This window comes from Pararge aegeria, chromosome 27 (assembly GCF_905163445.1).
Source record: "Pararge aegeria chromosome 27, ilParAegt1.1, whole genome shotgun sequence".
Taxonomy (NCBI): Eukaryota; Metazoa; Arthropoda; class Insecta; order Lepidoptera; family Nymphalidae; genus Pararge; species Pararge aegeria.
In genome coordinates this window covers 2,325,114-2,391,825 of record NC_053206.1, presented here as the reverse complement: position 1 = coordinate 2,391,825, position 66,712 = coordinate 2,325,114, and the positions used below count along the sequence as shown (strand labels likewise).

General features: G+C 34.9%; 1 protein-coding gene across 1 annotated transcript; it reads right to left on the bottom strand.

Moving 5' to 3' along the window:
* Window positions 1-24,209: 24,209 nt before the first annotated feature.
* Window positions 24,210-62,742, bottom strand: LOC120635538 (multiple epidermal growth factor-like domains protein 6). Its single transcript, XM_039906556.1, has 14 exons — window positions 62,727-62,742; window positions 62,010-62,171; window positions 61,306-61,401; window positions 60,744-60,944; window positions 60,087-60,173; window positions 59,442-59,639; window positions 58,146-58,265; window positions 57,713-57,880; window positions 39,079-39,225; window positions 37,471-37,596; window positions 28,467-28,595; window positions 27,488-27,697; window positions 25,249-25,377; window positions 24,210-24,289 (listed from the first exon to the last, which is right to left on the bottom strand). Exons 1-14 carry the CDS (start codon window positions 62,740-62,742, stop codon window positions 24,210-24,212), a joined length of 1,869 nt encoding a protein of 622 aa, XP_039762490.1.
* Window positions 62,743-66,712: the final 3,970 nt, after the last annotated feature.

Genomic DNA, 66,712 nt, shown 5'->3' with positions numbered 1-66,712 from the left:
TATCGTCTATAAACAATGATAATAAAAAATACTCCATCCATTAGAATGTAAAAAAGTCTTAAAACTTATAATATACAAAAGCGACGATTTTTGAAGTTATGCTTCTTTCTTTTGGCGCGTTAGGAAAAAATGGTGAGTGTAAATTTTTACGATGCGCGCGCACACAATCACAAAAAACCGACACCATGATGTTAGCTATAGTCAACATTTTAGTTTTTCTAAAAAAAGTTTGACAGTCGGCTTTAACTAATTCAAACAACACCTTTTTCTATTGTAAGTGTCGCTTTTTCTACAAACGTAGAATAAGGCGAAAGATATATTTTTTTAAATATTTTTTATCTTGTTACGTCAAATAAGTAGATATAACTTCTAACGCGTGTTCATAAGTACACACACGTTCTTTTCTTAAAGAAGATAGAAGTAAAAGTTGACAGATAATTTATATATATTTTTTTTAATCAAGATAACTGACTGACAAAGCCGGTGGCAAGTGGATAACCATCGCCTATAAAAACGGAGCTTTTTTTAATCGTTTATCAATATAGAGATATCAAGTAAGTTAAGTTAACTTTTATTTTAACCCGAAATGATAAATATATGAAGTATTTCATAGCGGCAAAATAAGACTAAGTGTAACTTTTAAATAAATTAATAAACCTTTCTATAATAATATAATAACTCTGTACTAGCTATACCCGGCCACTCTTCACACAGTCAATGGCGTGCATAGAGGGTATGCACAAGGTATGCAGATGATTTAAAGTGAAGAAAATCTCCAGTGCGAGTTATAATAATTTTAAGGATAGGCATTGTAAGAGTTATAGAAAGCCTACCCCTGAGTATTTATATCTCGTACTCAGTGGCGTGCCTAGAGGGTATGCACAGGGTATGCAGATAATATAAAATGAAGAAAATTTCCAGTAATAGATATAAAAAACTTAAGGAGAGGCATTGTAAGAGTTAAATAAAAGCCTACCCATAAGTATTTATAGCTCGTACTGGAGATTTTCTTTATTTTATATCATCTGCATACCCTGTGCATACCCTCTATGCACGCCACTGCTCGTACTGGCGATTTTCTTCATTTCATATAGTCTGCATACCCTGTGCATGCCCTCTATGCACGCCACTGCACACAGTCTGATATTAACTCCCATTCCCGTTGTAACTTGGGGACGTAAAGTATTTATAAGCATTTCGATATAGAAGAATTATACGTTCTGTATAAATTGCTTATCGTTTTCAGAACCTGATTGCCCCAAACCTCATGCTGAATTTGTAAAGTTCTGGAATCCAAGATTGCCAACAGTACCCCATCGTTTTCAGAACCTGAATGCCCGAAACCAGTTGCTGAATTTTTAGTTCTGGACTCGAAGATTGCCAACAGTAGCCCATCGTTTTCCCGAATGCCGGAAACCCGATCAAAGGGGCAATAGCGACAGCATTTTCGGTACCATGCCCATAAGTGAACAGTTAGACGGCTTATATTTATTGTAAATATTAATTTTAGTTTGTAATTATTATTATTTATATCTTAAAGTCTGATCTGTAATTATATATTTTGACTATTCCAATAAAAATTTGGAAGCCATTTTGAAAAAAAAAGTATGTTACAGTAATTAAAATAAAGTCGTCATTGTGGTCACAAAATTATTCTTAGACAACTTTAAAAAAAGATACTTACGACCAGGGGCAGAGAAACTCACACACACATACACACACAATAAAATACTTAATTCAAATTAAATAGCCTTTGTTTCATCATTATATCATTTCATAGATAAATAAAATAAATAAATACCAAAAAAAAGCGTGCTACAGCGTGTTGTAAATTTAAATTGGTTTTTAATTAGTTTTATGCATTAACCAGAGACAGAAGATTTTTTTTTAATTTTTAATTTTTAGTATATTATTTAGTTTTAGTCACAGTGGGGTATAGACTAGTTAGTTACTGTGGTTCTGCTCGTGTTGTGTCTTCGGTGTTTGACGCGGCACTGAACGCCTTGGAGGGTTCGTGCAAGGCTGCACGAACATTCTTCATATACAGGGCGTTTCATATTATAAGTAAGTAGGTTTTTTGGGAGTATATTATTCTATAAAAAAAATAAAGTTTAAATATTGTTCCACTGGTTGTACCCAGTGGCTTCTTGTGTTGGTTAAGTTTTCGATTAGAATCGGGACTAAAGTGTTTGAAACAAGGCGTAGACAAATCTGTTATAAACTAACACCGGATTAGAACTGTTAATTTACTGACTGAAAAACTATGAAAACAAGATTGAATAGGCAAGCGCGTCCTGTCTTAGGCCACATCTACACTTTCCATCACGTGAGATTGTTAGATAGTCTTTCAAGGTTAAAAAAATGTATTACTTTGAATGCAAAAAATAAATTTCTGTTTTTAGTTGACTCATTTTTATATAATGCAGTATAAAAATTAGTCAACTGAAACGACGCTCTTTGGACATTAGTTGTTTTGTCTCTTTCTGGTCAAGTGAGTTTAGAATCGATTTCGATTTCCGGTATTTTTTTTTTGCGTGCAATATAACTATTTTTTTTATAAATTTAACAATTATTATTTTAACGGAAAGAACTAAAAAACACATGTACATTTAGTTACTACTTTCTCAAAATAATCGCATGAACTACTGGAAGCTGCGGGTATATGATATTAGACAAGTAACTGGTACAAGCGTTAAAATTATACTTGCACGAGCTTTATATGATTCTTCAAACCATCGCAAACTAGGCATAGCGATTAATCGCAGCGACCGATTGCTCGTGTGTGCACTGCAACTTTTAGGAAATGGACCGCAGTGATTTTCGTACAATTTTCGTACAACTACTAGTTTTGCTTGCTTTGGTCTATAAAATCATAATCATAATCACAATCATTTATTTGCAAAAAACATGTGAAATTATAGATGTTAAAAAAATTATACGAAACAATGTTTTAGCCCATTTAGAGGCATGCAAATCTTAACTTAAAAATAATTAAAAACATTCATAATTAGATTACGTTAATTCTAATATAAATTAATTAATTACAATGTCAATTTTATGTCAGATGCTATATAATGACAATTAATTTAATTCAGGCCTTAAGTATCAGCAAAGTACTCATCTACGGAATAATAACATTTTTCAGTAAGATATACTTCAATTTTGCGAGTTCTACAGAAAAAAGGGCAGTGTTTTAAAAAAAATTATGGAATACTATTTTTAATTATACGTGGTATGGTATTTAATACACTGAGAATTTAGTGATTACAATTCATTATCTCCATACTATTAACGTCCCACTGCTCGGCACTGGCCTCTTCTCCCATGAGAGAGGGGTTTTTGTAGTTTACTCCTTAAGAATCGATTTTGGAGTGAGGAGTAAAATCTACTGATGAATGACCTCGTAACGTTTTCGCTTTGCGACGTTGCATGCGTTTAATTAACTTATTTTTCCTATTTAAGTTACCAAGGAAACCGAATATTATCTAGGTAAATAAAAAAACACATAAATATATGGGTCAGAGTGAGATAGAAAACATTATACATTTTTTTTCCTATTCTTGTTACCATGGAAACTAAATAATAAACATTACATTTATCCTAATAGTTCTGATACTCTACATCCACCTCAATCTCCCGTAGGCTACTTTTAAGAAGTTACACTTCCGCCGTGCGTGAATTAATTGCACAGGATTTTTAATTTACCCTTTCATATGGTGTTAATCTTTATTCAGCTAAATATATTATTTTTGTGTGTTTCGACAATCGTTCTTAAGGAGTAAACTCCAGTCGTGCGTCGGAGCTGACACACACTTTTTTGGGAAACAACGATTTACCGGCAGGGGAAATTTGGAAATTAAGTTGCCCTACCGACAAAGACGTACCGCTAAGCGATTCAGTGTTCCGGTGCGATGTCGCGGAGAAACCGATTAGGGGTATGACTACCATACTCCCTAACAGGTTAACCCGCTACCAACTTAGACTGCATCATCACTTACCACCAGGAGAGATTGCAGTTAAGGGTTAACTTATAGTGGAATAATAAAAAAAAGATTTCTACCGACAACGCTGCTTCAGTGTTCGTTGTTGGGCTTTGACGATTACTACCACATGCTATAAAAAAAACTTAAACGAATGGTGTCCATAAACACCGCCAATGACCTAACTCCGGACTTCGATTAAGAATAAAAAAAAAAAACAAAAACACACATTATTGGATTTGAAGCACCCTGTATAATGCTATCAAATTAATGCCATATATAATACAAGTACGCAAAAGCAAAAGTAGTCCTGCGGTATAAAAAAAAAGAAAGAAAGAAAAGAGCGCTTTGTGAGAATGTATACAATCGTTTATTTCACGTTTTGGAATAGTTTACATTACACACTAGGGAATTAAGTGATTAAATATTGATTATTTTATTTTTGCAGCTTTCTTGGACCATTGTATTAAGTATCGTGGCGTGCACTTCATATATGCTCAAAAGCTCTGCCTACCCTAAAAATTGCGTATAACTCAGCGAAGGAATTTTCAATTTCATGGCATCTACCTTCATTATGCATACCCTGGTCAAAAACTGTGTGCACGCCACTGATTAAGTATGTACAGAATCTTCATTCAGCGATTATTGTGTTCAGTGCATTGTGTCCAAAAACAGTGGAAAGGTCACAATTTTTGAAGTAAAACTTCTTTAGGGGCGTCTAGGGAATAACTCAGATTTCTTTCTGACTGTAGATTTTAGGGGGGAATGTTGCCGGGACACCAGTAAACCTGTGTCTTAAACATGGGAAATAGGATGGAATACTCGTAGTCCTTACAAAGGACCGATCACATATATATAATACTAGCTGTTGCCAGCGACTTCGTCTGCGTTTGATTTTGTTTCTGATGTGGCATTCATTCAGTATCGCTAAGCCGTATATCGCTAAGGAGTTATTTCCTCTGTCTCCAACCACATTCATCAGATACTGTTAGGGCAAAATTAAACACATATTATAACCTCTATAGTACAAAAATAATTATTTAAATCGGTTATAATTTGTCGGAGTTATGGTGTAAAATCGTCAAACACTTTCATCCACTCTCCCAAAGAAAATCCTATATTACTTCTAACACTTCCAAGAATATGTGTACAAAGTTTCATGAGGATCGGTTCAGTAGTTTTTGCGTGAAAGCGTAACAAACAAACTTACATTAACATTTATAATATTAGTAGGGATATATAAATATATGTCATATACTCCACGCTTCTTGACTTATATACCAAATAGTGGCAAATATCATAATCAATTAGGATTTATTTTTGATACAAAGTAAACACATATACAGAAGAAACTTAGAATAGAAAATACAGCGTGCAAAAGCGGGCTTATCACTAAAGCGATCTCTTCCAAACAACATTTGACGTTAGGAAAAACGAAGGAACGGGTTGGTGAAGAAGTTTAAGTTTAAAATATATATGTATATATACACAAAATAAGTATAATAAACTACTTATTTTTAAATTCTAATACTACACACATGTTATACATAATATATATAAGTATATACATATTTATGCAGTATACTGCATACTATAATATTTAATAGATAAGAAATGGTTTCCAAACGCTTTTTGAATACATTTAGGGATTGAGCCTGACGTATGTCAGCAGGCAGGGAATTCCAGAGTCTGACACAATTAACCGTAAAAGAGAAACTATAGTATTTCGTGCGACTGAATGGTACCTGGAGTTTGCCGTCGGTGCAAGATCGAAACTGGTATCGAAGGTTGTTGATGCTTCAATATTAGTCGTGTACACGGTTTCTGTGTATTCTTAATTCTGTGGTTTGGATGAACTCCCTGCCGCAACGGTGGGCGTTGTGGTTACAATTGGGAGGTTCTGTAAGGGCAAATTGGGGATTTACTATTTTCGAATTTTCTCTGGTATGGTGTGTTTCGGAAGTGGCTAGTTAACCACCGGCAACGACGTACCGCTACGTACGTAACTTGGCGTTCCAGTACGATGACGTGTAGAGACCATTATCGAACATATCGACCCATTACCGGCCCACTACAGGGCACGGGTCTCCTCCCACATTGAGAAGGGGTTAAGGCCACCACGCTGGACCAGTGCGGGTTGGTGGACTCCACACGCCTTTGAGAACATTACGTAGAACTCTCAGGCATGCAGGTTTCCTCACGATGTTTCCCTTCACCGTTGAAGCAAGTGATATTTTAATTACTTAAAATGCGCATAACTTAGAAAAGTTTGAGGTGAGTGCTGGGATTTGAACTCGGTCCCACGAAAGTGAATTCGAGCTCCTGCCCACTGGGCTATCACCGCTTATCACCGGTTTCCAGAACGCATCTCTCAAGTAACGCAGTAATATGCGTTTTAAGTAATTAAAATATCACTTGCTTCAACGGTGAAGGAAAACATCGTGAAAAACCTGCATGCCTGTGAGTTCTACGTAATGTTCTCAAAGGTATGTGGAGTCCACCATACCGCACTGGGCCAGCGTGGTGATCTACGGCCTTAACCCCTTCTCATTGCGGGAGGAGACCACTGGCGTGCATAGAGTGTATGCACAGGGTATGCAGATGATATAAAATTGAATAAAAACTCCAGTATGAGTTATAAATACTTGAGGGTAGGATTTTTATTTACACTTACAATCATTATTATTATCATGTCAACCGATCGACGTCCACTGCTGGACATAGGTCTTTTGTAGGGAGTTCCACAATACGCGGTCCCGGGCCGCTTGCCTCCAGCGGCTCCACGTCGTTGGGGGCCGACCTACGCTGCGCTTACCAGTGCGGGGTCGCCATTCCAGCACCTTAAGACCCCAACGTCCATCGGTTCTCCGAGCTATGTGCCACACTACAATGCCTATCCTTAAGTTTTTTATAGCTTGTACTGGAGATTTTCTTCATTTTATATCATCTGCATACCCTGACATTGTTTGGCCAATCCGATTCGAAGGCGAATGGCCAAAAGCGCAATGTCACAGCTACATAGGACTTGGAAAGACAGGAATATCCCAATCAAGACAAAAGTGCGTCTGGTCCGCGCACTTATTTTTCCTATATTTACGTATGCAGCTGAGACATGGACCATTAAAGCAGCTGATACACAACGTATTGACGCTTTTGAGATGTGGTGCTGGAGGAGAATGCTGCAAATTCCGTGGACGGCACACAGGACCAACGCATCGATTTTGAGACAGCTTAAAATTACGAGAAGGCTATCAACCACCTGTCTTAAGAGGATTCTCGAGTACTTCGGCCACATTGCCAGAAGAGATGGAGACAATCTTGAAAAGATAGTGGTCATTGGCAAAGTGGAAGGAAAGAGACCTCGAGGACGTAGCCCGATTCGTTGGTCGGATCAAATCCGCACTACTCTCGACACCAAAGTGCATACTGCTTTAAATGGCACAAAATCGTCCAAAAAGTTGTAAGTGGAAGGCATCCAAGGAGACCCATGCCATGTAGTCAGCTGGTAACGAGTTGATATAATGACTATAATAAGAACTAAATAACATACCTACCAAAATTATTACAGCCTAATAAGTGGTATTCGTTGTAGTATAGAATCTTGTAGGTGAACAATTAAAGTATCGCGTGCTCAAAAATGTAAGTAGGTACGTAGAAGCTTGCTGTAAATTATGCTAAGCACGCCATGCTACGTGCTCACTTAAAATCTCTAGGCGAAATACTTTTTATACATCAAACTAGCTTTTGACGACCCATGGCGCAGTCGTGAGACCCTTTTGGTCTTTTGAGTGGAGGTCTCGCAGTTGTTTTAAGACATTTTTAATTTTTGCAATTTGGGAATAATAATTACTTTATTTTCTCTAGTCAGGTATAGTGGTATGATAATTTAGACAGCCGATTGGCGCAGTTTGCAGCAACCCTGCTTTCTGAGCCCAGCGCCGTGGGTTCGATTCCCACAACTGGAAAATGTTTGTGTGATGAGCATGAATGTTTGTCAGTGTCTGGGTGCTTATATGTATATTCTAATATTTATGTTTATTATTCATAAAAATATTCATCAGTCGTCTTAGTACCCATAACACAAGCTACGCTCACTTTGGGGCTAGATGGTGGTGTGTGTACTGTCATAGTATATTTATTTAATATTTATTTTAGTTCTGATCGATCGTGGTGCTCTCGCTAATACCATACGGTCTTACAGATAGAGACATCTAGCAAACACGTTCAGAAGACAAAAATTGTATCCCCTGACAAGTGATAAAATTAATCTGTTCCCGTGCTCTGGCAGGTGCCAGAGCACGGGAACAGGGAATGGGAATGAGAATAGAATCATCATATCGACCCACTACAGAGCACGGGTCTCGTCCCACAATGAGAAGGGGTTAAGGCCGTAGTCCACCACGCTGGCCCAGTGCGGATTGGTGGACTCCACACATCTTTGAGCAACTGCAACACAGGAAAGTGAAACACAGGGTTTCTTCAATGACGGCTGGCGGTACCCGTGTAGCGGTTGGCGAATTTTTAAAAGAATGCGGCTGCGGTCAGTTGCCGTCAACGTCTCAATTTTTTTTTATTTCAGCGGTTGTCAGAATGACGGTCACAATAATAAACTAGATGGCTGTTGGCTTCTCTGGCGTCGATAACAGTACCAACATTGCAACTTTGCCATCTAGCCCCATAATAAGAAAATAAATATACTATGACAATACACACATGTGAATTGTCGTAGTATATTTATTTCTTTACTTAAAGACGTGCTGTCAAGCGATTTAGCGTTCCGATATTCTTTCCAGTTAGTGAGTTATGTTATAAAACCTCTCTTCTTTATGTTATAAAAGTTTAAAAAAAATACTGAGTCTTAAATCTTGAACTGTGGTAGAGAACCCCGTGTGCGATTCAGACAAACACTTTACCGGTTTTTTGAAAATAATATTTTATTATCATAGCCATTTGCACTTCATGTCAAGTGAAGTGACGTCACAAGCTGAAATAAAGTAAACAAAATTAGCAATGAGTGTGAATTGAGGGTTGCCAGAAACGGTAGTATAATTTTCTGGAGATTTCTGGGGTAATCATATAAGCAGCTGGTGTTCAGAGCGGTAAATAGATCTAGTCAAGTGCGAGTTAGACTTGACGCACAGGTTCTGTACCATTGTACAAAATATTCTCCGTGCAGTTAAAAAAAAGTGTTTTTTTCCCCTGTACTATCCCTGCGGAAAAAGCGGTGATTTTAATTGCTTAGAATGACATAACTTAGAAAAGTTAGAGATGTCCAGAAAGTGCATTCGAAGTCCTACACTCTGGTCTATCATCCTAAGCCAAACATAGTAAACATATAAGACAAAAACAATGTCATTATGAATCCCGTTTTAAATTTGATTTTCCTACAGTTTCATAAAGATCAGTGTAGCGGTGGAATCGAACTTAGTTTACAAGCAAACAAAAAAAAAACACTTTCACATCGGACTTTGTAACATAGACCTTTGTAACTTAACATATCGCAAAAGGATCCCTGAATCGCAAAATTTTTTTCACATACAATAACAAAAAAAACATAACCAGAGAAAAATTCGTCCCCGCATTACGCACGGGAACCTAACTATTTAGCCAACGTAAGTTGTATTCTAAATTTTTATTAAGACGCTATACTACCATTTTGACCACCAAAGTTTCAGGAGTCTTTCAGATTTCCCTGCCGCCTGGCAACCCTATGTCCGCAGCAGAATGTTTTTAATCGGGCAAAAAGCGCGGGAATAATGACAGCTGACAGTTGACAGGCCGGCATCTTGTTTACTCGGGCAACATGGCCGCTTCAAGGTTGCTTTTATTCGAGAGTTGTACTTTGTAGTTTACGTTATTAAAGTAATTTGTTTTGATAGGCTGATGTAAACAATTTTGAAAATAGATAAAGTGTTTTTTTTTTATTAAACTGTAATGATACAATCTAAAAATGGAAGCGGGCTTACCTTTTAGGGGTGCGGCATTAAATCAATTAAATCCATATGATCGGTTTCTACGCGACATCGTATAGGTAATAATTAATCCCTTGACGTCACATTTTTCTAAATTATATCTATATACAACGTGTCACAGAATCTATATATATATATATATATATATAAAAGAGAAAGTGTGTGGGTATGTTCCGTATAGGCTCCGAAACGGTTGAACCGATTTCAATGAAACTTTCAGGGGATCTCCTGATTGACCTGGCGAGTAATCCTGTAAAGTTTGGTGACGATCGGAGCACTCCTATTTTTGAACTGTCAAATACAGCTTTTATTTACTATGATGAAATTCTATTGTTGGGTGTACATGGGTGTATATAATGATCTTCACCCGCTCGCGAAGAGGATAGAAGAGAATGAATACGGAGAGAAATAAATTATTTAATATATTATGAGACTTAAATTAAAAATTTAATGATGTAAGTTTATTGTTTGAATAAAATAAGGCAAAATCTAACCCGGCGAAGCGGGCTGGGTACGCTAGTCACGAAATAATTTTGAAGGATGTATAAATATATTTCATTAGGAACGCCCTGTAAAAATATTAAATCAAAAGAAGCCTATTTATTTTTCCATATAAATTAATTCAAAACATTCTGAGTGTTTACTTATGACAACCCTATTGAAGATAAAAGAACGACACGCGCATAGTTCCTACGCTACGCGACGCGTGCCTAATAAAGTGACAGCTGTCACAAGATTTTAATTATGCAGTTTAGGACTGTATCTGATTTCGTTCTGTAAAAATTATGGCACCAGTTTACCTAAAAGCTATTAGGTTTTCGGTTTCACAGATTAATAGAAAAGTCCTATTATAGTATAAAGGATTACGTAAACGATAAAAAAGCTTGGGTGTAAACAATTGCTCTAACCAGGTTGCTTCTTAAATATTTTCTAATGACAATTGGAGATGGTGATAACAAAAAGAACACCCGGCTAAGTTTGTTGTGGGCTTCTTCTTAGACCAGGGCGCGATTGGAACCCTCGTGGCTTTAGTTTTAAGTTTACGATTGTAGTTATCGCCATCACTACTCACTGATATGTACACATTTTGTATATAATAACGCATCAAAAGTGCCATCTATGTGCCTATTTGAATAAAGAAATATTTGATTTGACTTAATCTCAGGGACAGTACATAATGTACATCTAAAGCATATGAAGTATTAAATTGGTTTTCAATTACACGTTGTATACGGCCGAAGCCTCCCACAGAAAATTCAGAAATTATAAATCGCTCTCAGCGGTCGTCAAAACCTCGACGTGAATAGCACCTCACCTGACCCCCAAGACACGGGATATCCTAGTTGGGGTCCAGGGAAAAAAAATCCTGTGCAATTTATTTACACACGGCGGAAGTGTAACTTCTGAAAAGTAGCCTACGAGAGATTGAGGTGGATGTAGAGTATCAGAACTATTAGGATAAATGTAAGGTTTATTATTTAGTTTCCATGGTAACTAGAATAGTTAAACAAATGTATAATGGTTTCTATCTCACTCTGTCCTATACATTTATGTGTTTGTTTCTTTATCTAGATACTAGCTGTTGCCCGCGACTTCGTCTGCGTTTGTTTTTCGAAAGACGTGTGGCATTCAATTTAGGTGTAATTCTACTGAAATTTTTAAGTTGTGTATTCTTATATAAAAATGTAAGTAAGTAATTATTTAATCGGTTATCATTTGACTGCGTTATGGTGTAAAATCGTCGAACACTTTCGTCCCCTCTCCCAAAAGAACTGAGCTTGATTTCGGGATAAAAAGTATCCTATATTACTTCTAATACCTTGAGAAATATGTGTACAAAGTTTCATGATGTTCGGTTTAATAGTTTTTGCGTGAAAGCGTAACAAACAAACTTACATTCACATTTATAATATTAGTAGGGATAGGGATAGGGATGGGGATGGTAGGGATTGTTCGGTTTCCTTGGTAACTTAAATAGGAAAAAAACAGATTAAATAGTATGTATATTTCTGTCTCATTCTTTGCCGGCTTCATCCTACACATTTTTGTATTTGTGTCTCTTACTTGTCGTTTTTTCCGTTTGAAATCACAACGATTCTGAAGTAGTTTCACTTCAAAAAATTGTACTTAAAATAAAAACTAATACTATTATTATTATATCTGGTGTCAAAAACTCATTTGATCAAATTCATGATGAATTTATCAATGTCAAATAAGTAATTTCCAATACCTATGTTTTTTTTATATTTATATACTACGACAACCAACACACACCGCCATCTAGCCCCAAAGTAAGCGTAGCTTGTGTTATGGGTACTAAGACGAATGATGAATATTTTTATGAATCCCTATCCCTACTAATATTATAAATGTTAATGTAAGTTTGTTTGTTACGCTTCCACGCTAAAACTACTTAACCGATCCTCATGAAACTTTGTACACATATTCTTGGAAGTATTAGAAGTAATATAGGATATTTTTTATTCCGACGTTAAGAGATAGAGGACAGAACTCCTCAGCGGTCAGCAGCAAACCCCTCATTTAAGGCTTAGCGATACTGAATGCATAATTGCTGCCTTATTAATGAAGACTTTGTGCTAGGACTAATTAAAAAAATTTAAAAATGTTCTTCGTTAACCTTTAGCATATGAATCAACTAACAATGCGATTTCGATTCTTCCTTTAACGATTACTAGTCTTTGTAAGTGATAGGAGGATCTAAGACTGATCAGACAGTTCTTTTAAGATATATTTACTATGTGTATTGAAAAATTACTTTTTAAATACTACACCAGTTTTTTTATAACAATTGATATTCTTAATATTTTTAGAACTGCAACTCACTAAAATAAATTCAAACGCAGACGAAATCGCGGGCAACAGCTAGTAATATAAAAAAAATACTTAGAATATACGTAAATATAAACACCCAGACACTGACAAACATTCATGCTCATCACACAAACATTTTCCAGTTGTGGGAATCGAGCCCACGGCCCTGGGCTCAGGAAGCAGGGTCGCTGCAAACTGCGCCAATCGGCCGTCAGAAATAGAACATGGGGAAAACGGAAAAACATGGCGTATACTACAAAAGAGTTTGAATACGTCTGCACCCAGTTTATATAAAAGCAGGGGCTATGAACTACTTTGCTCTTTGATATGGATTAATGTCTTATGCCGCCGTATATTTATAACTCGCGGTTGCCTATATCTTCGTACGCCATGTACCTACTACTATTTTTAATACGTTAAAATGTTACAAATTTTTACCACATTGGGATTTGTTTTAGATCGCTTTTACTGAAAACTAACATCATCATTTTTTTTGACGTGACAACGTCTTGTAATTGGATGGAACCGGCTGCACGCACGAAAAAACATGACGTATGCGGCGTTACCTCGCTCGGAGGCGTTCCATTCAAGGCTTAAAGTGCAAGCGAGAGCGCGGAACGAGCAACAAAGAGGCACAGTCGGCCTCCGCGCTCGACATCTGTCTCTCTCATACTTGAGTGAGCGATGCGTCCGCGCGGACAGCTTCTATACAATAATACAATTTACAGGATTTCGGCAAGGATGAAGTGCAGTGAAAAGTGAATGTGGAGTCAATGTGAAGTCAATTGTAACAAACAAATAAAATTAAAATTTTCTTTTGAAAAATGCAACCATTCCATCAGTATTTTCTTACGACGTTGTCACGTTCAACTATAGTCAGTAAGCCGACTTTACAGACAACCAATTTTTTTTTTTATCATCATCATCGTCATCATCATATCGGCGCATTACTGGCCCACTGCAGGGCACGGGCCTCCTCCCACAATGAGAAGCGGTTAAGGCCGTAGTCCACCACGCTGGCCCAGTGCGGATTAGTGGACTCCACACACCTTTGAGAACATTATGAAGACCTCTCAGGCATTCAGGTTTACTTGCGATGTTTTCCTTTACCGTCTATGCAAGTGATATTTTTAATTAAAACGCACATAACTTTCGAGGTGCTGGGATTCGAACTCAGCCCCCCAAAAGTGAAGTCGAGGCCCTATCCACTGCGCTATCACCGTTTCCCTAAAAGTATAGGTTAGGTTTCATAAAAATTATGTCTATATATATCCGAAATATATAGACATATTTTTTTTGAAACCTAAACTTAAAAAAAAACACTTTATACAACCACCAAAACCCGTGTTTAAACTTAAGCAAGGGATTCTAACCCCCTAAAATTAACCTACTTCTAATGGAATATTAAATCCATTAATCAGTATCTAAGCATCGTACCGGAACGCTGAATCGCTTAGCGGTACAATTTTGTCGGTGGGTTAGTTTACTCGGTGAAGCCTACCTCTTGAAAATTCGTAAATTATAAATTCCTCAACACCTCTGCAGCTTTAGTTTTTAAGTTAACGAATTTAGTTATCGCCATCAACTCACTTCTATGTCATATTTTACATGTAATGTAGGCATCAAAAGTGCCATCTATGTGCCTTTTTGAATAAAGAAATATTTGACTTTGACTATGACTTTGACTTTGCCGTGGATCGAAAAAGAACTGTAAGTTGTGAAGCTACAATACGGGTGTCCGAGAAGCTAAAATTTTAATTATTAAAACTCTATATTTTTGTACTTCTGGGGTCGCTCGTATGTATTATTACGCGCATCAAATTGGTTTAAAATTAAAGCGGTCATTTTTATAGGGACAACGAGACATGTGTTAATAACACACTGACCTAGTTTCCCGTCGAAAGTACCAGAATAACATAATTGAAGAAGAGTTATACTTTTCTCGGGTACAAATTAAAAAGTTCGTGACCGTCCAGGTGGTAATAATATTGGAACAAAAAGCCCAGCTGCTTCTTAAGAGTGGCTTCTTCATAAACATAAAGCCGCATTTAGGCAGCCACTTTACACCTAAATAACGAATTACCTACTATTAAAATACCAGTATCGATTTACTACCAACATATAAATCCTCTTTTTAAGGGCAACTAACGTGACCTATGGCATAACACGAAAGGCTTTTGCCTATAATATGATTAAAAAATAACTTACGCACGCGCTTGCAAGCAATACTCAACTTTAATAGCAAGTAATAAACTACAATTTGCCTTGGTCCATCGACAAAGATGTTACTGTTTGTTAGGTTGGTAGAACTTATTTTTTTAATCGGTCATTTTAAATGGTGGACTGTGCGTGTGCCCTTTTGATGTTAATTTAAAAAACAAACGAATTTCTGTCAAGTTTCGGTAAGTTAGTGCGTGCGCTTACTGATGAGTGATTACTAAATTATCTTATAATAGATATATCAAAAAATTAAGCTTGATTTGCTATACTCCGCGAAAAGCATCTCCTGAGGATGCTCCGATTTAGGAGCGAAACGTGCGTACGGGGCTCATTACTAAAGGTCTGTTTGGTGTGGAGTATAAGGATTGAAGAAATTATAAATTACACCATACAGATTCTCTTGCTTTTCGCGGAGTATAGCAAATTAAGCATAACTTTCATAATATATCACGGAATTCCGCAAAGTAACGCCTGCTTCTTTCCAATCTTTCATAGACATCATTATTATTATCAGCCCAGTCCGGAACTACTACAGGGCACAGGTCTACTCCCAGGGGTCCCAGGGTTCAGGGCATGCGTTGCGGATCTTGCCTTGGCGGAGACATCACTGATGTGGGCCTTCATGGTGAGACCAAGGTCTATTGTGAGAACGAGTTATTTGATGGTGGGGAACCAGGCGATCTTCGTCCCGTCGAGCTCAAGTTGCGGCGGCATGGATTGAGGGCAACCCAGGTAAAAAGCTTGGGTTTTTCCGACGCTAACTGAGAGGCGCCGCTCGTTTAGCCACTCCGGTAAGGCGTCCAACGTTTTCTGCAGTCTGTGTCGTCAGCATACACTGCTTGAAGGGATATCGTCCGTGTATAGCGCGTAGAGAGCTGGTGAGCGGCAGCTTCCGTGCGGAACCCCTGCCTTCATTGGACGTTCCTAGGAAAGCGTTCGGTCAGCCTTACCTAGAAGGTCCTGTTTGCTTGGAAGGATTTTACAACGCGGTCGATCCCCTTTGGTGTCGTCGTCAGTGCACATTTGTAGAGGAGGATCGAAGGCACACACGATAGAAGGCCTTCTTCATGTCGAGGAATGCCGCCACGACTTCCTCCCTGTTTATCGTGGCGTTGGTCATGATGTTCAGCACCCTGGTCAGCTACTGGGTGGTGTTGTGTTCGGACCGGAAGCCAAACTGTTCGTGCCGTGGAGTCAAGTGGGGAAGCATCCTCCGCAGCAATAGAACCTCAAAGATCTTGAACAGTGTTGGGAGAAGGCTAATGGGTTTATAACTCTCCGGTCTAAGAATATTCTTCCCCTGCTTGGGTAGCATCACCACCACGCTGCATTACCAAACCGAGGGGAAGTGCCCCGTGCGCATAATGTCGTTGAACAGGCGGGCCAGTACGGCTACTGTGGGCCGTGGTACTTAGCGCACTGTTCGGGTTTGAGTCGCCGTTTACCATTCCTGGGGAGAAGACGATGGGCTCCTCGTCTGGTACAGGGTAGAAGTAATCCCGGGTGTAGGATGAGTTCGTTGTGGGTTTGGTCTTTAATTGGGAAGGGCTGGAACAGCGACTCGAGGTGAGTCGCGAGGATCTCGACTCTGTCCTCGGTCCTATAACATAGTGTTCCATCCTCGTGCAATAGAGGCCTCACTGGGGCCGGACACTTGGTAAATTGTCTTACAGTCACAGTCGGTAAAGGGAGGTGGTGTTGTTGTCCGCGTCCTCGATTCTGTTGTCCTTGCTACGAGTGAGCTATGAGTCCAGAGCCCAATTCTCTGGACGAGACGGTTCAGTTGGGACTTTAGGGATGGCCAGCGCGTGTCTTGCCATTGGCTCTCAGCTTCCTCTTCATCTCGATGAGCAGCCTATGGTGGTAAGGGAGAGGAAACTTTTGGCCTAAGATTGGGTCGGTCGAGGTGGCATGGTCTAGAGCTGCGGCTTCTTCTTCTTCTGTTCCTAGGCCTTTTCCGCACTTGGTTGGTATAGAACCGTCCGTTGTACGTATGGCCTGCGGCTATGATGGACGTCAGATCTCCGGCGTGAGACTCGATATCTTCTGGAGTCGTCCACCAGCACAAGACCCATTGTGCTGGTGGATTCGCGGAATTTCTGCTCAGTGGCGAGTGGCGTGGGTGCCGGCGTCATAGGTGGCTAGTACCAGGAGGTAATCAGAGCCTAGTTCGTCGACCAGGACCTCCAAAGCCAGTAGGTTCACAAGGCCCTTGGAGACTACCAAGTTGATCACGTCCGTCGGATATGACTTTAAGTAGGGGTAGTGCATGGGCGACTGCGGGCCCGTCACATCGTAGTTGCGTGTCAAGTTTTGCTGGCGTGCATGCGGGATGTTTGGTGTTCCAGTACCCGGCCAAAATGGTCGGGCACTGGGAGTCAAGCAGAGAGTGGACCCCTCGGTCGAGAGTGCTTGAGGGAGGACGGTACATGGCAAACACGCGGTGTTCCGGCGATTAGAAGTTCGACGCCCAGCGCCTGCAGCGACTGCAACTGGAGAGCAGGTATGGGTTGGTGGACGATCCTCCACCGTACGAGGACCACAAGACTCTCTTGGGGACGAGGCATGGTGACTGATGGTCCAGGCGGTATTTAAAATACCCCGGGAATTTCATCTTGGTGGACGGCGTCAGGTGGGTTTCGTTGAGCAGCGCGACGTCGATGTCCTGTTCACTTAATAGTAACCGAACGGGGCTGGCCTTTTTTGTGAGGCCGTGGGCATCTATATATCTTGTAATGAGGCCCGCTTCAGCGTATGCACTTCGACCCTCCAGGATCTTTTGTGCTCGCCCCGTCCTTGTATCCCCCCTCACCCTAAATAGCTTCAAAAATCCACTCTAAGAGTTTGATTGAAGCTTTTAGGTTGGAGGCACAGTAAGCCTCTGGTTATGGATAGGCCACTCCCAAGAGGTCCAACCGCTTTCTAGCCAGTCCGTCGCATTCACAAAGCAAATTTTCCATGGACTCAACGTCCTCGTTGCAGGCCCTACATGTAGGGTCATGGAGGCCGTAGGCATTCCAGTACATGGTCCTCAGAGAGTTAGCCATTAAGCTGGAGTAGTTGGCTCATCCCTCTGAGAACCACGTCAGTGGGTCTTCACCGGCGCACAGTGCGTGTAGTACCTCCGTGAAAATCGGGATCACCGTCTCGATTACTTGGAGGCGATCGCCGTCGGGTCTGGAAAGGGGCACAAAATTAAATGAATTTTGAATTTTGAATTTGACTTGCACTTAGCTGGTTTTAATATTCTCCACTCATTAGTTAAACGGAAGATATTCAACGGGTAGTAACAACAAGAATACACCAAATTCTCTAGTGCACGTCTAGCTTTATAATTTGTAAAGCATTAATTTCATAGGTTGTAACTAATGTTATTTTGGACAGTTTAATTTTTTTTTGTAGGTATAACATTTGATTTATAAAGTTCTAGTGTTACCCGCGACTTCGTCTGCGTTTGATTTTGTTTTCTGATGTGTAGTAAATTTAGTTGTAGTTCTAAAAAAAATTAAAGTATTCAGTATCGCTAAGCCTTAAATGAGGGGTTTGCTGCTGTCCGCTGAGGAGTTCTGTCCTCTATCTCCAACCACAGTTTGGGCAAAATTAAACACATATTATAACCTCTACAGTACAAAAATAATAATTTAAATCGGTTATAATTTGTCGGAGTTATGGTGTAAAATCGTCAACCACTCATCCCCTCTCCCAAAGGAACTGAGCTTAATGTCGGTATATAAAGTATCCTATATTACTTTCAACACTTACAAGAATATGTGTACAAAGTTTCATGAGGATCGGTTAAGTAGTTTTTGCGTGAAAGCGCAACAAACAAACTTTCATTGAGTAACAAAAAATATGACATTCAAAAAAAACAAAATGATCCGCGGTACGAAGTTCGCTGGGACAGCTAGTTTAAAATAAAAATATTTTGATAGTAGTAAGGCTTTTTGTGACACATCTAGTCCGGGAAAGTACTACCGCAATGTTTATTTTTCCCGCCAAGCAGCATTGTTGAGAAACGGAGAAATATTAACCAATAGGATTGCACCAAATCTCTGCTGCTCTTAAGTGAACCAGCCACAGTACGCAACTGCGCTCCGCATTAGTTCGTTTCTCGGCTCCGCTGCCTCGCTCCGCTCCGGTGGACTGGCAGCCTAAAGGTGGGGTCCCACGGCCCGTGTTATCACAGGCCAGGCCGGACCGTGCGACGCCTGTGGATACCTGTGCGGCTGATTACGTTTCACGCCGTGCCGTTCCCAAGGCGTGTGTAAGCCTGTACCGGCCTGTCGTTACTGTCCGTCTTTTTTCCTTTTTAACTCCGTGATACCTATAGTTCCTTTTTTTAAATTAGTTTTTATCCGCAACGATGCATCATGGACATCGTTCTTGTTTTTACGTTGTGGAGACGAGCTATTCCAAAGCGCTGGTTCGTTTTCGTAGAGAGTTAAAAACTCGAATATTAAATCGTTTGTCCAGTCCATGATGTGCGTGTACGCGCATGCGCCGCTGCAGGTAAAATGAATGAGTTAGTTAACCGACGCAGACGCGCCCGCACAGGCCACGGCAGGCACCTTTGAACTTACCGACTCCCGACGGATCGGACGGGCGACTACAGGCTTCATCGGGCGCGACGGTTCCTATGGCCTGTCGGTCTGGCCTGGTGCAATCTGGCCTGTCATAACACGGGCCGTGGGACCCTACCTTTAGGTTGACGACACATGGCGACACGTTGCAGGACGTGCTCCTTGCATGCCCTGCAAAGTATTGCTTTATAGTCGATGGTTTTCCGCTAACCATGATGTATGCCATCTGCTTGGCGCGGGGTTAAAAGCCTCTAATGCCGCAAAACATATAAATCCTTTTCCCAGGGTTAACAAACCTTTTTTGTGACAACTGCCACAGATTATAATCAGGCCTAATAAAACTAAATCATCAAGATCATACGTAAATAATTAAGCATGTAATCATTTATTATATTTAAATGTAAACTAACAACGTAGTTTGCGTGCTGTTTATAATAATAATATGTTGAAAAAGTTAGTTTGGGCAGACCTGGGGTCAATCACCCTGTTTTCTCTTAATCACTGACAGACCAAGCGGTGATATCGGAGTGGGTATCGACTTCACTTTTGTGGGGCCGAGTTAGAATCCCAGCACGCACTTCTCTGTTCGTAGTTATGTGCGTTTTATATTATTAAAATATCACTGGCTGGCCGGTGAAGGAAAACATCGTGAGGAAACCTGCATGCCTGAGAGTTCTACATAATGTTCTCAAAGGTGTGTGGAGTCCACTAATCCGCACTGGGCCAGCGTAGTGGACTACGGCCTTAACCCCTTCTCATTGTGGGAGGAGACCCGTGCCCTGTAGTGGGCCGGCAATGGGTTGATATGGTGATGAATTGACAGACCAAGCTGATGACTCATCTGTTTTTTTACATATCCCATGGGAAACGTTTAGTTTGTTGGGTCATTTGGATTCGTTGCTTGGTTACGGCGTGAAGGAAAAACAAACAAAAAAAAAACATGTGTGTACATGCGTTAGAAGTTATACTTCTTTGGCGTAACAAGATAAAAATCCTTTCAAATAAATAATAGTTTAAAAGAAACTAAAAAACACGCTTTTTATAGAAAACCGAACCAAAAAAATAGAAAATAAATTATAATAAATTTAAATTAAGAATAGTGTTAAAAATTTCAATAAATATAAATTAATAAAAGCGTGAATAAAAAAAATAAATATTATTAATTTATATTTATTGAAATTTGGAACACTATTCTTAATTTAAATTCATTTTCTATTTTTTTAATTCGGTTTTCTATACAAAGCGTGTTTTTTTAGTAACGCGCCAAAAGAATTATAACTTAACAAGACAAAATCTCCCACGGCTGGCCATAGCCCACAAACCTCAATTCTCATAGGAGAGACGGTTTAAGAGCATAGTCCCACCACGCTGCTCCGATGCGGGTTGGTGGGCATTAAAAAACACGTTGCTTAATTCTCTCTGCAGTAATGATTCACCGGAAAATTTTAAATTGAAACTACCCAATCTAACGAAAATCAGTCATTTAGGGCGAGTGCGGTTCCATAATTTAAACAACTATGTATATAATAAAATATTTTATTTGTGTTGTCTGTTACACGTAGGTAATTTCTTATGCAATCAACTCCGAAATGGACTTATGGATGCAGGCGTTATTTTCTATGAAAATTTAGCTTCATTTGCTGTAATCCGCAAAAAGCAGGAGAATCTGTATGTAGTTTATAATTTCTTCAATCTTTAGTATCATCACTTACCATCAGGTGAGATTGCAGGCAAGGGCTAACTTGTAGTAGAATAAAAAAAATCGGGGTCGCCATTTCAGAACTTTGGAACCCCAACGTCCATTGGTTCTACGTCAATTATTAATTACTATAAAACAAATAAAAGCATCAAAAGTCGTGTGCATTAACTAAGTAAGTAATGTTACATCAAAGAAAACCAATATAAACTAACTATACATGTAATTTACAGATTATGATTTTTTTGCCGCGTCATTAGAATTCAATTAAGGCATAACCGATAATGACTGTATAACGTTCCGTCGAAATGTAAATTTATATTAGTGAAACGGTGATAGCCCAGTGGGCAGGACTTCGACTTCACTTCCGGCGAGGCCGAGTTCGAATCCCAGCACGCAACTCTAACTCTTACAAGCTATGTGTGTTTTAAGCAATTAAAATATCACTTGCTTCAGCGGTGAAGGAAAACACCTTGTGGAAACCTGCATGCCTGAAAGTTCTCCATAATGTTCTCAAAGGTGTGTGGAGACCACCAATCCGCATTGGTCCAGCGTTGTGGACTACGGCCTTAACCCCTTCTCATTGTGAGGAGACCCGTAGTGGGCCTGTGGTGGGTTGACATGATGAGTACTAATTTTGTATATTAGGAAGGATATCGGTGATAAAATAGTGGTTAAGGCTAAGGGGACCGATTTCAATACAATGGGAATGCTTCAACCCCCGACGCAAACTGCGCGTGCGTACGTGTGTGTGCGTGTGTGTGTGTGTGTGTGTTGTGGCATCGTAGCTCTCGAATGGATGAACTTGTTTGATTTAAGCTCCCGTTGCCAAGAATCAAGTCGAGCTTTGCTAAACGTTTCAGTCCATTTATAGACTCCTTTATTTATAATAAAGTTACCAGTATTTGTGACATTAAACATTGTTCCGTAAAACAGGCAGAAGCAAAAATTGTTACCTGGCTTGCTACCTTAACCTATGATTCAACAGAAAAACTTTTCTTGTGTCTAGCGTAATATCATACAAAATGCAACTTTATCAATAATTAGAGTGTATTGTACGAATTGTTTAATCGACTGTAATTCGAGTAACAACATAAATTGAAGCTGTTAAATTGTAAATAGCCACGAAACAGGAATGCCTAGTGTGGGTACCATCGGTAACATGGAATCTGTAAATGTTGTTTTTGATAATAAATATTTTTTCATTTTTCATTTTTCATTTTGGTTTCTTGTTTGGAATGCAAATAATGCGTCTGGAGTGTTCTTAGATGAAAGTCTGTCCAAGATGGCTGCCGGTACAAAATGGCGGATTTTTTTACAACTCCGGTATTAGGTATAATATGACAGTTTTTGAAAAGTACTTAGTATACTATGCATCACAATGAATTTTAAATCCAAGATGGCCGCCGGTACAAAATGGCGGATTATATATTTTTCACAACTCCTTCAATATGGGTATCAAATGACAGTTCTTGAATAGTAGTAGTTTTACTATGCACTACAATCAATTTTAAATGCAAGATGGCCGCCGGTACAAAACGCAGATTTACATCTTGACTCCTTGACACCCAGCTGTAAGGTGCAAATTCCCTTTTATTCAGAAAACTTTTAAAGATTTTAAACTACGATTTTCGTGGTTAAACAAAATTTCTTAAATATAGTTCAACGGGTACGGAGCATATTCTACAAGGGGGCACCCAGTACTGGATAGAGCTACATGACCCTAAAGTTCTCTCCACCGACCGTCACTATATTCCGAGACTAGTTCGTGAAGCGATTGAAATTCGGAAGCACAAAAACTAAATCGCGAGGACGGTTTTAAATTAGCAAGTGTGTCGAATCCAGTGGTAGAATTATGCAAACCAAGAAAGCATTGTACAGCTTCTCAATTTAAAAGTGCCGTGGTCAGTATAGTATGTCGAACAGTTCGTTATATACCGAAAAAAAGAACACGAAAGCGGGTAGTCAAATCCTGCCCGTGACATCCAACTTGACATCTCGTACCAACGCAGTCCCGTCGTGACCAGGATCCATGCAACTGGGTCGAAATATCTACAAATCCCAAAATATTATCGTGGTATGTACCCGTTGAACTATATTTAAGAAATGCTGGTTTGAATGAATAAATGAATGAATGAATGAACGTATGAATGAATGAATGAATATACTTTTATTGTTGTGTTGACGTGTAGCGAATACAGGAGCACGTTTAGCACTAGATCAGGTTATAAGAGTCATCTAAGACCTCACGGCGTTCTAAGCCGGAATCCGAAACAGTCGCAGTGACCGATTACGTATAGGATTTATTGATTCAGAAAAAAACGCATGTAAAAATATAAATTTAATGATTTGCCTAATTAATACAAACATATTAGTATAAAATAAGTTATAAATAAACGTTACATTTTCATACAATACATTACTTAATATTTATGAGACATGTTAAAACAATAATTATAGCATAACTTTTGTTCCCTAACTGTGTTTGAGGTCATAACTCATATAAATATTTCTCTAAAAGTATTGAGCCCAGAAATTAAATAAAAACTGTTCAAAGTTTCGTACGCGGTGCGCCGGTGACAGCCGAAACATAAATTTGCTTGGTTTACATTTAACCTCAAAGGGGGTCACGGATTATTCGTCCGCGTATCAGTTAACCTTAAAAGATAGACATATGCTGTCGCGGACTTTTTTTTAGAACTTTTAATGGGGATCAACTTTGTCATACATGATTTTATCGAAACTTTAACCGTTTACGCAGCGCACGTAGCGGAAGCTCTTAGGAAAAATATACCCCATTTTAAACATTCTTTATTGGTCTTAGCGTGATGAATACATTGTAGTAAATACACTTTAATAATTTTTTAAATTCTTGAGTTATGAATTGTGTAACTAACACAACTTTCTTTTATATATATATATAAATATTTTAACTGTTTATTTGTGCTAATGTTGCTATGAAAATCAGGAAGAGGCTCGTCTTTATAGAGGCTGCTGATGATGTAGGCACTGTAATAGAAAAAGAAAATATTATTAACTAACTCTGTCATAGTATTCTCCATTTAGACATAAAGAGGTAATTTTATAATAGATTGAACGAATAAATGAATGAGTGAATAAAATAATGTTTGCACACAATAATATACAGTTAAATTGAAAATATCGTGAGGAAACCGGCATGCCTATAATAATATATAGCGATAAGGCCGCCTTTTGTATACTTCTTCTGTCTGTGTTTTCTTTTATTCTTCTTCTGTATTTTTATTTGTGTGCAAATAAAGAGTATAAATAAATAAAATGCCTGCGAGTTCATAATGTTCTCATAGGTGTCCAACAATCCGCACTAGGCCAGCGTGGTGGACTAAGGTTTTAGCCCCTCCTCAATGTGGGAGGAGACCCATGCCCTGTAGTTGGCCGGTAATATGTGGATATGATATGGATATGCATAGAGGGTATGCACAGGGTATGCAGATGATATAAAATGAAGAAAGTCTCCAGTACGAGTTATAAATACCGAAGGGTAGGCTTTTTATAACTCTTACAATGCCTATCCTTAAATTTTTAAGAACTCGTACTGGAGATTTTCTTCATTTTATATGATCTGCATACCCTGTGCATTCCCTGTGCATACCCTCTATGCACGCCACTGTTATCTGTACTCGTATATTATGATAATTTATGTATATTTTCTATCTTCTATTATACTATCTTCGTACCCATAACACAAGCTACGCCTAATCCGGCGTTCATCTTCATTTTATATGATCTGCATACCCTGTGCATACCCTCTATGCACGCCACCGACAGATAAAAACCCAGACACTAAAGAACACAAACATTTTCCTTGGCCTTGAACTCAGAAAGCAGGGTCGCTGCCCAATGCGCCAACCAACTGCCAAATATGGTGATGATGATGGTGTATTCAATTTCGAGTGAAGCTAGCCTTAAATAAAGAAATTAAATCTTACAACAAGTGTTTAGTTCCTCTGAGTACGGGAACTGAAAGTCGCATTGGCATATCCCATTTCTGCAGACAACCCTTTCTTGGGCACTGGTCAGATAGCACTGGCTGATAGTGGAGCATGACTCCATGAGACCTGGAAGCAGAAGGGATTCAATTCAATTCAAATTCAATTCAAATTCATTTATTTCAAGTAGGCCTACTTTATAAGCACTTTTGTAACATCAAGTATGTATGTTTGTAGTGACTCTACCACCGGTTCGGAAAGCAGATTCTACCGAGAAGAGCTGGCAAGAAACTCAGTAGTTGCTCTTTTCCAACATAATCATTTACAATCATTTTTCTATCTTGCGGGAGATGAGAGCGAGGCTGGCTGCTTCCAATCTACCTTGTCATTGAGGAATTCATCAAATGTATAGTAACCTCGCTGTACAAGATGCGTTTTACACATTTTTTAAATGTATGCATTGGTAGGTCAAGAATTACTAGGAATCGTGTTGTAAAAGCGTATACTCAACCCCACAAAGGAGTTCTGCACCTTTCGCAGACGATACGCAGATATCACTAATTTATGTAAAACGAAGAGGTTCTAAATTTGACGTCTGTCTCTCTGTGTATCTCAAGCATCAAAAACCACTCTATTAAGATTGGTTTCTCGAACGAACGGGTAGTAATTATTTTACCATTAAAGTTCTAAGCATTCACCATAAAATGGAAAAGTGGGAATAAGTTTGTGAGCTAGCAAGAATCCGCGGGTGTAAACTGAGACGTGCGCTTTCACTGTTTTTGGACACAATGCACTGCATACAATAATGGCTGCATTTGTATTCCGTATGTTTTTAATTCAATGTTCATAGCTACGTTTAATGAAAATCTGTACAAGATAGCCGCCGTCACAAAATGGAGAATTTAATATTATTTTTCAACAGCTAAAAAAATATGGTTTAATTTTCAATTTTGTGCTGGCCGCTATCTTGGTTTTGAACTTTGTCATAGTGTGTATTATTCTACAAGTCAAGCTCTTTCATTTGATACCCATGTTGATGGAGTTGGGAAATATATGATATACGCCATTAAAAATGTGTAATTCACCATTAAAACAAGGTTTCGCAAATGTACCTATATATAAGTTTTACACATAAATTGTTTATCAAAGTTAGTAAATAGTACTTAGACATTCCGCACTGGGCCAGCGTGGCCCCTTCCCCCCCTTAACCCCTTCTCACTGTGGGTGGAACCCCGTGCCCTGTAGTGGGCCGGTAATGGGTCAATATGATGATGATATTCTTCGCGACTGGAAGCTAGTTGTAGCACACAGTATTGGACGGCAACTAGCCACGACCAAGCTTCCCAGCAGACCAGACCAGAGACAATTCAGAAATAATAAATTCCGAATTTTGAATTTAAAAAAATCATGTCTGTAAAATGGAAGCCCCCTTGAATATTTAATTTATTTTGTTTAGTATTTTCTATTATAGAGGCATCAGATATTTATCTGTGAAAATTTCAACTATCTAAATATCACAGTTCACGAAATACAGCCTGGTGACAGACAGACAGACGGACGGACAACGCAGCGTTTTTTTTTTGTCGCGGTGGAAATGCTTTATGGCTACCTCTGTCCTTTTAGTCCGGACAAAGGTTATGTGGGACTCGTTAACCCGAACTAAAAACCACCACGGCATTTTCCTCTCAAATTCAAATTCAAAATTCAAATTCAAAATTCATTTATTTCAAGTAGGCCTAATATAAGCACTTTTGAAACGTCAAGTCTGTCTGTTTGTAGTGATTCTACCACCGGTTCGGTAGGCAGATTTCTCGTTGGCTTTAGTAGACGTCCCGATGTATACTTCCCAGACGTCCACCAACACAGATAGACAGGCAGACGTCCGGACAACGCAGCCTTAGTTATAGGGCCCCGAGTACCCGTTTGGGTACGGAACTAGCTATGAAAATTGGGCCAGATTTTTTTTTGTTTAAAAAATTTTCGACCTTCAAATCTTGTGTATTATTGTTGATGGAGTTTATGTTACGACATATTTTTAAAATTGCACTTTCCCGTTTCCATAATCATTTTCTTCTTTCATTAAGGGTTGTCTGGAGGAGATCGCTTAAAGCGATAAGACCGCCTTTGCGCATTTTTGTTTTTCTAGTATGAATGTTTTCAAAATATGTTATCTTTATCCCTTAATTGTGTGCAATAAAGAATTTATCTATCTATCTATCTATCTATCTTGTATACTCACGAGTGACGGGCCAGCAGTTGCCATCTCGGAAGTGGTGGTTCCCAGAGCAGATACAAAGGTTGTTCTCGCAGACGCTGGTTTCACCCAAGGCCGCTATGCATTGCGCTGACACGGAGCAGGTCGAATTGTGACCAGCTACTTCTGTTAATTTAATAGGGGAGAGTGGGGTAATTAAGAACGGTGGGTAATTAGGAACTCCCAGGTACTTCCCTAAGCACCATTATCCCACACTTGTTCAACAGATGCCCCTTAATATGTATGCAACGGTGATAGTGAAATGCGGCACGCGTGCTGCCGCGGTGAGTCGATCAATTTTTTTGCATTTTTCTTATAATTTTTATCGTGTATTATAATAGACTAACTGTTGCCCGCGAATTCGTCCGCGTTTGATTTTGTTTTTTGATGTGGCATTCAATCTAGTTGTAGTTCTAAAAAAAATTAAAGTATTCAGTATCGCTAAGCCTTAAATGAGGGGTTTGCTGCTGTCCGCTGAGGAGTTCTTTCCTCTATCTCCAACCACATTCATCAGATCAAAACAAAGTATGGCCAAAAAATACTTATAATATACATGTAAACACCCAGACACTGAAAAACATTCATGTTCATCACACATTTTTCAATTGTGGGAATCGAACCCACGGCCTTGAACTCAGAAAGCAGGGTCGCTGCCCACTGCGCCCATCGGCCGTCTATGTGAAACAAAGCTTGGTCGCTCCGGCCAGTTCCAACCGTACGCGCGCCGGGGGTTTGTGTGAAAAGAGCACCGTTCGATTCTTTCCGAGCCGGTCTGTGCGAACGTGTACACTAAGGGAATATAACGGAGAGCGGGTAGCAGCGTTCTTTGTGCCACTAATACCATCTACTGGGATCACCAACTCGAGCTCAGCGTGGTGATTATGAGCCAACGGTCCTTTACGGAGGGCCCTTAGTCCAGCAGTGGAGTCTCATAAGCTATTGATTGATTCTGACAGCATCTTACCAGGCCAGCAGGCATCCTGGTAAGCCAAGAACCCTTCCTTGCACTCGCAGGTAAAGCCAACGCTTCCATTCTTGCATTCTGTGTTCTCTATCACACAGTCCGCGTCTTGACTGCACGTACCGCCGATAACTGGAATAAAAAAAACATTCTTAAGCCCCAAGGTCTTTATTAGGTCATTTAGAAATAGAGAACTAGGAAATCTAATAAATAAATAAAGATACTCCGACAATAGACACATCGCCATCTAGCCCCAAAGTAAGCGTAGCTTGTGTTATGGGTACTAAGATGACTGAATATTTATATGAATAGTCTCCATAAATACTTATAGAACAGATAAACACCCAGACACTAAAAACATTCATCACAAACATTTTCCAGTAGGTATCGAACCGGCAGCCTTGGATTTGGAAAGCACGGTCGCTGCCCATTGCGCCAATCGGTCATCAAAATTTTCGGCTTAAAGACATTTATTTCTCAATAAGAACACAATAGTTCACTTACATCGAGAATACAATAATATTTTAAAATTAGTACATACAAAATCTCAAAGTGCGTTACAAATGTACCATATTATTTAAAAGTAATTTTTTTTGCGGGTGGTTAAAGAAAAAGTTTGCGAGCGATAATATAATCTATATATATAATAATCATTTTTACACGCTTTATATTAGCTTCACTTGTATGTTTGTTTGTAACCGACTTCTTTGGGCGCGATTTTGACCCACTTTAAACGGTCAGATTTCTTTCAAACTTTGTAGACATATCGAGGACCGATGACAATACACTAATCTGAAAAGACCCAAATGTAAAAAACCTATGGCGTTCGCGTACCTAACAAATTCCACAGAAAAAATTAAGCTACTAGATGGTAGAGGGCGTAAGCTATTACTTTTTAATGGCCTGTTTTAAATAATAATTAGAACTTGCATTTCGAGTGACGAGCACACTGATTAAAAAAAAAATCCCTACTATATATAATATTATAAATGCGAAAGTAACTCTGTCTGTCTGTCTGTCTGTCTGTTACCTTTTCACGCCTAAACCGCTGAACCGATTTTGATGAATTTTGGTATAGAGATAGATGGAACCTTGGGAAAGGACATAGGGTACTTTTTATCCAGATCCCGATCCCGATCCCGGAATTATACGGGTGGAAACGCAGAGTGCAGTTGTGTATCGTATATCCCTACTAAATGAATTTTGGTATAGAGATAGATGGAACCTTGGAAAAGGACAAAGGCAACCTTTTATCCCGATCCCGATCCCGATCCCGTAATTATGCGAGTGATAGATAACGCAGGGTGCAGTTATGTATCGTATATGCCTACTAAATGAATTTTGGTATAGAGATAGATGGAACCTTGGGGAAAGACATAGACAGTCTGTCTGTTTCGTTTTCACGCCTAAACCGCTGAACCGATTTTGATGAATTTTGGTATAGAGATAGATGGAACCTTGGGAAAGGACATCTTTACTTTTTATCCCGATCCCGATCCCGGAATTATGCGGGTGAAAACGCGGGGTGCAGTTATGTATCGCATAATTCAAATACTCCTAGCCAGCTTTTAGAATACTTTCTGCCTGACATGTCCATCAGGCCCATCGGCCTATACACTATGAATGTGTGAGTGTGACGATGCATGGTGTGGTGTGGTGTGGCGGGGCTGGCGGGCGCGGGCGCGCTGCGCGGCGCGGCGGCAAAGACGTGCGGGGGACGCGGATGGCTCGGTGGGAGGAGTGTAGATCACAAAGTATGCTTACCCGAACGGGCAGACACGTGAGGGCAGACGTCGTTGGCGGACGCATGCGATATCTACAATTTTGAGCTGCAACGTATTCGCTTTCTTTACGTTTTCATTGGTGTTTAGGGTTTCTTGGATAAGCATTTTGTGTTATTTACTTAGTTGTTTTGGTTGTTATTATTAGTTTAGCATAAGTTAGTAGTAGGTAGAATTATAGTTAATAGGTAAAATAAATACTTTAATTCATTTTTTAGGATAGGTATAAAATTGTAGTAGATTAGTAGGCAGGTTTTTTTAAGTTTTTTCACATTTAGTAAGTAGTTACGGTACCTAAGAAGGTCAGCATAGTTTTTATTGAGTATTAATAGGTAAGTAATGTTGTTTTGTGAATAAAATAGTTCCAGTAGTTTCGCATATAATTTTATCGATTCATTTTGTTTTTATTCCATGTGGATAGTATATTTTTTTTAACATTTAGTTTTAGTTTAGCAATTCGTTTTGTTTTTGTTTTATTTCATGTGTATAAGTACCTACCTTAAGTATAGTTTCGTACTCAGTACCTTTAACTAAATTTTTTTGTCAGCTAAAGAATTTTTTTTTGCATAAGTACTTACCTGTTTTTATTACTTTAGGTAGGTAACTGGTTAAGTAATATGCCTCGCAAGCGTAAATCTAATTTAGCGCGTAGCTCTAAAAGAGCTCGAACTGCGCAAGTAGCTAGATCCCAAGAATCTGAGGAGCAGACTCAGGCCCGGCAGATTTTAGATGCTGAGCGACACGCAACGCAAAGAGCTGCCGAGACCTATGAACAAACTCAGGCCCGGCAGATTTTAGATGCTGAGCGACACGCAACGCAAAGAGCTGCCGAGACCTATGAACAAACTCAGGCCCGGCAGATTTTAGATGCTGAGCGACACGCAACGCAAAGAGCTGCCGAGACCTATGAACAGACTCAGGCCCGGCAGATTTTAGATGCTGAGCGACACGCAACGCAAAGAGCTGCCGAAACCTATGAACAGACTCAGGCCCGGCAGATTATAGATGCTGAGCGACACGCAACGCAAAGAGCTGCCGAGACCTATGAACAGACTCAGGCCCGGCAGATTTTAGATGCTGAGCGACACGCATCATTGATAGCTGCAGAGATGCCAGAAGAATCCCAAAGACGACGTGTGTTAAATGCTGAACGGCAGTCAGAAAGGAGAAATGCGTTTACAATGTATACATGGGGAGCATTCCACAATGCTGCTTTTGATTATGACCCATCGATTGAGTATAATAACCATCGATTACTTCTCATAGGTGGAATGGATAAAAAATGTATACATTGTGAAGCACTCAAGTGGAAAGAAGAAACTCCGGGTATGTGTTGTTCTGGTGGCAAGGTTTCAATTCCAATACTTGGAGAACCAGAGGAACCATTGAAGTCTTTACTTTTAGGTGATAACAACGAATCGCGGCGTTTTTTAATCAAAATAAGGAAATATAATTCATGCTTTCAAATGACGTCATTTGGTGTAGAAAATGAGGTGGTTATGCCTGGGTTTTCATCTACTTTTACAATCCAAGGTCAAATCTATCATAGGATTGGTTCTTTGCTTCCTACAAATAATGAGCAACCAAAATTTTTACAGATTTATTTTATGGGAAATGAAAACGACGAGGTTGACCGCAGGTGTCAAAACATTCAATTAGTAGAAAAGGATATTGTCTTAAAGATTCAGAGAATGTTGCATGAACATAACCGCCTAATAAACACTTTCACAACAGCCTTAGAAAGAATGCCGGGAGATGATTATAAGTTGGTGATTCACCCAGATCGTACACCAAGTGGGGAACACGAAAGACGATATAATGCACCTTTAATAAATGAAGTCGCAGCCATGGTTTGTGGTGAACAGTTTGCTTCCCGTGATATAGTTTTACATGCCCGTGATAACACACTAACTAGGGTGCCGGATACATATAAATTTTACGATGCGTTACAATATCCGCTAATATTTAGCAAAGGGCAAGAAGGGTATCACTTTCAAATTCCACAAGTCGATCCTGTAACTGGCCTGCCCTTGCCTAACAAAAAGGTATCATGTATGGACTTTTATGCCTTTCATATCATGATTAGAGAAAATGATTTTAATATTATATCACGATGCAGGCAACTGGCCAATCAGTTTTATGTTGATATGTACGTTAAGGTAGAAAGTGAACGATTACGATACATAACATTAAATCAAACTAAATTAAGAGCAGAAAATTATATCCACCTTCAAGACGCAGTAGCGAATGACGCTAATCTAAATCCAAATGATATTGGTAGAATGATAATTTTACCGTCTTCATTTGTAAATAGTCCGAGGTACTTACACGAATATACTCAGGATGCGTTTGCTTATGTACGTACATATGGTCGCCCTGACTTATTCGTTACGTTTACTTGCAACCCAGCATGGCCGGAAATAGTAAATGAATTAATGCCGGGTCAAAGCGCGATTGATAGGCATGATGTAGTCGCAAGAGTTTTTAGGTTGAAAGTTAAAAAACTTATGTCTGTTATTTCCAAAGGCAGAATATTTGGAGAAGTGATCTGCTTTATGTATTCCATAGAGTGGCAGAAGCGTGGCCTACCACATGTCCACATATTATTGTGGTTAAAAGACAAGTTGAGACCCGATCAAATTGATAATATTATCAGCGCAGAAATACCCGATCCAAGCACTGACAAGACACTTCATGATATTATAGTTAAAAACATGATTCATGGTCCATGTGGACCTGAAAATCCTCAGTGCCCTTGCATGAAAGATGGAAAATGCACTAAGAAATTTCCTCGCAAATTACACAAAGACACTGTCCACAGTGAAAACGGATACCCACTCTATCGTAGAAGAGCACCAGCAGACGGAGGTCGAACGGCATCTGTGAAACTACGAAATGGGAGTTACGTCACTATTGATAATAGTTGGGTGGTCCCTTATTCCGCTATTCTATTAAAAATATTTAACGCCCATATAAATGTTGAGGCTTGCAGTTCAGTGCGCGCTATCAAATATATCTGCAAATATATTAACAAAGGCAGTGACCAAGCTATTTTCAATTTTAGGAGCACAGAGCTTGCAAATCGCGTAAATGAAGTACATACATATCAATCTGGTCGTTATGTTAGCAGCAACGAAGCCGTGTGGCGGTTATTAGGGTTCCCGTTGCACGAAAGGCACCCCACCGTTACACATCTAAGTGTACACTTAGAGAACGGTGAACGAGTTTATTTTACAGAAGATAATTTCCACGAGCGACTATCTACTCGACCAAAAACCACCCTTACAGCTTTTTTTGAACTTTGCATAAGAGATGAGTTTGCAAGAACTCTTATGTATGCTGAGGTACCGAGATATTACACATGGGACGCAACCAGAAAAACTTGGAAACGCCGAATTCAAGGAACTTCGGTTCAGAACTGGCCTGGTGTCAAATCTGGAGATGCCTTAGGACGGGTTTACACAGTCCATGTTACTAACATGGAATGTTTTTGTTTAAGGATGCTTCTACACCATGTGCGTGGACCAACCTCTTTCAATGATCTCAAAAAATACAACAATCAAGAATTTTCAACATTTCGAGAGGCATGTGAGGCAAGAGGATTATTGGAGGATGACAATCATTGGAATATAACACTGGAAGAGGCTGCACAATGTAGATCAGCGGCCAAGGTGAGAATGCTTTTTGCTATACTAATAGCGACATGTGGGCTTTCAAACCCTCAACAACTGTGGGAAAGGTACAAAATTCAAATGGCCGACGATATTTTACACAGAGTACAACATCATAATCCAAACGTTACATACAATGATTTCATTTTTAATGAAGCCCTAACAAAGATAGAAGACCAAGTCATAACTATAACTGGGAAAGATTTGTCAGATTTTGGGTTGAGCAGGCCGCAAAGAACTGGGGAAGTTTGCAGTGATATAATAAGAGAATTGAGTTACGATGCTGCTTCTTTACAACAACAAATAACTGAGTCTGTTCCGCGTCTAAACCCAGAACAAAGATTAGTTTTTGAGAATGTTATAGAAGCACTAGATCGGACCATAAAAGATATTAAGAGTAACCAAAGTATCATGGGTGGTATGGTGGTACTTTTAGCTGGCGATTTTAGACAGACTCTGCCGGTAATTACTAGAGGCACGCCGGCAGATGAAATAAATGCATGTTTAAAAGCGTCTCCATTATGGGTGCATGTAAAAAATTTTTGTCTGACTACAAATTTGACGGCCGAGTGGCGCAGTGGGCAGCGACCCTGCTTTCTGAGTCCAAGGCCGTGGGTTCGATTCCCACAACTGGAGAGTGTTTGTGTGATGAACATGAATGTTTTTCAGTGTCTGGGTGTTTATCTTTATATTATAAGTATTTATGTGTGTTATATTCATAAAAAAATATTCATCAGCTATCTCAGTACCCATAACACAAGCTACGCTTACTTTGGGGCTAGATGGCGATGTGTGTATTGTCGTAGTATATTTAATTTATTTTTATTTTTTTTTAAATATGCGAGTACAACTGCACAGTGATACACAATTGGTGCAATATGCGGATGCTCTTCTGAAAATCGGAGAAGACCGTATGGAAACAAATAGTGACGGAATGATTACATTGAATCGTGAATTTTGTAATGTTGTCTGTAACATGGATGACTTAAAGAACAACGTCTATCCCGATCTTACAACCAATATGAAGAACAGACAATGGCTGTGCGAAAGGGCAATTTTAGCACCGACAAACGAAGTAGTGGGGCAGATCAACGAACAAATCATGTCAGATGTGGAAGGTGATTTTGTTGAGTATCTGTCCGTAGACAATGTCATGGACACTGAGCAAGTGACATCGTTCCCTGTAGAATTTCTTAACTCCTTAGAATTATCGGGGGTGCCTTCCCATAAGTTGAGGCTAAAAGTAGGTGTCCCGGTCCTGTTGATGCGAAATCTTGACGCACCAAGAATGTGTAATGGCACACGTCTACAAATTACACACCTGGGACGCAATATTGTGAGAGCAATAATTATGACAGGCACAGCAAAGGGAGAAGAAGTGTTAATTCCCCGTATTCCAATAATCCCTACCGATTTGCCATTCCAATTCAAAAGAGTACAATTTCCCCTGAAAGCAGCATTCGCTATGACGATAAACAAAGCTCAAGGACAGACACTCAAAGTAGCTGGTGTTCATTTAGAAAAAAACTGTTTCTCCCATGGGCAACTGTATGTGGCGTGCTCACGAGTATCGAGTCCACAAAACCTACATGTTTTGACCAAAGAAGGAAAAACAAAAAATGTCGTATACAAAAACGTATTAAACTAAGTTAAGTCAGGGATCAGGGTCAGGAAAAGTCTACCTATGTTAATCTCAATAATTCAATGTGCCGGCTTCATTAGAATCGTTTCATTATAGTTTCAGAGCCTATTCAGTCCAAACAAATTTACACGAAGTAGTAGTTCTACGCAGACGAAGTCGCGGGTAACAGCTAGTTATCTATATTTTATCTCTTTAATGGTGGATGGGTTATCGATTATTTTACTCTAATAAAAATAATAGATCAAGAAAAACTAAAAAAAAATCGCTATTATGAATAAACTAAAAGAAAGAAATTAGTTTAGTTTATTATACCAAGCGTGTTTTTTAGTTTGTTTGAACTATTTAATTTATATAAGAAAGAGGTCACATTTAACTGTGTATTGGGACACGGTATTTTGTACATGTTTTAGTGTTATGGATTATCTCAGGTAAATTATTGTACAACAGCACTCCCTCACACAGTATGCTTTTCTCTCTTATGTAGAATAATTATATAAATTTCATTTTTTTTGTTTTTCAATATAATGTACATTCAAAGTCAAAGTCAAAGTCAAATATTTCTTTATTGAATTAGGCACATAGATGGCACTTTTGATGCGTTATTATATACAAAATGTGTACATAGCAGTGAGTAGTGATGGCGATAACTACAATCGTAAACTTAAAACTAAAGCTACGAGGGTTCCAATCGCGCCCTGGTCTAAGAAGAAGCCCACAACAAACTTAGCCGGGTGTTCTTTTTGTTATCACCATCTCACATTGTCATTAGAAAATATTTAAGAAGCAACCTGGTTAGAGCAATTGTTTACACCCAAGCTTTTTTATCGTCATTATTCTACTAGTCAAGCCCTTCCATTTGATACTCACGGGATTTGTGATTAATTAACCCTTTTTATAGAAAAATATTGGGAGGGTGATATCTAGTGCAGTGGCTCTCTGGGAAGAGACTGAAGTTTGTAATAAATCGCACTGATACCCGCCGACATCACGTCGTGACATAACCACTCGCGGTAAGCCAAATATCATAATGATTGTTTCTTTAAACGATTCAATAAATTAATTACGAAATGATATATATTATATACATACAGACATACTTGACGTCTCAAAAGTGCTTATAAAGTAGGCCTACTTGAAACAAATGAATTTTGAGTTGAATTTTGAAAATAATTTTACGGCTGACTGGCGCAGTGGGCAGCGACCCTGCTTTCTGAGTCCAATGCCGTGGGTTCGATTCCCACAACTGGAAAATGTTTGTGTGATGAACATAAGTGTTTTTCAGTGTCTGGGTGTTTATATGTATCTTATAACTATTCATGTACCTATATTATTCATAAAAGTATTCATCAGTCATCTTAGTACCCATAATACAAGCTACACTTACTTTGGGGCTAGATGGCGATGTGTGTATTGTCGTAGTATATTATTATTTAATTTTTTATATTATTATCTAGATGGCGATGTGTGTATTGTCGTAGTATATTTTTATTTAATTTTTTATATTATTATCTAGATGGCGATGTGTGTATTGTCTTAGTATATTTTTATTTATTTTTTTAACGTATTATCAAATTTCATACAAATCGATTTTAGAAAGAATCTGTCATAAGTGATGATGCAGTCTAAGATGTTAGCGGGCGAACCTGTTTGGGGTATGGCAGATATATTAGACGCATACGTCTTATCGGTTTCGACGCGACATCGCATCGGAATGCTAAATCGCTTAGCGGCACGTGTTTGACGGTAACTAGCCACGGCGGCAGCCAACCACACAGAAAATTCAGAAATTATAATACCAAATCCCCGCTAGGAATCGAACCTGGTACGTTCAACTTATAACAACAGCGCACAGGGCGGTCGTCGAAATGTAGTTAGAAAATCTGAAAACTTTGTGTATAATGATGGGAACGTACTTGGCGAGCACACTCCGTCGTTGGCTTGGTAGCCCTCGCTGCAGGCACACAGGTTACTGCGCGGGTCACACACGGTGTTGGCGGTGGCGGTGCATTCCCGTGTGTGCTGACAGCTGTCACCGAGCCCTGTGAACGATAACTATTTTAAATTTTGCATAGAAGCAGGCGTTACTTTTCGGAATTCCATGATAAACATTGAAAATTCAGCTAAAATTGCTATGCTCCCCGGAAAACACCATAATCTGTAACCGTCGTTGAGCTATCACCTCCTATATAGCTTGGTCCAAAAAACCGTGTGTGTACTTATCTACACGCGTTAGAAGTTATACTTCTTTGGCTTAAGATAAAATTATTTTGAAAATTTTTATCCTTCGCCTTATTCTACGTTTGTACAAGAAACGAAACAAGTAGAAAAAGGTATTTAATATATTATAACGCATTATCTGGTTAAATAAAGTTTATTAAATTATTACAAAAAAAAAAATTGTTCGTCAATGCAAAAGTTTAAACACATTTAATAAATCGTTGTTACTATACGATTGATGAATTACTTAACGACAAGGCTGTTTGGAAGCAGGCTCCGCTCTCATCTCTCACAAGATAGATAAATTAAAAAGATTTTCTCGGCGGAATGTGGTGGTAGAGTCAATACAAACAGACTGACTTGACGTTTCAAGATTGCTTGTAAACTGAAACCAGTTTGAAATGTTTGAATTTTTATACTGTGTCTTAATTAGTTATTGATATATGTACGTTTTTATTTTCAAGTTTATATAAATACTAGCTGTTGCCCGCGACTACGTCTGCGTTTGATTTTGTTTTTTGATGTTATATATATAATTTAGTTATAGTTCCAAAAAAAAATTAAAGTATTCAGCAACGCTAAGCCTTTAATGAGGGGTTTGCTGCTGTCCCCTGAGGAGTTCTGTCCTCTATCTCCAAACACAGTTTAGACAAAATTAAACACATATTATAACCTCTATAGTACCAAAATAATTATTTAAATCGGATATAATTTGTCTGAGTTATGGTGTAAAATCGTCAAACACTTTCATCCTCTCTCCCAAAGGAACCGAGCTTAATTTAGGGATAAAAGTATCCTATATTACTTCTAACACTTCCAAGGATATGTGTACAAAGTTTCATGAGGATCGGTTGAGTAGTTTTTGCGTGAAAGCGTAACAAACAAACTTACATTGACATTTATAATATTAAGTAGGGATATGTTAGTTTTAATTTATTATTATTCTAGTTGTGGGTTTATTTACTTAGTTGTTGTTGTATTTTTTTAATTTTTGTTTTTTTTTTTCGATTGATTTTTGTCACTCATATAAATTTTGCTTAGTTTATCATTAAATTTAAATATTAAAATGTGATCAGTGGATGGCTACGTATTTCCGTGTTACCTGGTACAAGGTGTCAACTGAAAATCAGCGCTGTACGCTCCCACTGGCGCATGCAGCACAATGCTGAGCTGGCACCGTTTTTCTAGGTTGTGCCACTCATAACATATGTGGTGTCGTGAATATTGTTGTGTGTGGCGCAATGTAAAAAATATTTTTTTCTTTCTTCTATCTTTCTTTAAATGGATTTATAAGTACTCCTTACCTAGCCCAGTATCCAAGCACAGTCCCTCAAACTCCTCCAGTCCGTCGGGACAGGAGCACATGCCCTGACCGTCTACATTCTTGACGCAGTGGATCTCCAGCTGACCGGCCTGACAGTCCGAATCCACTTCGCAGGTACCTCCAATACCTGTAACATTTATTTTACCATATATCTTCTATCTATCTATATATATATAAAAGAGAAAGTGTGTGGGTATGTTCCATATAGGTTCTATGTTATTTATTTCAAGTAGGCCTAATACAAGCACTTTTGAAACGTCAAGTCTGTCCGTGTGTAGTGACTCTACCACCGGTTCGGAAGGCAGATTCTACCGAGAAGAAGCCGGCAAGAAACTCAGCAGTTGCTCTTTTCCAACATCAAAAATTTACATTTTATATTTTAACATTCATTTTTCTATCTTGTGAGAGATGAAAGCGGAGCCGGATGCTTCCAAGCAACCTTGTCATTAAGAAACTCATCAATAGTATAATAACCTCGCTGTAATAAATGTGTTTTAACACATTCTTTAAACTTATGGATTGGTAGGTCCAAAATTTACCTTAGGAATCATATTATAAAAACGTATACTCAATCCCACAAATGACTTCTGCACCTTTCGCAGACGATATGCAGATGTCACTAATTTATGACCATTTCTTGTAAGTCGACTGTTTATATCCACTTTTGGTTTATAAAGACTAATATGTTGTCTTACAAATACTATGTTGTTATAAATGTATTGTGAGGCTACCGTAAGTATACCAATTTCTTTAAATTTTTCACGGAGGGATTCACGTGATTTAAGTTTATATATTGACCGTACAGCTCTTTTCTGCAATATGAATATAGTTTCAATATCAGCAGCTTTGCCCCATAATAAGATCCCGTAAGACATCACACTATGAAAGTACGCGAAGTAAACAAGTCTTGCTGTTTCTACGTCAGTAATCTGTCTAATTTTCCTGACGGCGTACTGTACTAATGTACTTAAGTTTATAATGTACTTAAGTATATAATGAGTTTAAGTAAATAATGTATTTAAGTAAATAATGTACTTTAGTATATAATGTACTTCAGTATATAATGTATATAAGTAAATGATGCACATAAGTAAATAATGTATTTAAGTAAATAATGTTCTTAAGTATATAATGTACTTAAGTATATAATGTATATAAGTAAATAATGTACTGAAGTATATTATGTATATAAGTAAATAATGTACTTAAGTAAATAATGTTCTTTAGTATAGAATGTATTTAAGTAAATAATGTACTGAAGTTTATAATGTACTTATATATATAATGTACTTAAGTAAATAATATACTTAAGTATTTAATGAATTTAAGTATATAATGTACTAAAGTATATTATGTATTTGAGTAAATAATGCACAAAAGTAAATAATATACTTAAGTATATAATGAATTTAAGTATATAATGTATTTAGGTAATTAATGTACTTAAGTATATAATGTTCTTTAGTATATAATGTATTTAAGTAAATAATGTACTTAAGTAAATAATGTTCTTTAGTATATAATGTTTTTAAGTAAATAATGTACTTAAGTAAATAATATACTTATGTATATAATGAATTTAAGTATATAATGTATTTAAGTAAATAATGTACTTAAGTATATCATGTTCTTTAGTAAATAATGTTTTTAAGTATATAATGTACTTAAGTAAATAATGTACTGAAGTATTTAATGTACTTATATATATAATGTACTTAAGTAAATAATATACTTAAGTATATAATGAATTTAAGTATTTAATTTATTTAAGTAAATAATGTACTCTAGTAAATAATATACTTGAGTATATAATGTTCTTTAGTATATAATGTATTTAAGTAAATAATGTTCTTAAGTATATAATGTACTTAAGTATATAAAGTATATAAGTAAATAATGTACTGAAGTATATAATGTATTTAAGTAAATAATGCACATGAGTAAATAATATACTTAAGTATTAAATGAATTTAAGTATATAATGTACTAAAGTATATAATGTATTTAAGTAAATAATGAACATTAGTAAATAATATACTTAAGTATATAATGTATTTAGGTAAATAATGTACTTAAGTATATAATGATCTTTAGTATATAATGTATTTAAGTAAATAATGTACTTAAGTAAATAATGTTCTTTAGTATATAATGTTTTTAAGTAAATAATGTACTTAAGTAAATAATGTACTGAAGTATTTAATGTACTTATATATATAATGTACTTAAGTAAACAATATACTTAAGTATATAATGAATTTAAGTATATAATTTATTTAAGTAAATAATGTACTCTAGTAAATAATATACTTGAGTATATAATGTATTTTAGTAAATAATGTACTTAAGTTTATAATGTACTTAAGTATATAATGAGTTTAAGTAAATAATGTATTTAAGTAAATAATGTACTTTAGTATATAATGTACTTCAGTATATAATGTATATAAGTAAATGATGCACATAAGTAAATAATGTACTGAAGTATATAATGTACTAAAGTAAATAATGTACTTAAGTACATAATGTACTTAAGTATATAATGTACTTAAGTATATAATGTATCTAAGTAAATAATGTACTTAAGTATATAATGCACTATAATAAATAATGTTCTTAAGTAAATAATGTATTCAAGTATATAATATTCTTAAGTAAATAATGTACTTAAGTATATAATGTATATAAGTAAATAATGTACTTTAGTAAATAATATACTTGAGTATATAATGTATTTTAGTAAATAATGTACTGAAGTAAATAATGTACTTAAGTTTATAATGTACTTAAGTATATAATGAGTTAAAGTAAATAATGTATTTAAGTAAATAATGTACTTTAGTATATAATGTACTTCAGTATATAATGTTTATAAGTAAATGATGCACATAAGTAAATAATGTATTTAAGCAAATAATGTTCTTAAGTATATAATGAACTTAAGTATATAATGTACTCCAGTATATGATGGATATAAGTAAATGATGCACATAAGTAAATAATGTACTGAAGTATAAAATGTATTTAAGTAAATAATGTACATAAGTATGTAATGTACTTAAGTATATAATGTATATAAGTAAATAATGTACTTAAGTAAATAATGTTCTTAAGTATATAATGTTTTTAAGTAAATAATGTACTTAAGTAAATAATGTACTTAAGTATATAATGTACTTAAGTATAGAATCTACTAAAGTATATTATGTATTTAAGTAAATAATGCACATAAGTATAAAATGTATTTAGGTAAATAAAGTACTTAAGTAAATAATGTACTGAAGTAAATAATGTACTTAAGTTTATAATGTACTTAAGTATATAATGAGTTTAAGTATATAATGTATATAAGTAAATAATGTACTGAAGTAAATTATGTATATAAGTAAATAATGTACTTAAGTAAATAATGTTCTTTAGTATAGAATGTATTTAAGTATATAATGTACTGAAGTTTATAATGTACTTATATATATAATGTACTTAAGTAAATAATATACTTAAGTATTTAATGAATTTAAGTATATAATGTACTAAAGTATATTATGTATTTAAGTAAATAATGCACAAAAGTAAATAATATACTTAAGTATATAATGAATTTAAGTATATAATGTATTTAGGTAATTAATGTACTTAAGTATTTAATGTTCTTTAGTATATAATGTATTTAAGTAAATAATATACTTAAGTAAATAATGTTCTTTAGTATATAATGTTTTTAAGTAAATAATGTACTTAAGTAAATAATATACTTAAGTATATAATGAATTTAAGTATATAATGTATTTAAGTAAATAATGTACTTAAGTATATCATGTTCTTTAGTAAATAATGTTTTTAAGTATATAATGTACTTAAGTAAATAATGTACTGAAGTAAATAATAAACTGAAGTATTTAATGTACTTATATATATAATGTACTTAAGTAAATAATATACTTAAGTATATAATGAATTAAAGTATATAATTTATTTAAGTAAATAATATACTCTAGTAAATAATATACTTGAGTATATAATGTATTTTAGTAAATAATGTACTTAAGTTTATAATGTACTTAAGTATATAATGTTCTTAAGTGTATAATGTATTTAAGTAAATAATGTTCTTAAGTATATAATGTACTTAAGTATATAATGTATATAAGTAAATAAAGTACTGAAGTATATAATGTATTTAAGTAAATAATGTACTCTAGTAAATAATATACTTGAGTATATAATGTTCTTTAGTATATAATGTATTTAAGTAAATAATGTTCTTAAGTATATAATGTACTTAAGTATATAATGTATATAAGTAAATAATGTACTGAAGTATATAATGTATTTAAGTAAATAATGCACATGAGTAAATAATATACTTAAGTATTAAATGAATTTAAGTATATAATGTACTAAAGTATATAATGTATTTAAGTAAATAATGAACATTAGTAAATAATATACTTAAGTATATAATGTATTTAGGTAAATAATGTACTTAAGTATATAATGATCTTTAGTATATAATGTATTTAAGTAAATAATGTACTTAAGTAAATAATGTTCTTTAGTATATAATGTTTTTAAGTAAATAATGTACTTAAGTAAATAATGTACTGAAGTATTTAATGTACTTATATATATAATGTACTTAAGTAAACAATATACTTAAGTATATAATGAATTTAAGTATATAATTTATTTAAGTAAATAATGTACTCTAGTAAATAATATACTTGAGTATATAATGTATTTTAGTAAATAATGTACTTAAGTTTATAATGTACTTAAGTATATAATGAGTTTAAGTAAATAATGTATTTAAGTAAATAAGGTACTTTAGTATATAATGTACTTCAGTATATAATGTATATAAGTAAATGATGCACATAAGTAAATAATGTACTGAAGTATATAATGTACTAAAGTAAATAATGTACTTAAGTACATAATGTACTTAAGTACATTATTTACTTTAGTACTTACTTAAGTATATAATGTACTTAAGTATATAATGTATCTAAGTAAATAATGTACTTAAGTATATAATGCACTATAATAAATAATGTTCTTAAGTAAATAATGTATTCAAGTATATAATATTTTAAGTAAATAATGTACTTAAGTATATAATGTATATAAGTAAATAATGTACTTTAGTAAATAATATACTTGAGTATATAATGTATTTTAGTAAATAATGTACTGAAGTAAATAATGTACTTAAGTTTATAATGTACTTAAGTATATAATGAGTTAAAGTAAATAATGTATTTAAGTAAATAATGTACTTTAGTATATAATGTACTTCAGTATATAATGTATATAAGTAAATGATGCACATAAGTAAATAATGTATTTAAGCAAATAATGTTCTTAAGTATATAATGAACTTAAGTATATAATGTACTCCAGTATATAATGGATATAAGTAAATGATGCACATAAGTAAATAATGTACTGAAGTATAAAATGTATTTAAGTAAATAATGTACATAAGTATGTAATGTACTTAAGTATATAATGTATATAAGTAAATAATGTACTTAAGTAAATAATGTTCTTAAGTATATAATGTTTTTAAGTAAATAATGTACTTAAGTAAATAATGTACTTAAGTATATAATGTACTTAAGTATAGAATCTACTAAAGTATATTATGTATTTAAGTAAATAATGCACATAAGTATAAAATGTATTTAGGTAAATAAAGTACTTAAGTAAATAATGTACTGAAGTAAATAATGTACTTAAGTTTATAATGTACTTAAGTATATAATGAGTTTAAGTATATAATGTATATAAGTAAATAATGTACTGAAGTAAATTATGTATATAAGTAAATAATGTTCTTTAGTATAGAATGTATTTAAGTATATAATGTACTGAAGTTTATAATGTACTTATATATATAATGTACTTAAGTAAATAATATACTTAAGTATTTAATGAATTTAAGTATATAATGTACTAAAGTATATTATGTATTTAAGTAAATAATGCACAAAAGTAAATAATATACTTAAGTATATAATGAATTTAAGTATATAATGTATTTAGGTAATTAATGTACTTAAGTATTTAATGTTCTTTAGTATATAATGTATTTAAGTAAATAATATACTTAAGTAAATAATGTTCTTTAGTATATAATGTTTTTAAGTAAATAATGTACTTAAGTAAATAATATACTTAAGTATATAATGAATTTAAGTATATAATGTATTTAAGTAAATAATGTACTTAAGTATATCATGTTCTTTAGTAAATAATGTTTTTAAGTATATAATGTACTTAAGTAAATAATGTACTGAAGTAAATAATAAACTGAAGTATTTAATGTACTTATATATATAATGTACTTAAGTAAATAATATACTTAAGTATATAATGAATTTAAGTATATAATTTATTTAAGTAAATAATGTACTCTAGTAAATAATATACTTGAGTATATAATGTATTTTAGTAAATAATGTACTTAAGTTTATAATGTACTTAAGTATATAATGTTCTTAAGTGTATAATGTATTTAAGTAAATAATGTTCTTAAGTATATAATGTACTTAAGTATATAATGTATATAAGTAAATAAAGTACTGAAGTATATAATGTATTTAAGTAAATAATGCACAAAAGTCAATAATATACTTAAGTATTTAATGAATTTAAGTATATAATGTACTAAAGTATATTATGTATTTAAGTAAATAATGCACATAAGTAAATAATATACTTAAGTATATAATGTATTTAGGTAAATAATGTTCTTAAGTTTATAATGTTCTTTAGTATATAATGTATTTAAGTAAATAATGTACGTAAGTAAATAATGTTATTTAGTATATAATGTTTTTAAGTAAATAATGTACTTAAGTAAATAATGTACTGAAGTTTATAATTTACTTAAGTATATTATGTATTTAAGTAAATAATGCACATAAGTAAATAATATACTTAAGTATATAATGTATTTAGGTAATAATGTTCTTAAGTTTATAATGTTCTTTAGTATATAATGTATTTAAGTAAATAATGTACGTAAGTAAATAATGTTATTTAGTATATAATGTTTTTAAGTAAATAATGTACTTAAGTAAATAATGTACTGAAGTTTATAATTTACTTAAGTATATTATGTATTTAAGTAAATAATGCACATAAGTAAATAATATACTTAAGTATATAATGTATTTAGGTAATAATGTACTTAAGTTTATAATGTTCTTTAGTATATAATGTATTTAAGTAAATAATGTACTTAAGTAAATAATGTACTGAAGTATTTAATGTACTTATATATATAATGTACTTAAGTATATTATGAATATAAGTATATAATTTATTTAAGTAAATAATGTACTCTAGTAAATAATATACTTGAGTATATAATGTATTTTAGTAAATAATGTACTTAAGTTTATAATGTACTTAAGTATATAATGAGTTTAAGTAAATAATGTAATTAAGTAAATAATGTACTTTAGTATATAATGTACTTCAGTATATAATGTATATAAGTAAATGATGCACATAAGTAAATAATGTACTGAAGTATATAATGTACTAAAGTAAATAATGTACTTAAGTAAATAATGTACTTAAGTATATAATGTACTTAAGTATATAATGTATCTAAGTAAATAATGTACTTAAGTATATAATGTACTACAGTAAATAATGTTCTTAAGTAAATAATGTTCTTAAGTAAATAATGTATTCAAGTATATAATATTCTTAAGTAAATAATGTATATAAGTAAAAAATGTACTGAAGTATATAATGTATTTAAGTAAAAAATGTACTTAAGTAAATAATGTACTTAAGTATATTATGTACTTAAGTATAGAATCTACTTAAGTATATTATGTATTTAAGTAAATAATGCACATAAGTATAAAATGTATTTAGGTAAATAATGTACTTAAGTAAATAATGTTCTTTAGTATATAATGTATTTAAGTAAATAATGTACTGAAGTATATAATGTACTTATATATATATATAATGTACTTAAGTAAATAATATACTTAAGTATTTAATGAATAATGTACTTGAGTATATAATGTACTTAAGTATATAATGTACATAAGTATGTAATGTACTTAAGTATATAATGTATATAAGTAAATAATGTAATTAAGTAAATAATGTTCTTTAGTATATAATGTTTTTAAGTAAATAATGCACATAAGTATAAAATGTATTTAGGTTAATAAAGTACTTAAGTAAATAATGTACTTAAGTTAATAATGTATTCAAGTATAAAATGTACTTTAGTATATAATGTACTTCAGTAAATAATGTACTTAAGTAAATAATGTACTCAAGTATATAATGTACTTAAGTAAATAATGTACTTTAGTATATAATGTACTACAGTAAATAATGTTCTTAAGTAAATAATGTATTCAAGTATATAATATTCTTAAGTAAATAATGTACTTAAGTATATAATGTATATAAGTAAATAATGTACTTTAGTAAATAATATACTTGAGTATATAATGTATTTTAGTAAATAATGTACTGAGGTAAATAATGTACTTAAGTTTATAATGTACTTAAGTATATAATGAGTTTAAGTATATAATGTATTTAAGTAAATAATGTACTTAAGTATTTCATGTTCTTTAGTAAATAATGTTTTTAAGTATATAATGTACTTAAGTAAATAATGTACTGAAGTATATAATGTACTTATATATATAATGTACTTAAGTAAATAATATACTTAAGTATATAATGAATTTAAGTATATAATGTATTTAAGTAAATAATGTACTTAAGTATATAATGTACTTAAGTATATAATGTTTATAAGTAAATAATGTACTTTAGTAAATAATATACTTAAGTATATAATGTACTGAAGTAAATAATGTATATAAGTATATTATGTATTTAAGTAAATAATGCACATAAGTATAAAATTTATTTAGGTAAATAAAGTACTTAAGTATATAATGTACTTAAGTAAATAATGTATTCAAGTATTATTTACTTAAATACATAATATAATTTAGTACATTATATACTTAAATTTATTAAATACTTAAGTATATTATTTACTTATGTGCATTATTTACTTTAGTACATTATTAACTTCGGTACATTATTTACTTAAGTACATAATGTATTTCAGTATATAATGTACGGAAGTAAATAATGTACTTAAGTAAATAATGTTCTGAAGTATATAATATACTAAAGTATATATAGTATATAATGTATTCAAGTATATAATGTACTTATATATAAAATGTACTTAAGTAAATAATATACTTCAGTATATAATGTATTTAGGTAAATAATGTACTTAAGTGTATAATGTTCTTTAGTATATAATGTATTTAAGTAAATAATGTATTTAAGTAAATAATTTTCTTTAGTATATAATGTTTTAAGTAAATAATGTACTTATATATATATAATGTACTAAGGTAAATAATATACTTAAGTATATAATGTACTGAAGTAAATAATGTATATAAGTATATTATGTATTTAAGTAAATAATACTTGAATACATTATTTACTTAAGTACATAATGTATTTCAGTATATAATGTACAGAAGTAAATAATGTACTTAAGTATATAATGTATTTAAGTAAATAATTAACTTAATTAAACTATGTACTTAAGTATATAATGTACTACAGTATATTATGTATTTAAGTAAATAATGCATATAAGTAAATAATATACTTAAGTATTTAATGTACTTATATATATAATGTATTTAGGTAAATAATGTACTTAAGTGTATAATGTTCTTTAGTATATAATGTATTTAAGTAAATAATGTAATTAAGTAAATAATTTTCTTTAGTATATAATGTTTTTAAGTAAATAATTTACTTAAGTATATAATGTATTAAAGTAAATAATATACTTCAGTATATAATGTATTTCAGTTTATAATGTACAGAAGTAAATAATTTACTTAAGTAAATAATGTACTTAAGTATATAATGTATTTAAGTAAATAATTTACTTAAGTAAACTATGTACTTAAGTATATAATGTACTACAGTATATTATGTATTTAAGTTAATAATGCACATAAGTAAATAATATACTTAAGTATTTAATGAATTTAAGTATATAATGTACTAAAGTTTATTATGTATTTAAGTAAATAATGCACATAAGTTAATTATATATTTAAGTATATAATGTTCTTTAGTATATAATGTATTTAAGTAAATAATGTACTGAAGTATATAATGTACTTATATATATAATGTACTTAAGTAAATAATATACTTAAGTATATAATTAATTTAAGTATATAATGTATTTAAGTAAATAATGTACTGAAGTATATAATGTACTTATATATATAATGTACTACAGTAAATAATGTACTTAAGTAAATAATGTATTCAAGTATATAATGTACTTACGTAAATAATGTATATAAGTAAATAATGTACTGAAGTATATAATGTATTTAAGTAAATAATGTACTTAAGTATATTATGTATATAAGTAAATAATGTACTGAAGTAAATAATGTACTTAAGTTTATAATGTACTTAAGTATATAATGTATTTAAGTAAATAATGTACTTAAGTAAATTATGAACTTAAGTATATTATGTACTTCAGTATATAATTTATATAAGTAAATGATGCAAATAAGTAAATAATGTACTGAAGTATATAATGTATTTAAGTAAATAATGTACTTAAGTATATAATGTACTTAAGTAAATAATGTACTGAAGTATATAATGTATTTAAGTAAATAATGTACTTAAGTATATTATGTATTAAAGTAAATAATGCACATAAGTATAAAATGTATTTAGGTAAATAAAGTACTTAAGTATATAATGTACTTAAGTAAATAATGTACTTAAGTAAATATTGTATTCAAGTATATAATGTACTTAAGTAAATAATGTATATAAGTAAAAAATGTACTGAAGTATATAATGTATTTAAGTAAAAAATGTACTTAAGTAAATAATGTACTTAAGTATATTATGTACTTAAGTATAGAATCTACTTAAGTATATTATGTATTTAAGTAAATAATGCACATAAGTATAAAATGTATTTAGGTAAATAATGTACTTAAGTAAATAATGTTCTTTAGTATATAATGTATTTAAGTAAATAATGTACTGAAGTATATAATGTTCTTATATATATATATAATGTACTTAAGTAAATAATATACTTAAGTATTTAATGAATAATGTACTTGAGTATATAATGTACTTAAGTATATAATGTATATTAGTAAATAATGTACTTTAGTAAATAATGTTCTTTAGTATATAATGTATTCAAGTATATAATGTTCTTATATATATAATGTACTTAAGTAAATAATATACTTTAGTTATACATTATATATACTAAATAATATAATTTAGTATATATAATGTATTCAAGTATATAATGTATTTATGTAAATAATGCACATAAATAAATAATGTACTGAAGTACATAATATACTTAAGTATACAATGTATTTAAGTAAATATTGTATCTAAGTAAATAATGTACTTTAGTAAATAATGTACTTCAGTATATAATGTACAGAAGTAAATAATGTACTTAAGTATATAATGTATTTAAGTAAATAATTAACTTAATTAAACTATGTACTTAAGTATATAATGTACTACAGTATATTATGTATTTAAGTAAATAATGCATATAAGTAAATAATATACTTAAGTATTTAATGTACTTATATATATAATGTATTTAGGTAAATAATGTACTTAAGTGTATAATGTTCTTTAGTATATAATGTATTTAAGTAAATAATGTAATTAAGTAAATAATTTTCTTTAGTATATAATGTTTTTAAGTAAATAATTTACTTAAGTATATAATGTATTAAAGTAAATAATATACTTCAGTATATAATGTATTTCAGTTTATAATGTACAGAAGTAAATAATTTACTTAAGTAAATAATGTACTTAAGTATATAATGTATTTAAGTAAATAATTTACTTAAGTAAACTATGTACTTAAGTATATAATGTACTACAGTATATTATGTATTTAAGTTAATAATGCACATAAGTAAATAATATACTTAAGTATTTAATGAATTTAAGTATATAATGTACTAAAGTATATTATGTATTTAAGTAAATAATGCACATAAGTTAATTATATATTTAAGTATATAATGTTCTTTAGTATATAATGTATTTAAGTAAATAATGTACTGAAGTATATAATGTACTTATATATATAATGTACTTAAGTAAATAATATACTTAAGTATATAATTAATTTAAGTATATAATGTATTTAAGTAAATAATGTACTGAAGTATATAATGTACTTATATATATAATGTACTACAGTAAATAATGTACTTAAGTAAATAATGTATTCAAGTATATAATGTACTTACGTAAATAATGTATATAAGTAAATAATGTACTGAAGTATATAATGTATTTAAGTAAATAATGTACTTAAGTATATTATGTATATAAGTAAATAATGTACTGAAGTAAATAATGTACTTAAGTTTATAATGTACTTAAGTATATAATGTATTTAAGTAAATAATGTACTTAAGTAAATTATGAACTTAAGTATATTATGTACTTCAGTATATAATTTATATAAGTAAATGATGCAAATAAGTAAATAATGTACTGAAGTATATAATGTATTTAAGTAAATAATGTACTTAAGTATATAATGTACTTAAGTAAATAATGTACTGAAGTATATAATGTATTTAAGTAAATAATGTACTTAAGTATATTATGTATTAAAGTAAATAATGCACATAAGTATAAAATGTATTTAGGTAAATAAAGTACTTAAGTATATAATGTACTTAAGTAAATAATGTACTTAAGTAAATATTGTATTCAAGTATATAATGTACTTAAGTAAATAATGTATATAAGTAAAAAATGTACTGAAGTATATAATGTATTTAAGTAAAAAATGTACTTAAGTAAATAATGTACTTAAGTATATTATGTACTTAAGTATAGAATCTACTTAAGTATATTATGTATTTAAGTAAATAATGCACATAAGTATAAAATGTATTTAGGTAAATAATGTACTTAAGTAAATAATGTTCTTTAGTATATAATGTATTTAAGTAAATAATGTACTGAAGTATATAATGTTCTTATATATATATATAATGTACTTAAGTAAATAATATACTTAAGTATTTAATGAATAATGTACTTGAGTATATAATGTACTTAAGTATATAATGTATATTAGTAAATAATGTACTTTAGTAAATAATGTTCTTTAGTATATAATGTATTCAAGTATATAATGTTCTTATATATATAATGTACTTAAGTAAATAATATACTTTAGTTATACATTATATATACTAAATAATATAATTTAGTATATATAATGTATTCAAGTATATAATGTATTTATGTAAATAATGCACATAAATAAATAATGTACTGAAGTACATAATATACTTAAGTATACAATGTATTTAAGTAAATATTGTATCTAAGTAAATAATGTACTTTAGTAAATAATGTACTTCAGTATATAATGTACTTAAGTAAATAATGTTCTAAGTAAATAATGTACTTTAGTAAATAATGTATTTAAGTAAATAATGTAATTAAGTTAATAATTTACTTAAGAAAAGAAAATCGTTGCTGCCGATTCCAAGATTCCAACTATATATATATTTATCGATAAAACACGAATAAAATAACATTTTCTAAAAATGAATCCTAGCTAGATCGATTTATCGTCCCCGAAACCCCCTGTATACTAAAATTCATGAAAATCGTTGGAGCCAATTTCGAGATTCCAATTATAAAGTGGCGTGCATAAAAATTAGGGCACCCTTAAAATTGGATCCTATGGAATGCTTATTTATTTTTTGTCATTTCTAGCAACAACAAAGTAAAAATCACAGCATTGCAATCTCTTTCTAAGGTAAGAAAAAAAAATGTTCATTTTTATTCATTTATTACGATATTTCTAAGAACCGTCATCATGAACCTGTCAAGTTAAAATTAACGCAGTGTGTTAGCACTCGACAACTTTTTGTTTTTCTTATTGCTGCAAGTACAGTAGTATCTTCTTTTAATGTTACGACGCTTAAAATGGATATTCGACAAGCAGAAGTTGTTCGCATCATCACGCTACTGGAAACCGGAATGAGTCAGCGAGATGTGGCCCGTACGTGTGAAGCTAGTCGTCCCACTGTTCAGAATGTGTGAAAAAGATATCTGGAGACAGGTGGCTACATCAGGCGAACTGGGTCTGGTCGCCGAAGGAAGAAAACGGTCAGAGATGATCGATTTATTGCGTCTACAAGTTTAAGAAATCGTCACCGCTCTGCTGTTGAAGTGCAGCATGTGCTCAGAGATGTTCGAAATGTGAATGTAAGTGTATGGACAGTAAAAAGAAGGCTTAAAGAAAATGTTTTAAAATCTTTTAAACCAGCAACGGGCCCTAAACTTACAGTAGCTCACAAAGTAGCAAGGTGACAATTTGCACGTGAGCACCGAGATGAGTACAGGTACTCTTTTCTGATGAGTAGCGTATGTGTCTTTATGGAGCTGATGGTCGTAAAAAAAATCGATGGTCTGTAAATTCGGTTCACTGACGATAGTTAAACGTGACAACGTCATAAGAGAATACTGATGGAATGGTTGCATTTTTCAAAAGAAAATTTAAATTTTATTTGTTTAATAGATATTTTGTATGGATATAGAAAGTAGATAGATTGAAATAACAATTGAATTGATCAAGTTACATTTATTTGTACGCATGAATACAATTATGTAAATTTTTTTTACAATGTACATAGTTTCTATCATCATCGTTGCTATAAACAATTGACACCACATTCACTTTTCACTGCACTTCATACTTGACGAAAACATGTAAATGTATTATTGTATAGCAGCTGTCCAAGCGGACGCATCGCTCACTCAAGTAAGAGAGAGACAAATGTCGAACGCTGCCGAGCGCCGATTGTGCCTCTTTGTCGCTCGTTCCGCGCTCTCGCTTGCACTTCAAGTCTTAATTGGAACGCCTCAGAGCGAGGTAACGCCGCATGTTGTCATGTTTTTTCGTGCGTGCAGCCGGCTCCATCGAATTATAAGACGTTGTCACGTCAAAAGTCTATCGCCGCAGTGGAGAACGTTATGCACAATGCGCCATATCTGAAAGGGTAAGCTTGGAGGTGGGTCCGTTTTGTTTTGGGGAGGAATATGTTTGGAGGCCCGTAAGAGCTGGTGATTCTTGAAGGTTCTGTTGCAGCTTCGTCGTATATCACTGACTTTCTGAGTGACCGTGTTGTGCCATATCAAGGATTAATTGATAACAATTTCATTTGAATGCAAGATAATGTTCGTCCTCATACCGCTCATTGCGTACATTGAGTACTTAAATGAGGTTGGGTTTTCGGTTCTGGACTGCCCAGCGTATATTCCTGATCTCAACCCAATAGAACCCCATTTATGGGATGAGTTGAAGCGGCGGGTCAGACAAGAGAACCAGCACCGATGAATTTAGCGCAGCTGAAAATCGCTCTTGTCGAGGAGTGGAACAATATTCCACAGACAACGATAAAAAACCTAATTATGTCAATGAGTAAAAGGATGGTATGCACCATCAAAGCTAGAGGAGGCAATACCACCTACTGGTGGAGGTAAATTCGGTTCAAAACTAATGAATTTTTCATTTGGCAAAAATCACTTGTTTACAAATTTCATCAACTTTTCGAAAATTTCGTGTAAAGCTTTAAATAAAGACGTTACTTACCTGAAATGCATTGATTTTGTTTAAAAGTAAGTAAATAATTATAATAACAATTAACTAGGTTGAACTTTATTCACAAAAAAAATTAGGGCATTTTATTATGTGGCCTAATTTTTATGCACGCCAGTTTATATATATAAGAATTGCTCGTTTAAAGATGTATGATAAGATATACGTAAATAAATAATGTAAGTAAATAAACCGCGAAAGTAAACGTATGTAAGAATATAAATATATATATATACGTATATATTTGGAAAAAAAAAAAAAAATATATATATATATACTAGCGGAATCGAGCGCCATCTGTTGGGCTGATTTGTGAATCTAAACCGTCAAGGGTGCCACCCAAACGCATACCAAAAAAAACATTCAAATCGGTCCAGCCGTTTCGGAGGAGTTCAGTGACATACACACGCAAACAATAAATATATATACATATAAAATAATGTACGTAAGAAATTATTGATGTAGGTGTCAATAAGGCAAGTAACTATATACGTCAACGTTAATATTTGGAAATATATATATATATATATATATATATTATAGTATATATATATATATATACTAGCGGAACCGAGCGCCATCTGTTGGGCTGATTTGTGAATCTAAACCGTCAAGGGTGCCACCCAAACGCTCGAAACCCAAACGAATTCCTGTCGGCCTCGTTTCCACCGCTCCGGGGAGAAGACTTCATCTCCCCGTCCGAGTTAAGGAAAACCGTCCTTAACCTACCAAAGAGGAAGGCCCCAGGCTACGACAGGATCCCTATTGCCGCCCTTCAGCAGCTGCCCCGTAGAGGTCTAGTTATCCTCACAAGACTTTTTAACGGGGTACTACGTACAGGACACTTTCCAGAGATATGGAAGCAAGGAAAGATAATTACCCTTCCCAAATCTGGAAAAGATCGCCGTTTTCCAGGTAGTTACCGACCAATTACGCTTTTACCGCATATTGCGAAGCTGTTTGAGCGGCTATTGCTGCGAAGACTCACCCCCCACTTGCAACTGCGAGATGAGCAGTTTGGTTTTCGCAGCAACCACTCCACGTCGCTACAGCTAGCAAGAGGACTCCACTTTATCGCCAGTGAGAAGAACAGAGGACACTGTACCGTCGGGGTTTTTCTAGATATCGAGAAGGCCTTCGATCGAGTGTGGCATACCGGCCTCCTGGCGAAGCTCCTCCAAACAACCTTGCCACTCGCAATCGTGCGAATAGTGGCATCATTCCTGGAAGGTAGAACCTTCTATGTTTCCGTAGAGGGCGCTGAATCCCAGCCGCGTCCAATACGTGCCGGAGTACCGCAAGGCAGCTGCCTGTCACCGTGTTTGTACGCGGTGTATACAAATGACATCCCTACTCTCGCCGGACACCTGCGCGAGGGGGAGGAAGACGTACTGTTGTCGCTCTATGCGGATGACAGTGCATATTTTGCGTCATCATTTCACCAACTCGTCGCTATCAACCGAATGCAACGTCTGCTGAACCTGCTTCCAGAATGGCTGGACAGGTGGAGGATGGCTGTCAACGTGGGTAAGACGGCCGCCATTGTGTTCGGCGTGCGGAAGCCACTGCGTCAACTCCAACTCCGAGGCCAGGACATAGCGTGGCAGACCTCAGTTCGCTACCTAGGGTGCCACATGGACGCGACATTGAGCATGGTGAGTATGGTCAATCATGCAGTGAACCATGCACAGGCAGCCGCGTCGATGTTGCACCAAGGCCTAAGTTCCAGACTTCCAATAAGGACCAAACTGAGGATCTACGGAGCATATATCCGCTCACGCCTCACGTACGCAGCCCCAGCCTGGTTTGCCCTCTGCTCGGCCCACCAAAAAGACCGGCTACAGGTTCAGCAGAACAAGTGCCTGCGCCTGATTGTAGGATCTCCAAGGTACGTCAGAAATGACGTCATCCATCGAGACACCAGGACGCCTACCGTGGAGGTTTTCGTCCGCACAATCGCACGCCGCATGTTCGCTCACGCAGACTACGGGCCGTGCGAACACCTCCACGGAATAGCCTCAGCGCTGGACAGACCTATAACAGGGCGTCCACTACCTCGAGAGCTCCTCCAATCACCCCCGCCAGCGCGACCACGCGGAGGCACAAATGGTGACATCGATGACTCAAGGCCCATCGGAATTAATAACATCCCCGCGCGCGCCGACGACGACTACGCTGACAGTGACGCCGACATTTCACGGACAAGACAAACCAACAGGCCCAAAGCCAATGATGGCGGGCCCTAGCCCCTAGACAGGGGCTAAAACAACAATTACCAGGGCAGCATAGCTGCCCTGCGAATATGACCCGGGTAAGGAGGCGTTGCCTCGAGGGCCGTACCCCCGACCGGCCTATTGGCCGCTTGGAGATGACCCACACGCACGCACCCAAACGCATACCAAAAAAAACATTCAAATCGGTCCAGCCGTTTCGGAGGAGTTCAGAGACATACACACGCAAACAATAAATATATATACATATAAAATAATGTACGTAAATAAATAGTGTAAGTAAATAAACTTCGTATGTACATTATGTACGTAAGAAATTATTGATGTAGGTGTCAATAAGGCAAGTAACTATATACGTCAACGTTGCAGCGGTTGCTGAGCCGTACTTTGCTCCTCCGAGTGACAACTGGGTGAACGGTTTCTCTGGCTCAGTTGCTCATATATTAAGCAATAGCAAGAATACGCAAGTGAGTGAGTGCGGTGAATACGCAAGTGAATCCCGTACTCTCACTTATAGTTCTATCGAGGGACACACAGAGTTAAGTATATATATTGATATCAAGAATTAAGTAGTAATGTATTACAAACTTTTGATACTATATTTTTAACTTTCTTACCAGAGAAAAACCTGCAGAACGTCTGTCTGGGGTCCCAGACCGCGTACTCGGGGATGCACGCGCAGGTCCGAAAGCCCCAGGGCTCCTTCGGGGGACCGCAGCGGGATGCTGGTCCAAATGTGTGGCAGTTGTTGTCGGCGACGCAGGAATCAGTGAAACGTCGAGTTGCTTTTAAAAAAAATATCGGAGTCTAAGATGAAGTATATACCGAACAAGTATATGAATAGGCAGAGTTGGAAGACCTACTAGGGTGTCCAGGGGTGGTTTACAGGATAGGTTTTGGATGGAACATCTTTCCCAAATCTTTTTTTTTCTTCTTCCTTTTTTCTTTATCCTCTCTTTTTTTTTTCATATTTTAGGAAAATTATGTTTAATTTCCTCAGCAGGAGAATCTGTAGTCTGTATTAAGTCTAAGTTACAATTGTTAGTTTACCTCTGACGCAATCCCTCATGTTCTCCTCAAAGAACAGGTTGGGAGGGCAGGTACAGACGCCATTTATCACCGTGGCTAGGAAACCCACGCAATTATCAGCATCTGACGGGGAACCGAGCTCTGAAATATATCGTTTTAGTTATTAGTTTCCTATCACCAGGGCTAGTACGGGCAAGAGACAAAAATTATATCCCCCAATTATATCACCTGACATGAGACGTGCCCACCTACTAAAGCAAGGGAATATGGAGTAGGAGAAGTTTACCCCCGTTTTCAATTCTATCATTTATTATTTTTAATTTTTTTAACAATGCCCATTTGAATGCCAAGCAACCGACGGTCAGGGCTCCAGAGTGAGGAACCTCCTCACAATACGCTCCGTTTCAAGGTCTACTGCCTTCTGTATCCGACCCTTGATCCAACAACCAAGCGAAAGCTTCTTAAGATGTTGGTCGAAGCTTTTCGCGAGAAGACTGAAACGACGATCGGAACAATAACGGTAGACTCAACATTCCACATGGCGTGAGCAAGGTCCAAGTATTTATATACTTTTTCCTTTTCGGGAGCACTCGCGGTAGCCTGTATTACACATATATATGGATATTATTTCCACTGTGCGCCAATGCTCTGAGAGTTTATAAAGCTGTGGGAGAAGATACGTTTATATTCTTTCCCCGGGGATATAATTGTCTCCTGGCCATGCTAGCCGTGCTGCTCTGGTGATCCAATTCTATTAAAGGAAAACACCTTCTTACCCCCAACGAAAAATTACAGGGTGTTAAGTTAAGTATAAGTTTGAAGTGTTTGCGTGTGTCTGTTTGTGGCGCCATATTTCCCGAACGGATAAAACGATTTTGATGTTGTTTTTTTTGTTTGAAAGGTTAATCAGTCGAGAGTGTTCTTAGCTATGTTTGTTGAAATCCAAGATGGCTACTGTATACTACGATAATATACTGGCTACTGCCGCAAAATAAGAATAAATAAAAAATCATCATTGCCATCTATCCCCAAAGGAAGCTTAGCTTGTGTTATGGATATTAAGATGACTGATGATGACGATGAAGATAAATACTTATAATATACAGATAAACACCCAGAAACTGAAAAACATTCATGTTCATCACACTAACATTTTCCAGTTGTGGGAATCGAACCCACGGCCTTGGATTCAGAAAGCACGCTGCCCACTGCGCCACTCGGTCGTCTGGCGGATGAGATCTTTTACAGCTAAATTGTTATGAGTATCAAATAAAAGGGCTTGACTTGTAGAGTAATGTACACTATATTCAAAGTTACCTGCTAAACATCTCTGACCGTTGGGACTCTCGTAATAACCAACAGGGCATATGCAGACACCTGATGATGAGCATTCGAAGGGTTGCTCGCACGGTGTGGTAGCATTGCATGTGACGCGTGGTACCGCCGCGTTGAGTTGTACTATTTGGGTTCCGGGTTCTTCTACTGGAGGCTCTGCTTCCGGTTCTGGGGTGGTACCTGCAACACCGTTTTCATGTGTCATGTTCGGGAAATTAGTGTTCTTTATTTGTTAGGGGTTTAAAACGCTAAATTCCCAATTCCCATTCGTGGATGGGTGGGACAGTTATTCAAAAAAAGAACAGTCAAAATAAAAATCTACGTCTATGAATGAATTTTAGAGGTTTAGGGTTTAACCAAAACAAGACAAACCGCGTTTTTAATTCTAGTATAACCTCCGTCCTGCCAAAGGGTCGGAGATAGCCATAAATCTTTTTGTTAGCATAAAGAAAAATGTTTTATGGGTTTAATATAACCTTTGTATGTCGTTATACCCTTTTCGAGTTAGCTCATCACTATCTTATACCGCATCATCACTTACAAATAGGTACGATAACTAAGCGCTAACTTGTAGTGGTAGAAAAATCCAAAAAGGTTGTAGTTTTTGCAGTCAGTTATTTTACGTACCATTATAAATGCACCTCAGCCTTGCAAGGTCACAAACACCATTTGGAAACTGACAGTCTATATCCAGGACGCAACTGTCTCCTACCTCTGTAATAAAATTAAAAATTGGTTAAGCTTTTAGAGTCATGTATATTGAGTATGTATACTCATTGCAAGTACCGGTGCGCAAGCAAATCGATCGCGAGCAGTAGGCAGAATTGCACCGCATCCAAATTTATGTGCGTGCCAGGGATCAGAATCGGTTGCGCCGAAAAGAAAGTCGAAGTCACAGTCACTGATCTATCGCCATTTTGATACATTAATATACAAAATATTGGATACTTTCCGGAGATATTGCCTTCATTCTTTAAAGTCAACATCTCTAGAGGCTGCTCCGGTCTCGGAACGAAACGTGCGTAGAGAGTACAATCCCGAAGATCTATTTGCTGTGGAGTGTTGAAGAAATTATAAATTAAAACGTACAGATTTTTGAAGTGTTAAATTTTAAGTCTCTTAAGAGTTTTTGTTATTCTTAAGAATTTATGTTTTACACCTTTTAAATGTTATACCTTTTTTTTCATTTAAAAAATAAAAAAAGGTATTGTCGGATTTTTTTTTTTATTATTATTTATTCGTTTCATTGACGGTCTGTTCATCCCAGTCTGAAGAACTACTCACCTAATCCGATTTTCCTGCAGTCTCCTCTCTGCCTCTCATAGTAGCCTGTGGAACATTGGCAAGATCCTCTACAGCTCATACTGAACGGGTTTCGGATTGCTCCTAAGCATTCTTCGTCCCTGGTACATGCAGCGCCAAAGTCCACAGTTGGCCAACAACGCCCTCGGAAGTAATGGCGACGTTCGGCACAAAAGCAACTTCCTTCTGGAAAAGTAGATAGAATTTAATGACGGTGACGGCCGATTGGCGCAGAACCCAAGGCCGTGGGTTCGATTCCCACAACTGAAAAATGTTTGTGTGATGAGCATGAATGTTTTTCAGTGTCTGGGTGTTTATACGTATGTTCTAAGTATTTATGTATATTATTCATAAAAATATTCATCAGTCGTCATAGTACCCATAACACAAGCTACGCTTACTTTGGGGCTAGATGTCGGTGTGTGTATTGTCGTAGTATATTTATTTATTTATATTTCTTCTTTATGCATACCCTGGCCAGTAGTTTGATATAATGGTGATATATTTGACCATATTTCTGACTGAATGGTTTGGAAATACCTACCTAAGGCAGTTGTGTTTAGTCGACGGCATTCAAAACCTGTAAACAGCCTTGAACATTGATGGTCTTCCACGCATGGTGAAGTGAAGTAGGGTGCCACTGAAACCAAAAATACTTGTAAGCTACGCCACGAGTTTTATTTATTAACTTTTGTTAGCGGTTGCCCCCCCTGGCTGATACCTACGCTACGCCATAAACATGTTGTGACGTCACTACAAGATTCATTAATAACGAATTGCTTTAATAGTACTATTTTGCTTTATATAATTCCTAATAATACCTGTCTAAATATTTAATGTTTTCCAAATAGAATAATAACAATATATTTTGTGAAATAACTTACCGGAAACTAATATCGTAAAATATTATTGTTGGTTCGTTTTGATGTCAACATTGGAAACGGTACGTGAGCCGTATAAAAGTAGAAGCATTACCTTCTCGAGCATTCATTCTCTATCAAGTAGTTGTAGGGGGAAACTCTGCTCGATTATATGTCAAATGTAATAAGTGAAAACTAGTATTATTCCAAGTCCCATCCCCACGTTTTGCAACACTTTATTGCACAGACAAAAAAACTGTGTCAACCTTCGGAAGTGCGAGAAAAACGAGTGAGAGTAAAAATTTTAAGTCCTTTTTCCAATGCTCGTTGTTGAAAACTTTGACTGAAATTCAAGCTCCCAGCCGCTCAGTTTGTCATCACCACTTACCGTCAACACAAGCACTGCCCCCCAGCACCGGCTGCTGTCCCGGGACGCATAAACACCCGCCAGTCGCGCCGTCGCACACACTGCCGCTAAGACTGTCGCAGTCGGCGTTTTGTGTGCACCTCCATACCGATGATATGGTCAGAGGACTGCTGCTGAGAACCCCTGTAACCGGTATTGGTACACTTTATTTATTTATTTTTATTCCACTACAAGTCAGCCCTTGACTGCAATCTCACCTGGTGGTAAGTGATAATACAGTCTAAGATGGTAGCGGGCTAACCTGATAGGGAGTATGGTAGTCATACCCCTAATCAGTTTCTTCGCGACAACGCACAGGAACACTAAATCGCTTAGCGGCACGTCTTTGCCGGTAGAGTGGTAACTAGCCACGGCCAAAGTGCGTCCTACCACCAGACCAGACCAGAGAAAATTCCGACACCGAATTGAACCTGTTTGCACCTCGGTTGGATTTACTGTGAGATGGTGATAAAAATTACCCGGCTAATTTTGTTTTGGACTCTTAACCAGGGCGCGTTTGGAACCCTCGTAGCTTTAGGTTTAAGTTGGCGGACGAAGTTATCACCATCCCCTTACAATTATTAAAACATATATACATATAAGTTTGTTGTGGGCTCTTCTTAGACCAGGGCGCGTTTGGAACGCTCGTAGCTATAGGTTTAAGTTGGCGAACGAAGTTATCACAATCCCCTTACTTACCTAAGCGATCATACATATATGTAAACATATATGTATGATCGCTTCATATGTCATCATGACCATAAACGAAAAGTTTCGAAGATGATGGCAAATGTTATTCGAAAATGTTTGTTACAGTTTCATTTGAACAAAAAAAAAAACAGTGCCTGTGATAGGCCTATATGAATAAAAAAAATTTGAATTTGATATCCGACAGAAATAAATTCGGTTGTTTATTTTTTTATTTTTTGATTTGGGTAAGTATATTCGGGCATAGCTCGGTCCTTAATTAAAGTTATTTCTTTGCAATGAGCTTAAAGCAAACCGACGATTTTAATTTTGAAGTTGCAATGAAATAATAAAAAAACTGAGCATAATTTTATATCCATCACAGACTAACACAAACTGGCGCGGGTTCTATTCAATATAAGTAAGTTTTGGACTTCAATAAATAAATATTAGATAGAAGTAGACGTTACTTTGTGGAATTCCATGATATATTATGAAAATTAAGCTTAACTATACTTGAGCTTCACAATGAATAATTATTGTAAAGTCAACATGTTCTGAGGATGCTCCGGTTTCCGAAGAGGGCCGAAGATCTCTTTGGTGTGGAGAATGAGGATTGAAGAAATTATGAATAACATCATACAGATTCTTCTGCTTTTCACGAAATATAACAAATTAAGCTTAATTTTCAAAATCTATATATATAAAAGAAAGTTGTGTTGGTTACACCATTTGTAACTCAAGAACGGCTGGACCAATTTTTACACGCTTTATATTAGCTTCACTTGTATGTTTGTTTGTAACCGACTTCTTTGGGCGCGATTTTGACCCACTTTAAACGGTTAGATTTCTTTCAAACTTTGTAGACATATCGAGGACCGATGACAATACACTAATCTGAAAAGATTATTCCAATTTTCACTATAAAAAATAAGATTTTTTACTAATTATTACAGCGCCATCTAGACCCAAATGTAAAAAACCTATGACGTTCGCATACCTAACAAATTCCACAGAAAACATTAAGCTACTAGATGGTAGAGGGCGTTAGCTGTTACTTTTTTAATTTGTCAAATAAGATTTTTGTTAATTTATATAATTTTCAGCTATAGACACTAAGGCAGGTATGATGTTCATTTTAATTTCCAACCATTATCTTTAACTTCTCTCTTTGATCTCTATTTATCTCTTTGATGGTGAATGGGTTACGAATTAATTTTGCTTAAATAAAAATAATAGGTCAAGAAAAACTAAAAAAAAACGCTGTTATAAATAAACTAAACTATAAGGTAGAAATTAGTTTAGTTTTTGTTTATACCAAGCGTGTTTTTTAGTTTGTTTGAACTATTTAATTTATTATGATATTTGATTTTTTTGGATTTCTCTTAGACCTGAATAGGATAATAAATATTAAAATATTACATTCATCAAAAAAAAAGATCCGCGGTACGAAGTTCGCCGGGACAGCTAGTATTCAATCTTCTAATAATTTAAAATGACATTGTGAGATGGTGATAACAAAAAAAAAAAACACCCGGCTAAGTTTGTTGTGGGCTTCTTCTTAGACCAGGACGCGTTTGGAACCCTCGTAGCTTTAGTTTTAAGTTTACGAATGTGGTTATCGCCATCATCTCACTACCGTGTGGTTATCGCCATCATCTCACTACCGTGTGGTTCTTATGTACGCATCAAAAGTGCCACCTGTGGGCCTACTTGAATAAAGATATTTTTGACTTTGACTTTGACTTTGACAATAAATAAACTCACCGAGCAGAATAAAGAGTGTACGTCCGTCCATCCCACTGATTAATTAGCCCAATCTCTACAACCAGCCAGTTCTAGCAACATAGTTAGCAAAAGACAATGAGTGTACTAGACAGTTATTAACTTAACTTATCGTGCGATTATCAGCTGTTATCGATAATTTTCGGTGATTTGGCTAACTTACAAATGTCATAGATCGGGCATTATTAAAAAGAAAAATAGCATATTTGTATTTTATATTAACTAGCGGACCTGCGCGACTTCGTCCGCGAATGAGTCGACTCAAAAAATAGTCGTATGTCCAATATAAATGATTCCGAGATTCCAATATAAATGAATAAATAAATAAATAAATATACTACGACAATACACACATCGCCATCTAGCCCCAAAGTAAGCGTAGCTTGTGTTATGGGTACTAAGATGACTGATGAATATTTTTTATTAATAATATACATAAATACTTATAATATACATTTAAACACCCAGACACTGAAAAACATTCATGCTCATCACACAAACATTTTCCAGTTGTGGGAATCGATCCCACGGCCTTGGACACAGAAAGCAGGGTCGCTGCAAACTGCGCCAATCGGCCGTCCTTGTATAATGAATAATAAATTTCATGAAAATCGTTGGAGCCGATTCCGAGATTCCAATTATATATATATTTATTTATTTATCGATTAAACACGAATAAAATGACATTTTCTAAAAATGTATACTAGCTAGATCGATTTATCGCCCCCAAAACCCCCTGTATACTAAATTTCATGAAAATCGTTTGAGCCGATTCCTATATATATTCATATATATACAAGAATAGCTCATTTAAGAATGTAAATTGTTGATGTTGGAAAAGAGCAACTGCTGAGTTTCTTGCCGGCTTCTTCTCGGTAGAATCTGCCTTCCGAACCGGTGGTAGAATCACTACAAACAGACAGACTTGACGTTTCAAAAGTGCTTATATTAGGCCTACTTGAAATAAATGAATTTTGAATTTTGAATTATGATATAAGATATAACCCACCAAAAACATTCTGTAAAAACTAGCCATGGTCTCATCTCGATGGAGCTGCTCTCTAAAAAGTAATTAAATCAAGATATAGTCGTGCCAAGTCGAAGATTCCTTGCTGCGATTTCTGTATTACTATAGTTAATGTTGTGTGACTTGACATTGTTGTGATACATCCTATGGAGGGTAGAGGTAAGGAGAGTCATCTGTGTATATGAAAAAGTGTCGTCAAAATGTATTAAATTAGGAAGGCGCCACATTTGCATCAGGGTAACTCTTAAAAGAAGCGCCAAATATAAATATTGTTAGAGTATGAAAAATAAACAAGGAAGTATGGAGATTCAAGGAAGGAATTTACCACAATATTTTGTACAACGTAAGTTGTTGAAATTCTCAATAATTAACTACTTTAGTCGATAATGACATTAAATTTTTTAACTCTGCATACTTCAATTCATCTACGATTGCTACATTCATACCATACCCTGTGCATCCACCAGCGCCATCGTGGAGGATTTTTGAACTGTTATTTAGCGCATACAACTGGACACTTTTTCAACTTTTCTCCCATATAAGATGACTCTCCTTACCTCTACCCTCCATAATACATCCCTATCCCTATCCCTTTCTCTACTAATATTATAAATGTCAATGTAAGTTTGTTTGTTACGCTTTCACGCAAAAACTGTATACTAACAAGCATGTATTGTGTAATTTTAATGAAGATCTGATAAATATTGTTGGAGATAAAGGACTCTTCACAGATACTAGCAAACTCGCAAGGCATTTCTGTAAATTGGCTGAAATATAACGATGTTTTCTTAAGATGTCATACCGACTTAGCAATTGCTGTAGAAATTGCTCCTCTTGCTACGTTGTTAATCCGGCACTGATTTTACTACGCGTAATATTGATTAATATATTGCTACCCTTTTTTAAGGAAAACATCGTTTAAAGGACTGCATTACTTTTATACCAGGCACTTTAGTTTCGCTAAAAGATCAGCGATAACGCATTGCCCGAGTAATTTGGAGTATCAGTGCCAGTACTCAACGCTATGAGCTCTGTAGGCAGTTATCTCTAAAACGCAGGTGTTCGGTCAGATGGTCTAATACATGATAAAGCTTGAAATTTTAATCTATTTAAGATTCCATACAAAACTAGTTTAAGAACAATGTTTCTTTACTAATCAGTAGCGGAACCGCGCGACTTCGTCCGC

What these genes read in the sequence shown, in the direction of transcription:
- LOC120635538 (XM_039906556.1), bottom strand. An exon ending in CGGTCAGAGATGTTTAGCAG is followed by an intron (nt 58,266 to 59,441) that starts GTAACTTTGAAT and finishes GATATATTTCAG; the next exon opens with AGCTCGGTTCCCCGTCAGAT. An exon ending in CGACGGAGTGTGCTCGCCAA is followed by an intron (nt 28,596 to 37,470) that starts GTACGTTCCCAT and finishes TTTTTATTCCAG; the next exon opens with TTATCGGCGGTACGTGCAGT.